At 51.1% G+C, this 70300-nt stretch overlaps 1 protein-coding gene across 3 annotated transcripts; it reads left to right on the top strand.

The window, feature by feature from the left end:
• Window positions 1–19907: 19907 nt before the first annotated feature.
• On the top strand, window positions 19908–57187 carry KCNK5 (potassium two pore domain channel subfamily K member 5). Of its 3 annotated transcripts, none has more exons than XM_081246760.1 (5): window positions 19908–20439; window positions 50513–50624; window positions 51795–51961; window positions 52275–52443; window positions 54619–57187. In XM_081246760.1, the coding sequence occupies exons 1-5, from the start codon at window positions 20254–20256 to the stop codon at window positions 55482–55484; spliced, it is 1500 nt and encodes a 499-aa protein (XP_081102886.1). In that variant the 5' UTR covers window positions 19908–20253; the 3' UTR covers window positions 55485–57187. The 3 variants fall into 3 exon arrangements, with proteins under 3 accessions (XP_081102886.1, XP_081102887.1, XP_081102888.1); XM_081246761.1 differs by lacking the exon at window positions 19908–20439 and adding an exon at window positions 29137–29192; XM_081246762.1 differs by lacking the exon at window positions 19908–20439 and adding an exon at window positions 50191–50259.
• Window positions 57188–70300: the final 13113 nt, after the last annotated feature.

Raw genomic sequence — 70300 nt, 5'->3', positions numbered from 1 at the left:
TGTGGTAGAATGCTAACTAAAAATTGGTAGAAGGAATGCTGGAAATAGAAAAATTCCCGTTTGGTAACCACCAAAGTGGTGTCTAATTCAGACAGGAGTTGTCAACAGATGCTAAAGCTGGTGGAGAGAGTGTCAGTAAAGATCAGGATATTGGCGTAATTCCATAATATCTCCCTACAAAGTATGAATTAATTACAAAGGGGGAGATGTTGACTTTGTGATGTCGGAGCCTGGCGGCCAGCAACTTGACCAAATGTTGAAGACACAGAACTATTTCTGTGGTAGTCCTGTCAAGAATGTTTTCATGGACTGGGCTGGTCGGAAGAAAACATCAGATGATCCCAAGTTGAAGGTCATCCTGCAGAATACAAAGTCTGATTTCTTTTTTTTTTTTTTCGTTTTAATTTTTTAAAATTTTATTTTTTGGCTGCATTGGGTTTTTGTTGCTACGTGCGGGCTTTCTCTGGTTGCAGCAAACAGGGGTCACTACTGTTCATTGCAGTGTGCAGGCTTCTCACTGCGGTGGCTTCTCTTGCTGCGGAGCATGGCCTCTAGGCACCTGGGCTTCAGTAGTTGTGGCTCACGGGCTCTAGAGCACAGGCTCAGTAGTTGTGGTGCCCGGGCTTAGTTGCTCTGCGGCATGTGGGACTTTCCCGGATCAGGAATCGAACCCATGTCCCCTGCATTGGCAGGCGGATTCTTAACCACTGCGCCACCAGGGAAGTCCTGAATTCTTTTTTTTTCTTTTATTGATATAATGTATCTTATTTTATTTTCAAGTTTTATTGAGATATAGTTGAAATATAATATTATATTAATTTAAGGTGTACAGCATAATGACTTGATATATGTATATATTATGAAATGATCACCACAGTAAGTTTAGTTAACATCTATCCCCTCACATAGTTACAATTTTTTTCTTTTTTTTTTTTAATTTTATTTATTTAATTAATTTATTTTTGGCTGCGTTGGGTCCTCGCTGCTGCCAACAGGCTTTCTCTAGTTGCGGTGCGCAGGCTCTAGGCACACAGGCCTCAGCAGCTGTGGCTCTAGAGTGCAGGCTCAGCAGCCATGGCTCACGGGCCCAGTTGCTCCGCGGCATGTGGGATCCTCCCAGACCAGGGCTCGAACCTGTGTCCCCTGCATTGGCAGGTGGATTCCTAACCACTGCACAACCAGGGAAGCCCCAATTTTTTTTTTCTTGTAATGAAAGCTTAAGATCTACTTTCTTAGCAACTTTCAAAAATACAATGTGGGGCTTCCCTGGTGGCGCAGTGGTTGAGAATCCGCCTGCTGATGCAGGGGACACGGGTTCGTGCCCCGGTCTGGGAAGATCCCACATGCCAGGGAGTGGCTGGGCCTGTGAGCCACGGCTGCTGAGCCTGTGCATCCGGAGCCTGTGTTCTGCAACGGGAGAGGCCACAACAGTGAGAGGCCCGCGTACCGCAAAAAAAAAAAAAAAAATAGAATGCGGTATTAGTAGCTATAGTCACCATGCTGTACATTATGGCCCTAGAACTTATTTCTCTTATAACTGGAAGTTTGTACCTGAACTCTTTAGGACTGCTAAGGATGCAAAAGTCAAAGAAAGATGAAGAAACTTAGATTAAAAAAGATGGATGAGGGGAACTCCTTGGCGGTCCAGTGGTTAGGACTCTGTGCTTTCACTGCTGAGGGCCAGGGTTTGATCCCTGGTCGGGGAACTAAGATCCCGCAAGGTGCAGCACGGCCAAAAAAAAAAAAAAAGCTGGATGAGCCATGACAACATATAGCATTGCATGGTCCTGGATTCCATCCTGAACCAGAAGAGGAAAAACACATCATTGGGACAGTGGACATCTGAACAGGGTCTATGGGTTGAATGGTAGGGTCTTACCAATGTCAGCTCCCTACACTGGAGAGCCCTAGAGTGATTCATACAGGAGCTTATTCTTGTATTTTCGGGCAATCATGTCTGCAACTTTCTCTGAAATTCAGAAAAAGATTAATGGGTGTATATTAAAAGAGAGAAGGTGACAAAGGAAATGTAGAGAAATGTTAAAGAATCTGGGTGAAAGAGACAGGGGGGGTCTTAGTACTGTTCTTGCAATGTTTCTGTAAAGTTGAAATGATCTCAAAATGAATTATTTAAAAATTTTAAAAAAGAAGTGTACCAGAGTGCTTTGCAAATGGCACAGAAGGTAAGGGGGAGACTGCTGTTATATGATGTGTTAGAATGTGGGATTATTTCCGGAGGGTATGCAGTGTGTGTGTTTGTGGGGGGAGGGGGTGGCAGTGTTGACCTGGAGTGTGTGCTTATTTATTTTCCATCCCCCCAGATTAACCCCTTCTTCCCCGGGGCAACAGGTGATGCAATCCGTGCTGTGGCCAGGGAAGGGTCACATCTGAGCAAACACCAAGCCCGGGCTCAGCTGGGATGAAGACTGTGCCAAAGTGTTTGTGACTCTTCATGCCTTATCATCCCTTCCTGTCACAACTGAGTGTTTCCCTGCCATCTGTTTATACAGACACTTATAAAACAACACAGCCTCATGCCTTGCTTGCTTAAACCTTGGGAATATCAATATAGTGATGCTGGCTGAAACAACTTGCATCCTGTTTCCCTGACTGAGTTTTCCCACCCCGTGTGGTCCTCCGTCTTGGATGGGAGAGGGGACTCAGAACAGAAAGTAGGGAACCTCCAACTTAAAGTCACCCAGCAAGGTCATGGCAGGGTGGGGTTGACTGCAATTCAATGCTGTAGGTATTTACCATGGGCCTAAAACGGGCAAGGTCTGACACCAGGCAATGAACAGGAATTTCTTTATACTGTTCAATCAGGCATAGGGAGGTAAGAGAAAGGAAGGACACCATCACCATCATCATCACCGTCATCATCATTATCACGGTTATGGGTTGTGTCTCTCCAAAAATGTTGAAGTCCTAACTCCTAGTACTCAGAATGTGACCTTATATGGAAATAGCGTCTTTACAGATGATCAAAGAAGATGAGGTCATTAAGATGGGCCCTAATCCGATATGACTGGGGTCCTTATAAAAAGGGGGAATTTGGACACAGACACACAGACTGGGAGAATGCCATGTGAAAGTAGAGATTGGGATAATGGATCTACAAGCCAAAGGATGCCAAAGCTTGCCATCCAACCTAAGAGAGAGGCAGATTCTCCCTCACACTCTCAGAAGGAACCAACGTTGCCCACACCTTGACCTCAGACTTACAGGTACTATGAGACAATAAAGAACAGTGAGACAGGGAATTCCCTGGTGGTTCAGTGGTTAGGACTCTGCGCTTCCACTGCAGGGGGCACAGGTTCAATCCCTGGTCCGGGAACTAAGATCCCACATGCCATGCAGCATAGCCAAAAAAAAAAAAGAACAGTGAGACAATAAATTTCTGTTGTTTAAGTCACCCAGTTGTGGTTCTTTGTTAAAGCAGCTCTTGGAAACTATTACGATCTCCATCACCATCAGCAGTGGCATCACCACCAACACTACCATCATCTGCACCAACATCTTCACCACCATCACCACCACCATCACCATCACCATCACCATCATTACCTTTGTCACCTAACTGTCCTAGATGGAGCGCAGCATACGCCATCACTGTTCTGAGCACTTTATTTATCTGAGCTCATCTAATCCTTATCATAACACTATGAGATAGGTCCTATTACTATCCCCACTTTCCATAGAATATGAAACTGAAGCTCAGAAAGGTTAAATCATCTTCCCAAGGCCATACAGCCAGAAAGTGTCTGTGCATTCGTCCCCAGGACTGCTCCTTTCCTCTTACCTCAACTGCCATCTTTCTCCCAAGCCATCAGCTGGTGTGTCTATGTCCCAGGCCCATCATCTCCTGTCAGAAGCCTGCTTTAATCAAACAAATGCTTCTGCCTCATTCCCATGCTTCTCTGACCCTTAGGGTCACATAGGAGCACGTGGGGATCATGTATTGGGGTGGTGCCACGCACAGAGTCCTGCCCCGGTCCTGGTCTACTCTTCGCCCTTAGAGTACCTGTGTCCCCACAGACGAGACTGTCCCAGCCCTGATGCCATCAGCCATCAGCAGGGGCATCAACCTCCTTTGGATGCAGTATTCAAGTGGATTGTAATATGTTTTTATTGCTCCAGTTGATAACCAGGGGCATTAGCCAGGTACACAGTAATCATGACTCAGAAGGAAATCAATCTGTGCTGTGTGCAGGTATTCCCAAGGGCTATCAGAAAGGGCCCAGGGGGAGTTTGAATTTCCATGATCAGTGAGAACACGTAGTTCCCCACACTTCTCATTGTCCCTCGCACCATTCTCAGCACATCAAAATGCCCCCATCAATGTCTGTTGAATTATTTTTGACACATTTTCAACCCACCCAGAGCCTCTAACCTTTATTTATCAAATTTACTTGCCCTTCTCCCATCCCTTCCCATCTTTATCTTAATATGCATTCCTTGTGGAAAGGGTAAGTGGTGACCAGTTTCAAAAGCTCTAATAGCGTTCTCAGGCTTGGGTCTGTAGTTGATACTTTTAGCCTATTGTCCAACTGTTTGCAGAACCTATAGCTGTTTGCAGAGCCTGCAGGCACTTGAAGATTGCAGGTGTTCACAGAGCTTGCCTCCTTTTGCAAAGCCTATAGCTGTTCACACATCCCATAGCTGTTTGCAGAGCCTACCCCTATTTGCAGAGCCTCTGGTCTGTAAGTGTATTTAAATTTTTAAATCACAATTTAAATTTTTAATTGTTTTAAAATATACAGCTGTTAGCAGAGCCTAGAGCTGTTTGTAGAGACTGTAGCTGTTTGTGGAGCTCTCTGTTATTTGCAGATGCTGTTGTGTTGCAAAACTTGTTGAAGTTATCACTATGCTTGCTGGATGCTTGGTTTCTGGCTGGGCTTTTCTCCTCAAGCTAAAAATGGGCATGTCTTATAAAGCAGAGACTGTCTGTCCAGTGTGACGCCAAGAGGTTCAAAGTTTACTGAAGTAGGGACTCCCCTGATGGTGCAGTGGTTAAGAATCCTCCCGCCAATGCAGGGGACATGGGTTCGATTCCTGATCCGGGAAGGTCCCACATGCCGTAGAGCAACTAAGCCCGTGCGCCACAACTACTGAGCCTGCACTCTAGAGCCCACGAGCCACAACTACTGAGCCCATGAGCCACAACTACTGAAACCTGTGCACCTACAGCCCGTGCTCCGCAACAAGAGAAGCCACTGCAATGAGAAGCCTGAGCACCGCAACGAAGAATAGCCCCTGCTCGCCACAACTGGAGAAAGCTCGCACGGAGGAATGAAAACCCAACCCAGCCAGAAATAAATAAAATAAAATAATTAAATGTATTAAAAAAAAGGTTACTGAAATATAAGGAAAGGCTCCTGGAAGAAGAGATTTTCTATACAGTTGGGAAAAAATCACGGAACATACATGGACCCCTCAGAACAATTCACAAAGCACATGGAGGATGTGAGCTAACTTGTAGGATCAGCTCAACTGGTCCCCACATACATCTGGAACAGCTACACTTCATGCAGACCCCTCCCATGCTGTACCCCACCCCCACCTCATGCCCACAGCTTTCAAGCTGCACCTCCCAGCCCCCTCCCTCCCCCTGCATCAGACCAAATTACACAACTACCTCTGTCCTTTCCTTCCCTCATTAAAACTCCTTTCCACTCTCAGGGTGCTGATCCTAGCAAACCCTCAAGGAGAAAAGAGAACTGAAAAGCAAATTTGCAACAAGTTCTTAGCTACTGGGATGTGCTACCCTGATGGGACATTTACATTTTGAAATAAGATCTTTGGAGGCTGCCATGCCTTCCCCCCATGGTACACCCCCTGATGGTGAGATCTGGGGCACAGTGACAGGCAGCAGGCATGAACAGGGTGCATGGCAACCTGGCTGCCCAAGGGGAAGGCTTGCCCTGCAGGCACACCCCACTTTTTGGCCACAGCTGTAGTCAAATTGAATCTTTGTTCATCGAATCCTCTTTTCCCAGTGACTCATATGCCCATTTCAGAGCAAGGACACACTAGGAATGAGAAGTGGTTCCAGTCTAGGCATGAGCTGAAGGATGATTCAGTTGGTCCAAGGCAGTGATTGTTACTGAATAGAAATATCTGCCTCTCTATGTTCCTATGTGCTTGTTTTCTTAAACCTCAACTTGGACTCTGACCCAGTACATGTAACTGATGGCTGTTTGGGTTCTAGTCCTCAGTTCAGAGGCTAGAACAGTTCTCCCCAGTTTCTGCCTCACCCCATGGGATCGGTTTGCATCCTTGTCTCAGCAAAGCTTCCTCTTCCTCTCCAAGAGCTCTGAAGCAAGCCACAGCTGGTAACATTTTGGTTTTCCAGCCTGGGAACAGGAGCAGGGCAATTTGATCCACTTGGGAGAAGACAGCTGCCAACAAACGCCATCTGGGTGCTGTGGCCCCCGAATCTGCCTCTTCAGTTTCCTGAACTCCTAGTCCTTCAACATCACTGCCCTCCTGGGTTTTTCATCCAGGTGTGCCAAGAGCATCTTACATGTAAAAAGCCCAAGGTGAGCTCATTATCTCTCCCCCTCCACTGTACTCTCTCTGTCTTAGTCCCTACTCTACAATCCACCCAGTTGTCTATGCAAAATGAATTCTTTCTCTCTGTATCCTGCTAATCGTACCTCTGTAAGGTCCCATACTCTCCACCTTCTGCCGATCATGCAGCATCCCCATCTCATCCTTATCGGGGCAAAACAGCAGCCTCCTTCCTGCTGTCAGCAGCTCCCATCTCTAATCCAGACCCCAAGGATCAGCATTTGGTCAGTCAACAGTAATGACTGAGCACGTATAATGTGCCCATCATGAGGGACACCACACCTTGCCAACACCAACAGAGAACAAGAAAGATACAGCCATGCTTCAAGGAGTTTGTAGGCAGTAGAGTTTTTCCTTTAGTACTTGTCTGGAAAGAATGCTTCTCTGCTGTTTGGTTTTAATATTTTTAAGACACAAGCAACAGGTGGTCATTGAGATAGAGCTTTAAAATGCACTTAAGTATAACCAAGAAGATAAAAATCACTCTTTTTTTTATTGAGACATAACTGTCATATAATGCTGAGCGAGTATAAGGTATACAACCTGTTGATTTGATACATTTATATATTGCAATATGATTACCACCATAGCACTACCTAACACCTCCATCACATCACACAATTATCATCACTTTTTTTGTGGTGAGGACATTTAAGATTTAGTCTCTTAGCACCTTTGTAAAACTCACTCTTAAACCCACCACTCTTTCTAACTCCTACTACCTCCCCCCAACCCTCTCCCCCCTCAAAAAAAACATTGTTAACCTTTTGGTGTATTTCTTTCCGGACATTTTTCTTTTTCCTATTTGAATGTTTTAGAATACCACTGATGTCCCTTCCCACCTCAAATGTATTTATTTCTTCAGCAAATATTTACTATTAAGCACCAGGCACTGGGCTGGGTGCTGGGATCACAGAGATAGACAACCTAGTGGGGGAGACAGCAAAGAATCACACACATTAATACATGATTCTCAACTGTGATGCTTCTCATGAAGCCAGGGTGTAGGGAAGCATGAGTGCACATGAGGGGGCCACGAGCTCATCGTGGGGACTTGGGAAAGTCAGAGAAGTCTTCTCCAAGGAAGAGCAGGGCTCGCCAAGATGGAGGTGGAGGAGAGGGTGTTTGAGGAGGTGGAGACTGAATTCGTGACTAGGCTGATTTCTCCGTTAGCTGTCGCCAGTACAGTGTCAGGGACCCACAACACTAAAAGGAGCCCATGCAAATATTTTAATTTCTTTTAAAACCAGAAGAAAAAAATGGACTTTGGGTTGAAGAAAATGTTTTAAATATAATATTCATGCATTGGTCTTTATATTAATACATTTATAAAATATAATTTATGAAAGAAGGAATCTCACAAAGGCAAAAGTGCCCTTGAAAGTCACCATGTGGTCCTGGCATGAAGACCATGTGGCTGAAGCAGAGAGAGTGGCCTGAGAAGGTGGTGGGAGATGTGACCAGAGGGGCAGGTAGGGGCTGGATCCAGAGGCCACATTAGGAATGTAGGACATTCTCCTCTAACGATAGGAAAACAGAGAGGTGACAAGATTCTTTGAACATTTTATGTAATCTCTAAAAAGGAAATGTCTTTTAGACATAATGCCATATTATACCTTAAAATTATGCCACAATGCCATATTATACCTTAAAAATGTGAATATCTGGGAATGAATACAGTGATGGTGGCATGACATTGTGTATGTAATACCACTGAATTGTATGCTTAAAAATGGTTAAAGTGGTAAACTTTATGTTATGTATATTTTACCATAATAAAAAAAAATAGAGGCAGCAGATAGCCAATGGTCAGGCAAAAAATTAACAAAAACTCCTTAATATCATCAAATGTCCATTTGGTGTTCACATTTTCAATTGTCTCTTTAAAAAAATTTTTTTTAAATTGTAGTTGATGTACAATATTATATAAATTACAGGTGTACAGTATAGTGATCCACAATTTTGAAGGTTATGCTCCATTTACAGTTATTATAAAATTTTGGCTATATTCTCTGTGTTGCACAATATACCCTTGCAGCTTTTTTTTTTTTTTTTTTTTTTTTTGCGGTACGCGGGCCTCTCACCTCTGTGGCCTCTCCTGTTGCGGAGCACAGGCTCCGGACGCGCAGGCTCAGCGGCCATGGCTCACGGGCCCAGCCACTCCACGGCATGTGGGATCTTCCCAGACCGGGGCACGAACCCGTGTCCGCTGCATCGGCAGGAGGACTCTCAACCACTGCGCCACCAGGGAAGCCCCTTGAAGCTTATTTTATACAGAATAGTTTGTACTACAATTGTCTCTTAAATGTTACAAATAGTTAAGCTGTTTTGTTTTTGTTTGTTACTGTTTCAGTCAAGAACCAAATGTAGTCTATACACGTAATTGATTGCTCTCTTCAAAGTCCCTTGCAATCCATAGGTCTCTGCTCAATCTTCCTCCCTCCCATCTTCCTTTCATTCTTTCTTTCCTTTTTTTTCTTTTTTTCTTGTGACTTATTTGTTAAAGAAACCAAGTCATTTGACCTGGATTATGGCAATTATACTCCTGTGGTGTAGCTTAACGTGCTCCTCTGTCCGCTGTATTTCCTAGGAATGGTAGTAGTATCTAGAGACTTGATCAGATTCAAGCTCAGTTTGGCACAAGTCTATTTCAGGGTGGTGTTGGCTACTTCCCACGGGGGCACTGCTTTGTCTCTCTTCCGGGGAGGTTGACAGCTGCTGACAGTCATTGCCTAGGACATGAGTCCATCAGGGGGTCATGGCCCTGTGGCACCAGGTGAAGAGGGGAGAACAGGATGAAGGCTGGGGTGGCTCCAACGTCTCCCTGTCCGTCAGGGAAGGACTTCCTGGTGAAGGAAGGGGCAGCTATGGTCCCTGGGCTTTTTTCTCTCCACTACCTCTGAGCACCAATAGTCCTAACCCTTGGTAGGGAAGCTTTCCTGTATAGGAGTCTGCTCCTGACGAAGGAAGACAATTTCAGATGGGCTTTCCTTGTGCCTAAGGTTTTCAGGTTGTTGTTTTTTTTTTCCCCCAGGGTGCTTGAATTTTTTATTATGGAAATATTCAAAATATTGAAAAATAGAGAAAATAGTATAATGAACCGTCAGGTACCCCTCATCCAACTTCAACAATTATCAACATTTTGTGAATCTTTTTCACTTCTCTGCTCCTCTCCTTTTCTTGCACTAGAGCTGGGATTGGCCAAAACCATGGGCCAAATCCAACTTGCCTCCTCTTTTCGTAAAAAAAAGTTTTATTGGAACACAGCCATGCCCATTCGTTTCTGTGTTGTCTATACCTGCTTTTGCATCACACCGGCAAGGGTGAGTAGTTGTGAGAGAAATCATGTGGGCCACATGCTTAAAATATTTGCTATCTGGCCTTTGACAGAAAAAATTTGCTGACCCTACGGTAAAGTATTTTAAAGCAAATATTAGTCAGCATATCATTTCATCTGTAAATGCTTCAGTATGAACCTCTAACAGATAAGAGCTTTGTTAAAGCCATATCTGTAGGTTTTCAGTTTTAAAATAAGCAGCAGAGCCACCACTGCTGTGGCCCAGCAGGTAAAAGCCTGGCTTTGGAGGAACATGGGACTGGATGCTGGAGGAGCTAAGCTTACTTGGGTCCCACCTTGTTTAAGTACTCAGAGGTCTTTGCCATCAGACCCCCCTGGGTCTCAATCCTGGCTTCCCCACTTACTGGACTGGGCAAGTTGCTTCCCCTCCCTGAGCAGCAGTTTCCTCGCAGGTAAAATGGGAATAATTGCCAGGCTTACCTTAGAGGGTCCTTGTAAGGTTAAATGCAGTGATGTATTTAAGTGCTGAGTTCAGAGCCTGGTACATGAGAAGCACACAGTGCCCGTGACTCATATCATGGCATCACTTAGACTAGTACCCTCCTTGCCCTGACAGTAAGGTGGTAAGAGGAAAGGGGCTAGATTGTTCACCCCAATATGTTCACCTTCAGTAAGGTCCCAATCAGTGGCTTTTCCAGACCAAGCCAGCTTGGGTCGCTGACACAAGAATAGGAAGATTTTGGTGGCTGGTGATAGGACCGGGGTGTTTTATGACCAGGACAGGGATCCGGTCTCTTACGATATTAAATGAATAGTTGCTTACGTGTTACAAGTCCCATGATAAGGTTTGGGCTCCAGTGCCTGGTGAGCCATCACCCGGAAACACATCTCAGGACTCCAGGGCTGAAGTCCAGTGTGCACCCAAGTTCTGTTTATTGCCTGGCTCGCTCTTGACACTGGCTCAGAAAGCAGAAATTCCAGGAATCCTGGTTCCTCCTTCCCCTTGGCATCCTCCTCATCCTCCTCCCTGCCCCGCCCCCTTCTCCACCAATCCTCAGGCCCCTCTCCCATCTGGTGGACAAGTGGCCAGTTGTCTCTGGGATCTTTATGTCTCTCTCGGGGGCAGCCACGTTGGGGCCGGATGGGGCTGTCGTGGGCATGAAACAGTGAGTTTGAGCAAAGCCTTCTGGGGTTCCTTAGAGCGGCCAGGGGGTGAGGGACGTTGGGGAGGCAGGCTAGGAGAGAGGCTCCTATGCAAGCCAAGGACTCAGGCAGTGGGGGATGAGAGGCAGAGTATCCTGGGTGCCAAACTCCGGGATGCTGCAGGGCTCGCCTACAGCAGCGTAAAGTAGGGGAGCTCCGAAAACAGTGATGAGACCCCAGAGCTTCTTAGCATCTCCTGAAGCATCCCTGCCTCCCACTGCCCCTGTTCCTACCTTCCTTCTGGGGCCCACAGTCTCACGCCTGCACTGTTGCCAACGCCTCCTAAAGGACACAGCTGCCTGGGTGAGCTCTTGAAAATGCTGCAGTGATCAGGACACTGGCCTGCTTGAAGCCCTTCCAGGCAGAGTGCTTCAACTGATTTTTGTTTCACACACTCCTCTAGCTGTCTGGTGAGGCCTGTGGACTTCATCCTAGTAAAATGTTTTTAAATGCCTAAAATAAAATGTGCCGTGTTCCAAAGGCAACCAATTTTATCAAAACACAATTGTCAAAATCGTTCTTAAAAATGACATCTGTGTATAGTAATATATGTAGTTTTTAATTAACGTGTTGTATTACAAGTTGTAACAGTGGGTCTAATAACTGACATACTTTGTTTTTGTAACAATATTTTGAGATATCTGCCACCATTTTCTTGTGATAGCCAAAGAACCATGATATCTGTGGGTGACCGAGTCTCAGAGGCTGTTAACGCTACTGCGATTTGTTACTGAAGTGGATGCTAAGTTTCAGATAATGGTGAGTGCAAGTAAAGATGGAAAATATTTCTGCATTCAAGTTCATGGAGTCCAACTCACGTCCTCGCCTTCTGCCTTCATGAGTTATTTCACACTGCCGCCCTCACCCAGTGCATCTGGTGAACGCTTACCTAGCTTCCAAAATGAATGTCAAGGTCAGCCCCTCTTTGAAGTCACTTGACTCTACCAGATACAGTCCACCACCTTTATGCTCCCTGCCCCCAATCCTGGATAGACTTTTACTGCTGCTTTGTCTCCTGGTCTTTCAAAGGACCTTTGGGACAAGGACAGTGCGTTACTATGTTATATCCCCAGTGCTGGGCACAGAGTCTGGTATATAGCAGTTGCTTAAAAAAAAAAAAAAATTGAAGGAATGAATGAGTCAATACACAAATGTATGAATATGAGGCATTGTAAACAGTCACCCAAAGACACCGGCAGGGTCAGTATGGTACCGTCATCCTACACACAGAAAGCAATTCTTCCACTGACCATCCATACTTCTTACCTCTAAAACCCCTATCTGTGTTAAGGGTGACCAGCAAAGGGAGCAGGCTGGAAGAGAACAGCAGGGACAGGCCACCATCTCCAAAAGAGGCACAACAGGCTACAGAGGAAGTTGCTTACTGATGGATAGAAGGACAACAGAGACATTCCCACAGGGCTGCCAGGCACACCCAGTCACCTCAGCAATGTGTAGGGGAAGACCTGAGCCAACAGGGCAAGGATTCTCAGCACAGAAGGAAACCAGGAGGCTGCAGAGGAGTTGGAGGAGACCATGGGAAAAGGGGTGGTGACGACACATGCCCAGGTCCACGAGGAGAGCCACACACTCTGGGCTCAGGTCACCCTGAGCAAGTTACCTTGAGCAAGTTACTTCTCCTCCCTGAACCTCAGCTTCCGCATGTGTAAAATGGGCTAATAACCCCCCATGGTGTCATTGCAACCATGAAATGAGGAAAGAATAATGACTAAATGCTCTATTGACCTGCATTATCTCATTTAGTGTTTATTAAATTTCTAGCACATAGTGAACACTTAAAAGCTACCTAATTGTTATTGCTACAGGCAAATTTGAAAATACAAATTAGCTCCCTGGGCCCCCCACCCTCTCCACTCACCTTTTCCTCTTCTATTCTCCTTCTCAACTAGCTCCACTCAATCACCCCAAACCTCCCTGCCCAAGGTGCTTACAGAGTCACCCAGCCAGGAACAACTTTGGTGGGCGGTGAGGGTGGTGTGTTCCTGTGAACCATCAGAACTTGTAAAAAATTTTTTCGGTTTGTGCATGAGTGCATTTTTCTGAGAAAGTGTCTTATAAATACTCAAAGTTTTGACCAAAACAAACAAACAAAAAGGTTAAGATCCACAGAAGTAAAGTGATAGGGTCTTAAGGCCCTACTCCTTCCCTGAGTTTGAAAAGAGATCTTAGCGGGTAGGACAATGTTTAACACAAAGGAATGACTCTCAAATGGTAGAATTTCAAGGGTCAATGATAGTTGGAGAGAAAGGTTTGTGGGTAGGTCCCATAACTGACGCCCTGCTGTGTTACTCTAAAAATGACCTTGTCTAAGGAATAGCTTCGGGTGACCTCTGAATTGGTCAGAGTGGGAGCCTCTCTTGTTACTGAGTTGTTTTGGGGACAGTAGAAATTTTAGATGTTGCCACAGAGCAATGAAATTCTAATATTATCATGTTCCACTTTTAAAGGAAAAGGCATTGAAATGGCAATAGAGACCTATCTGAAATCTTCAAAAACAAATAATTCAGAATCAGTGCTCAAGCTCTACCCTTAACTCATAAGGACACGTTTCTCCACAGCTTAATTGGTTCTCAGAGCGAAGAACACGTAGCTTCTGTATTAAGAGTAACGGAAATCCTGCCAAGAAAACCCTTATCTGACTTCATTATTGTCACTTAGCCATGTCTCTCTCCTCAATACCTGGCTAATTTTTGTCCCTTCAAATATCTAACATTGGATTTACAAGTTCAACTTTTCACTACTTGTTTTTATTGTGTTTTTCCCTTAAACCTTATACATAACATTTACCATCTTAACCACGTTGAGGTGGACAGCGCAGTAGAGTTAACTATGTGTTATGTGTATCTTGTTGGGCACCAGATTCCTAGGGCTTTTTTTTTTTTTTTTTTTTTTTTTGGCTGCATTGGGTCTTTGTTGCTGCTCACGGGCTTACTCTAGTTGTGGCGAGCTGGGGCTACTCTTCGTTGCAGTGTGCAGTCTTCTCATTGTGGTGGGTTCTCTTGTTGTGGAGCACAGGCTCTAGGCATGTGGGCTTAAGTAGTTATAGCTTGCGGGTTCAGTAGTTGTAGCTCTCGGGCTCTAGAGCGTAGGCTCAGTAGTTGTGGCACACGGGCTTAGTTGCTCCATGGCATGTGGGATCTTCCCAGACCAAGAATTGAACTCGTGTCCCCTGCATTGGCAGGTGGATTCTCAATCACTGCGCCACCAGGGAAGTCCCCTAGAACTTTTTTATCTCACAAAATTGAAGCCCAGTGAATAATTCTTTTTCCCCTTCACCCCAGCCTTGGCAATTACTATTCCACTTTCTTTTTCCAAGAGTTTGACCATTTTAGATACCTTATATAAGTGGAAGCATGCAATATTTGTCTTTTTTGTAACTAGATTATTTTATTTAGTGTTATGTCCTCAATGTTCATCCATGTTGTAGCATATGACAGGCTTTCCTTCTCTTTTAAGGCTGAATAATATTCCATTATATGTGTATACCATTTTCATTACTTTTTTTTTTTTTTACTGCAACTATATGGCTCTGAGATTTCATTTTGCACAGTGATTTTATTTTGTTTTATTTTTCCTGGTATAAAACATGAAGGTAACCTTATCATGTACCTTGAATTTACTACTCAGGAACCTTTCTAATTGAATTAGTAGAGGATTTGTAGACATGAAAATTTAACAGATACTTTCCCCAGGTTTCCAAATGATCCATTAGAAACAAAGCAAGTTTATAAATTAACTGATAATCTTTTGTAATGCAAGCTATTTTATAAGACATTTAAAACTGTCTCTCTTCCAAGCAATGTGAAAAGAACAAAAATGAAAATATAATCTTTTGACCTTTTGAGTTGAGAGCTATAAAGGTTTTGTTTTGTTTTGTTTTGTTTTAAGGAAACAAGGTTTTCAGGTGATGTTGAGCCACTTTATTCTTTTAATGGCTTTTTATATGCCTCCTTAGATCAGCCATGAATTTTAGAGGGGGATTATTCCCTTTGAAATTCCTGAACAGAATACAACAGAAATAATCTAAAGCAGAAATAAAACAGTAAATGTCTTAACATTATGAAAGGATCATCAAGCCATTCATTCACCAAGAGGATAAACCCTTCACCTAATTGAACAGAGGAAGAAATGACGAAAGTGGGTAAGGATCCTTTTGCGGCCAGAGCTTGGGAGCATGGCCTTGGAGAAAATAACTCATCTGCTGTGCCAGTCTCTCACCTGGGACCCAGCTGAGTCTAGTGATGTGTTGCTACCAAGGTGAAACTCATTCTTAAAGCTGATTGCCTTTCAAAAGATGGCATTCCAGAGTGATTACCATCCATAAGCATAATAATAAAGCCATTGGAATGTATTTATTAGCCGTTTAAGAGAATACACCCCCTCCTGCAATACACCTTTATCCTTTTCTGTCCCTGAGGCTCAAATTGTCCAGTCGTTCATTTGTTTCGGTACAGTTTATATTTCCCAAAGCCCCCACTGGCTGCTGTGCAGAGAATGGGCACATCTCCTGATCTCCATCGGAAATTGTTGATCCAAAAGTGTGGATAGGGCCAGGGAGTGAGGGAAAGGGCGGAGGAGGGGAGGAGAACATTCAACGCAGAAGGAGCCAAAGGAAAGCAGGAGAGGCAGGAGCAGGGAGAACGGAGAGCTGGGATAAGGGGGTTGGGAAAATGTGGGAAGGGAAGGAATGGGGCCACAGAAGGAGAGGGTGAGGAGAATGAGCGTGACATTGAGGGGGCAAAAAGAGGAAGGGGTCAGGGAATGGAGAAGTAGGCAATGTGGAAAGATAAAGCTGAAATTATAAAAACTTCAAATAAAAACCAATTCATCCCAAAGTCTCCTGCAGTGTTTCTGTGAGACAGTGAGACTGAAATAGGAAGAGGCCCTTTATTTTCTTAGGAAGAGAACGCAGACTGGAGGTAGGAGAGGAATGGGAGAGAACTTTGCAAACAAAGAGAGCCTGTGGCCTCTCAAACTGCCCCCACCCCATGCTGGATGAACTGTTCACACCACAGTCCCTGACTATCCAGAGAGGGGGGTCTGGGACAGAAGCCTGGTCTCCCTACAGGCTGAGGGCTGGAGAGTCACAGTGCAGAGTTGTAGGAGGTGGGCAGGGCTTAAGGAAGAGGGCTCTGAATTCTTCAGGGATGCAGAACTAGGAAACCTAGGGCTTCCCAGCTTCCTGCCCCAGGCTCCAGGGGACACATGTGGTGCCATAAAGGAGAGACAGAAACATCTACAAACCCAGATCATTCCTTCAAACTTGCATCCCTAGTCCCTGGGCTCCAGCCTGATTTGGAGATACCACACATACCATCCCCTAGCCCCCTAGGAAGACTCCCCATCCCGCAATGGGAAAAAAAAAAAAGACAAGGCCTTGGCCAGGGGTCAGTGCACAGCCCGCTGCTCTACCTGCCCACACAGAGGCACCAGGGTCAGGGCCAGCCTTTGATACGAGTGCTGGAGGGAGTGTGCCCCCTCCCCAACTTCTGGCTGTTGCTGGTTGAGAGACTTTGGACAAACTAACCCACCCAAGCTTCATTTCCTCACTGCAAAGTGGATGCAGTGACAGGCCCAGCTTAAGATGCATGGAAAGGATGTATTGTGGCCTCAGGTTTATGAACCCTTGATAGCAAGGTGAGTGAGAAATATCCCAGGTGAGTGTTTTTTGTTTTGTTTTATTGTTTGTGTTTTTAAAAGATAAATTTGGTTAATTTTTAAATTCAGGTCTAATTGACATATAACATATTCATTTCAGGTGTACAACACAATGATTTGATATTTGTATGTGTTGCAAAATGATCACCACAATAAGTCCAGTTGACATGTGTCATACACAGTTACAAAAATTTTTTTCTTCTTGTGATGAAGACTTTTAAGATTTCCTCTCTTAGCAACTTTCAAATATGCAGTACAGTATTATTTAATTATAGTCACCATGCTGTCTGTACATTACATCCCCAGAACTTATTTATTTTATAGTTGAAAGTTTGTACTTTCTAACCCCCTACACCCAGCCCTCAACCCCCATCCCTGGCAACCCCCAATCTGTTCTCTGTATTTATGAGTTTATTAGGTTTCTTTTTTTTTAATTCTACATATAAGTGAGATCATATGGTATTTGTCTTCTCTGTCTGACTTATTTCACTTAGCATAATGCCCTCAAAGTCCATCCATATTGTCGCAAATGGCAAGATTTCTTTCTTTTTTTTGTATTTCTTCCTCTTTTATGTATTCAATTTTAGTATTCCATTGTATATATATACCACAATTTTTTTATCCATTCATTCATCAGTGGACACTTCGGTTGTTTCCATGTCTTGGCTATTGTAAATAATGCTGCAATGAACATGGGGATGCATGTATGTTTTCGAGTTATTATTTTCATTTTCTTTGGATAAATACTCAGAAATTGAATTGCTAGATCATATGGTAGTTCTATTTTTAACTTTTTGAGGAGCAGCCATACTGTCTTCCACAGTGAGTGGCTGCATCAATTTACATTCCTATCAACAGTGCACTGGGTTCCCTTTTATCCACATACTGGCCAACACTTGTTATTTGTTGACTTTTTGATGATAGCCACTCTGACAGGTGTGAGGTGATATCTCACTGTGGTTTTGATTTGTATTTCTCTAATGATTAGTGATGTTAAGCATCTTTTCATGTACCTGTTGGCCATCTGTATGTCTTCTTTGGAATAATGTCTATTCAGATGCTCTGTCCACTTTTTAATTGAATTGTTTGTTTTTGTTGATATTGAATTGTATGAGTTCTTTATATATTTTGGATATTAACTCCAAATCAGATACATGATTTGCAAACATTTTCTTGATTCAAAAATTTGCCTTTTCATTGTTGATGATCTCCTTTGCTGTGCAGAAACATTTTAGTTTGATGCAGTCCCACTTGTTTATTTTTGCTTTTGCTGCCTTGGCTTTTGGAGTCAGATCCAAAAAATTATGACCTGATGTCAAGGAGTTTACCACCTATGTTTTCTTCTAGGAGTTTTACGGTTTCAGGTCTTATATTCAAATCTTTAATCTATTTTGAGTTCATCTTTGTGTATGGTATAAGATAGTAGTCTAGTTTCATTCTTTTGCATGTGGCTGTCCAGTTTCCCCAACACCATTTATTGAAGAGACTATCCTTTCCCCATTGTATATTCTTGACTCCTTTGTTGTAAATTAATTGACCATGTTAATTTTGTGGGTTTATTTCTGGGCTCTCTTTTCTGTTCCATTGATTCATAAGTTGTTTGTAATGCCAATACTTTACTGTTTTGATTAGTATAGCTTTGTAATATAGTTTGAAATCAGGAAGTGTGTTGCCTCCAGCTTTGTTCTTCTTTCTTAAGATTTCTTTGCCTATTCTAGGTCTTTTGTGGTTACATACAAACTTTAGGATTGTTCTATTTCTGTGGAAAATGCCATTGGAATTTCAGTAAGGATTGCATTGAATCTGGAGATTGCTTTCAGTACTATGGAAATTTTAACAATATTAATTGTTCCAATCCATGAGCACAGGATATCCTTCCATTTAATTGTGTCTTCTTCAGTTTCTTTAATCAGTGTCTTACAGTTTTCAGTGTACATGTCTTTCACCCTATTGGTTAAGTTTATTCCTAGGTATTTTATTCTTTTTGATGCAATAAATAGACCTGTTTTCTTTATTTCCCTTTCTGATAGTTCATTATTAGTGTATGGAAACACAACATATTTTGTATATTGATTTTGTATCCTGCAACCTTACTAAATTTGTTAATTAGTTCTAGCAGTTTTTTGGTGGAATCTTTAGGGTTTTCTATATATAATATCATGTCATCAGCAAATAGTGACAATTTTACTTCTTTTTTTTTCCAGTTTGGATGTCTTTTATTTCTTTTTCTTGCCTAAGTGCTCTGGCTAGAACTTCCATTGGGTGTGTGCTTTTGACAAATATGTTTTTGACAAATTCACAAATTTATTCACTCCATTGCACAAATGTTTTGAGTGTTTGCTATATAACCAGCACTGGGGATGTCATCAAACAATCCAGACTCCACTCCCCAGCTGTCATCATTTTAGTGTTTTATATTAGAGGGAATTTATTGCCAGGAGGAAAATAAGACTAACAATGGGGATAAGGAGTGTGTGTATGTGAGTGTGTGTGTTTATGTGTCTGGGGCAGGGTGTTTGCAATTTTAAATATGCTTGGGAGTATGAAAGACATCAAGTGTTTCCTGTAGAATTGTAGTGCGTTTGTGGGGAGGGATAGAAACAGTGCTGCCTCTGACTGCTCTTTCTCAGATGTTCACCAGGGCAGGTGAGACTGGGGTGAGAGGAAGGAGTCACATCTTTGTGACTGGTTTAGTTCCTGATATCCTCTGACTTTCTCCAGTCCCTTTCTAATGTCCTTTCCCCAGTCTTACAGGAAGGTGTGTGAGACAGAAAGACTGAGAATCAAGCTTTCTTGGCAGAAACATCAATAAATGAAAACTGGCTTATAATGAAAATAACAATAGCAATAACTTCCTGACCCCAGTCATTAGGTACACACTCATTTTAGTTAATACACCAGCACTAGTAAGAAACGTGAGTCCAAGAGACCACAACCCCTCCAGGCATGCGGGGCGCGTAGCCTACCCTGGCGGCGGCCCTGGGGAGCGAACATGGTCCGCAACTGGTTCCAGCGCGCACCTAGCGGTAACTCTGGGCCCAGCCGCGGGGCCTGCACAGGGCGGGGCCTGCACGGGGGCGGGCCCTCAGCGGGCCCCTCCTCCACGGGCAGAGCGCACAGGCCCGGGTTAAAGAGGCGCGCGGAGGCGGGCGCGGCGCACACTGCTGTGGCGCGCGGAGAAGCGGCGCACGTGTCTCCGGGAGTTCGGCCTTGGGTTCACCCAGCTGCTTTAGCCCCCGCGGTCCAGGGTGCCCCCTCGGCCCCCTTGGTGTCCGCCCACCTCTGGCCCGCGTGAGGAGGTCCCGCACAGTTCCCTGCGCTCGTTGGGCCAACTTGCAGGAGCTACTGTGTCGGTGGAGCGGCGCCGGGTTGAACCGGGCACTGCGCATGCGGAGCTCCAAATTCAAACAGCTGTTTCCAGAGGCTGGAGGGCGGGTGGGACCGGGAGCCGCTGGGGTTAGCTGAGGCATTCTCATTCTCCAGGAGGTGGCCTCTTGGGAGCCATGGTGGACCGGGGCCCTCTGCTCACCTCGGCCATCATCTTCTACCTGGCCATCGGGGCGGCGATCTTCGAGGTGCTGGAGGAGCCGCATTGGAAAGAAGCCAAGAAAAACTACTATACGCAGAAACTGCATCTGCTCAAGGAGTTCCCGTGCCTGGGCCAGGAGGGCCTGGACAAGATTCTGCAGGTGAGCTGGAGGTTTAGGAGTGCTGAAGGGGAGCGCCTCGCAGCTCTGGATGACCCTCACTCCCTGTGGGTGGTCCCGGGGTGACCGGAGAGAATGTCTCCCCATGAGCCTGACTGCTGGAATCTGCCGTTCACCCGTGGGCGCAGGAGTCTCCCACGCGCGCGGAGACTTTGGAACCCAGTTTGTTCGGAGGGAAGAACTTGACCCCCGGGTGAACCAGGGCCCGCAGTGGCTCGGTGTGGGTGTGCGGGTACCTCCCTGGTTGGAGGAGGCTGTGGGGCGGATAAAGGCGTTTGTCTTTCCTTGGAGACGCTCCCAGAGTTCGGGAGACCCTCCGGGTGCCGCCTCCTCGCGTCTCTACCTCCCAGCTCCGGGGCGAAGTGCGGCACCCGGCCGGCTTTTTTCGGCGTTTCTTCACCAGCCCGGCAGAGTGGCGCGAGGCTCCCCCGCCCCCGCAGGTCTCGGGAGCGGGGGTGGGGGGGGGTCCGGGGATCTTTCGGGCCTGAGCCCCCGGGATGCGGGGTGGTGGCTGGAATGCTGGGGACGCGCGCAGGCTTCCGGGAAAGCTTATCTCGCGGAGACATCCCCGAAGGGCTTGGAGTTCAGCTTTGTGAAAGTAACAGGTTGAACAAAAGAACAACACCCGGAGAGTCCCTTTTCGGGGGACGGGGCGGGATGGGGGTGGGGCGGCGGGCAGAGAAGTTGTATAGAATGGGAAGTGGTGGGAGAGTTTCTCCTCCATGTTGGCATTGGTTCATATGCCCTATGCATGACATTGATCTCACGTGGATAAACTGTGGGGCTTGTTTGGGGATCGAAGACTTCTACCCCAGTTTCTCGAAGGTTCTTGGCCTCAACCATTCACGCTTCTTGGCCTGCAGTGATGGCCTCCCTCCAGTGGAACGACCAGACCTGGGTAAGAGCCCGTGAAGGCTCTAGGTTGTGAGGTGGAGTAGAGATATTGTCCAAGGTGTTACATTTCTCTTGGGGTAAAAGATGCCAGAAAGGAAGTTTGGTGAGAAACAATATTTAAACTACTGCGGCTCCCCAATCCTTTATGGCTGTGTAGTTGTCTCTCATTTTTCTGGCCTCAACAGCCCGTATGTAAAATGGGAACAAATGTGAAGATATCTTGCCTAGGGTACCCCCTTTTTGTCCCCAAATCGATGGACATTCCCACAGGTGAGCATATAGGTGCCTGCTAGCAGCCGGGCAAATAAAGACTTGTTCTCTTAGGAGCCAGTGGAAGGGGAGGTTTAGGCCAGAAGGTTGGGTGTTGGATTTTAGTGGAGACTCTCCTGTCCGGGAGCAGTTCCCAGGGCGGGGGGCCGTTGGTAGGTGAGGCTGGTGGGAGTATGAGCTTCAGAAGGGAGTGGGGTGTTTTAGCTCCTGATAGCAGGAGTTCTGGGCAGCTCCGCCTTCCTTGAGATGAGTGTCTGCCCTGTGTGTGTATGTTGGGGAGGGAGGGTCACTTTATAATTTCCCTTGAGGAAACAATTCCTCTGGAGAACGCGTTGTTGTTTACTTGGCTCCAGGGCTTTGTTTAGAGGGGGAAGAAGGCAGGCGGGGATGATAAAGAATCGAGCTGCCCTCGAAGTGTTTGCCTCTTTGCTGCTTCTCCGCTACTGCAGGGGAAGGAAGGAAAGAATTCAAGGCTGAATGTGGGAAAATAAACTTCAAAACATGAGGAGAAGGGAAAAGGAGAGGGGGGGTCGGGGTGAGGCAGCCGGGTGCAGCTGGTGGTTATAGCTTTGGAGGTTAGGCAGCTTTCTTAAGGTGTCTTAAGCTTTCTTAAGGAGCAAGCAAGATGCCTGGTATTTGGAGGTCCTTTTAAACCCGCCAGCGATAACCCCCCAAAAGCCGGCAGGTAGCTTTAGGAAAACGATTTGGGGATCAGGCCAGTCTGATTTGGAGGTGATTATGGACAGGCCTGTCCCCATCCCCAGCCAACCTCTCAAGCCATCTGCAACTTGGCGAATCCCCTCCCTTCATAGGAAGAACCCCAGAAATGAGAATGAACCAGTGGAAGCTTTTCGCTAGCATCACTTTCGGTCTGCAGAAACCTGCCTGACTTCGCTTGCTGATCTGGGACTTGGGGCACTGCTGCAGGCCACAGGAAATTGGTTTAAGGAAAAATGAAAACTCAAAAATCTTCTTTCCCATCTGGCTGCTCCTGCATTTTCCACTGAGTTCTGTGTTTTATCAGGTTCTGAATAATCACCTTTGTAATCCTAAAAAAAGTCCCTCAGTTGGGAATTCCTGGGGTAGGGGCCCACCCCCCGGGAAGGGCTGTTGGAAGGGGGTGGGGTGCAGCCTGGGTTGGGGTTTTTCTTAGAGTGGAAATTGTGTGTGTACTTTCAAAGGCGTGAGAAAGAGAGTTAAGGCACCTTTCTTTAGATCTCTGGAAATAGTCCCTGAGTTGTCAGGTGCTTCCTCCCTGTTCACGCTGTGGTTGAACTGAGGCGGAGGCTGACTTTCAAAGGCTCAGCGCCCCATTGGCCTCGGACCACGTGGCCGCCCCTCCTTCCTGCCTTCAGAACCATCCTGAACCCTTTTGCTCTCAAGCCTGCTCCTCCAGGTGCCGGTGACCCGCTCCCCCAGCCTCGTCCTAAATTGCAGAGACTCCCATAAGTGGATTTGGCATTGACCAAGCGCCTAGCGTGTTGGGCGCTGTAGGGGTAATTGGCATTTTATGAGAGGGCACAGGCTGGTTTTGCCTTCCGGCTTGGCTATTTACCCATCAGACCTTTTAACTTTGCCTCTCTTTGCTCATCTGCAGAATGGGGGTCTGGGGAGGGTCAAGTAAAGTGGAAGCATTAGGCGTTGGGTGTGTATAGATGAAACTGAGGAGTGCGAGCCTCCCTCTGCTGCACACATTGAGGACACGTTGACTAGGGCAACTTGCTAGGTGCTTTACCTGCATTAGTCAGGTACTCTTTACAGCACCCTTACATGTTCAGATAAGGAAACTGAAGCTCAGGGGAGTTACCAGGAGGGCACAGGCTGGGGTGGGACCCAGGCAGTCTGCCTCCAGAGCCTGCTTCTCGTACACCCTTGCCCTCCCCCTTAGGCATATGAAGCTGTTGAATGGTTGGTCAGTGAGCTTAGTAAATTGGTTCAGCTGGACTCTGGTCTGCTGGGAAATTCTATTTTCTCTTTCCCCTAGAACAGGAATGGGCACGCAGGCATCTCCTGTGTTGTGCCTGGCTGAGCCACACCTCCTCCCTTACTGAAATAAGCAGCAGTCCACCCCACCCCACTTCTCCTTTGGGGGTGCGGTAGGGATCGCCCCAAGCCCTGCCTTTCGCTGGCACACCCCATCCCTAATTGGGTTTTCTTAAACTGCTCATGCAGCTGACCTGTTCCCAGAAGCCTCTTGGATCCTGCTGGCCTCTAACCTGCATTGTCCTATTCTGAGGTTTTCCATGTGTGCCAGACCTCTCTCCTTTTATTTCCTGGGCCCTTCGTACTCCCCTACACATGTTCCAGTCCATAATAATAAGGCTAATTCCAATTTTGAGGTTCTGACATCCTGTTATTAACACCAATACTCCTCCTAAAATTTTAAAAAATATAACTATGGATCATGTAGTAAAATTACATCTGACCAAAATGCTCATACTGGGCACATGACTTGAGTTTTGGGGGGAACCGAGGGTTAACATGAAAACCTCTTTTGTTTCAAACCTTGCTGGAAATTGGAAAGCGCACTGGTCCACTTAACTGCCTTTGTATGTAAAGGGAACACAATAGATCTTTTGATTATCCAGAATCACGGAGGCCTCTGGGTCATTCATTTGAAATTGAACTCTCACTGTCTAAGACTGCAGAAATGGAAAGTGGAGAAGTTGGGTTTTTGAAAGGAAATAGAAGAAAGAAGTTCCTTCCTAAAGGCTCATTTTCTTATTTATGTTCCGCTCAAAGCTGAGGGCAGCCAAAACAAGAAAATTCTCAAATCAATAAATCTGCTTTAGTTAACTACTCTGGTTAGTTTTAACAGTTAAGGTGAATTTTTATTGAATCGTTTTGAGAGTTTTACTAGAGTCCTTAGGATGATTACAGATGGCACAGTAATAGAGGCTTATTGAGGGTAGAGATTAGCAAGTGTTGAAATGTTCTAGTGGGGGTGGGGGAGTCCTATAGGAGGGGGTGTAAGGGAGGTGATGACTGCTGCTTCTAAGTATTTTCCTCAGGTTTTGCTCTATTTATAGTCTGGCATTTAAAAGGAACACAATCCTCTGGTTTTGGATGCTGTGCTTGGCTGGCTCTGACCTCAGGCCAAGAGCTTTCATCCTGAACTTGGTTGTTTGCTGTTAGATTGGCCTCAGCCTCTGAACTCTTTATGTCTGTGGGGTGGGGGGGAGTGGGGGGCAGGGAGGTACCAGGCTTTGGAGAACAGAGAAGCCGGGCTCCTGAGACAGAACCCCCAAGAGAGTCTTTGTACAAATTGAGATGCTTCATCTGAGTGGTCCCTCAGGAACCACTTGATTGGCCTGAACTGGGGTGATAGAGAGAGGTTGGATGAAGTAGGCATGTGAAATAGGTTCACCTCCTGATGTTCCTTTTGGGGAATGGAGAAGGTAGAGGTGAATCCCCTTGGAGATTTTGCTGAGAGTCCCTCTGGACCCCTGGAATAAGTGGAGGAGCCCTGAGCTGTCGATCCTCCCCACAAGGGTGGGTTGACATGGATAAAAGGACATGCTGCCCTCAGCGGGGATCTTTGTCCACGTGCCACTCGCCTCACTACTGCAGGCCCCTTCCTGTTGCTGAAAGAGTCACCATCCAAGCACTGGGTCATGCCGTCATATCACCCTCATAGGTTTCTTAGAACAGTGCTTGGCACATAGCAAGGCTCATCACGCGTTAGCTGCTGCTGCTACTCACCTCCTAGATGCCCCTACTATGTGATGGGGCCATCCACGCACAAGTGTAGTGAGCATAGAGTCAGGAAGACCTTAGTGTAGGAGAAAGGTCAACTGACTTTTTTTTTTATTATAGTGAAAAATACATAACAAAGTTTACCCTCTTCACCTTTTTTGAGTGCTGTTCAGTAGTGTTACGTATATTCACATTATTGTGAAGCAGATCTCCAAAATTTTTTCAACTTGCAAAACCGAAACTCTAGACCTGTTAAACAACTCCCCTTTCCCCCTCTCCCCAGGCCCTGGTAACTACCATTCTGCTTTCTGTTTCTGTGAAGTTGACTACTTTAAGTATCTTATAAGTGCAATCGTACAGTATTTGTCTTTTTGTGTAAAATGGTGCATCCACTAAGGAAGACCATATAGAGGTTCCTTAAAAAAATTAAAAATAGAACTACCATATGATCCAGCAGTTCCATTTCTAGGTATATATCAACCACCTTTTTCAAAAGCTAGAAAGAGAAGGGAGGATAGGCTGGTGGATCTTTCTTCACCGCAGCCCTCAGGGAGGTGTAAAACTGCATGATGGTCCTGTACTGCAGCCAGAGGGCAGAGGGGTGAGGGCCAGATGACGAAGCTCTCTGGGTTTAGCCAAAGAATTTGAACTCACCAAATTTTTGCAATTTTCAAGTAGGGGAGTGAACAGCATTTCAGAAAGTTTCCTCTTCCTTCACAGCAGTTTGCAACTTAAAAGAAGTGGAGTATTCTACTCTAAATTATCGGCTGTTTCTGTGGGCTGATCCTTTCACCCTATGGGTGTTCTGATAAGGACGCCTCCTCCCTTTCTCCTTCCAATGTGTCGGAGTGTGGGTCTTTCCCCCAAAGCCCACAGAGCTCACAGCACCTCCCCCAAAAGACCCCACCCACACTCCCTCACACCCAGCTTGCCGTTAGGGTACCTCTGTCTTCCTTCCATGAACCCCTTGGGAGGTCCAGGTCTGGGTCCCCTCCATCTGATGACCTTCCCAGATTATACCTTCTTTGCTCCTTTAGGTAACAGTGCGGGTAGCGTGCTCTAGCTCTGTACAGCTCTGCCTGAGGCATCTCGGCTTTCTGTGAGCAGTTAATCTGGCCCCCAAACCTCAGAGACCTGGGCAAAGTTAGGGGATCGCAGAGGGGTCCCTCCCTGCCAGCTGTCACTTCTGTGTGCACTGAAGCCTCAGAAACCAGGTCGGGCTTTAGCCCTCAGGAGCTCAATCTAGCTGGGGAGAGAAACAGGGCCACGGTGGTGAAATGAGGAAAAATGTAGCCCTGGTGCCCAGTGATGGGTTGCATATGGTGAGGCTGGAGAGATGGACGAGGGTCAGCGGGCCTCAGAGGATTCGGTTCCTGTGTCCTGAGGCCTGTAGAACCCTGTGGCCTGTGGGGCATCTGGCTCTGAACAAAACATAGCCCCTGCCCTCAGAGAGCCCCTACTCTAGAGAAAGACAGGTGAGGAGCTTGTTACCTGACATTGGTAGGTACACCTGGAGTTTCCAAGCATGTACTGTTGAGAGATTAATTTCTGCTCTTGAACTTAAAGAAGGGGGACTTTGAGGCAGCCAGGAGGGATGAATGGTGTGAGCTGCAGCCCCTGGGAGCTCTCTGCTGAGTACCTCCCATGTGCCAGGCTGGTTCTTTACCTGTATCTCGTTGAACCTGTCCTGTGGGTGAGGTGTTAACTTCTCTGCCCATTGTCTAGGAAACCGAGGCCAAGGGGTTTGCCCAGGGCTACATGGCTAGCCAGAGGCTAAAATTCACCCTTCCTTGCTGACTGCAGAGCCTTGGGGCCTGACCAGGAGTGGAGGTAGAGCCAGGAGGTAGAAGTGATGGGAGTGGGCAGGGATTGGGGGCCGGAGGTGGGGGTGATTCCAGCTAACGGTTACTGAGCACTTGCTTCACCACAGGCAGTGGGAACTGTTTATGTGCATCGTCTCATAATCCTCACAACAACCCTTTGCTGGAGGTACTCTTACCAGCACCACCTCAGGGCAGAATGGATAGTTCAAGTTCACTCATTTGCCCGAGGCTGTACTGCTAAGAAGTAGAAGATTGTGGATTTGAACCCAGAGCCCACACTCTGAACCATTCTGCTGGATGTGAGCCGGAAAGGTGGCAAAAACAAGGAGCAAAGGCCTAGAGGTGGGAAAGTGGTGTCTTCAGAGCCCTAGGGTGCATTGGGCGGTTCTCTGTGTGACTGGCTGATTACTTAGCCTCGGGGCCTTGAGCAAGTCAGTCTCCTAGTCTGTGAAATGGGACAATAGTTCAGTATTGCCCTCATGCCTGCAGAATCCACATAAATACTATTTGACTGAGTGCCTGACACATGCAACTAGTGATTTGCTGTGTTAGCTGTTCTCTGACACCCCGTCTCTCTAGGGTTGGGGGTGGGGTGGCGCTGTTCCTGATGCCCAGTTCAAGCCCCACAGTATATTGAGCTCCTAATTTGGAGATGGAGACACAGATGATAAAACCCACCAAAACTCCTGGTGGAGTCCCCACCATTTTCCATTTCCTGCACGTTCACCCACCCCCTCCCTCAGTGGAAGGTGTATTTCCTCTTCCCTTCCAGCAGAGCCCTGCTCCCTCCTCTACAGAAAGGGGACAAGGCTTTCTCTGCTCAGTCCCGGCTTATCCCAGGCGTTTGTTAAACCTCTTCCCTTCCGGAGGATTCCTGGGTCCAGATGGCCTCATGGGTGTCATCCCTGGAGGGTGGTCACACAGGATGTGGGGTCAGAGTTGTGCTCTCCCTGGGGCCAGACACCACCCATCTCCCCTCTCAATAGGCCCTTGCTGGCCAGGTCCCTTGGATTGGCTTTGAAGTGTCCGTTCTGTTTTTCCCCTCCTAGCTAAATATTTGGGTTTCCTGCCGAACTATTGAGGCAGTATTGTGTACTTCTGGCTGTTGTCACCTCCCATGGCCACTGTAACCTGGCTGAGGTTGCCTAGCTGACACCTCCCATTAGGGAGAGGCTTGCCCCCAGGCTAGGCTAGAAGCTGTGTGGGGAGGGGCTTACCTGGGGGATCGGGCCAGCTTGGCTGTTCCTGTAGCCTGGTGGCTGGCCCCGTGGGTTGCCAGGGGTCTTGTAGGCCACAGCAGCTGGGGAGGACACAGGGGAGCCCCTCCCTTTGTCTGCGTGACCAGTGCTTGGGGCTGGAGCTGGGGCCGGGAAACCCTTATCTGAACCACTGTGCAGGGAAAAGCTGATTCTAACATGGATTCTGATTCTCCCCACAGTACTGGTTTGTGCTGTGTGACCCTGGTCAGATTTCACTTCTCTGGACTCTGCTTCTTGGGAGTAAGTTCAGCCTTTCATTCAAGAAGGCTTGGAGAGCCTGTTAAATTAGGCCCAGCTAGACTGCAGGAGCCCTGTGTGGGCAGGGCCACGTCTCCCTACCCAGTTCCTAGCTCAGTAAGTGACTTGCTCAGAATGTGTCTGTTGGGCCCCCGGGTGCCCAGTGGTGTGCCTGGCTCAGACGGGGAGGCCAAGAGTCATGTGGACCTTTGGGTTGGAGTCTAGTCATGAGGGGCCCAGCCTCCTGCAAGGTCAAGGTGGTTACCTGGGTGAATTGAGCCAGGCCGGGCTCTGGCCCCAGAGAACAGAAGGGGAGCGGCTTTATCAAAATTTACGCCCATTTCCTCCTTCTAGCCTTCCAGCCGCATGAGGCGGTGCCAAGTTGCCTGGTGGTCAGCCGCAGGCTTTAAAGTCACACCGCCTTTGCAAGCTGCACCCTGAGCCCCTGGCTTCATCAGAAAGTAGGAGTGATGGTATCTGTCTCTCTGGGCGCGAAGACCACTGGAGAACCCAAGAGGAAGGCGCACTACGAGTTCACCTTTAAGACCAGCTCAAGGTTATCTTCTCCCTTTTGAGGGACTTTATAGAACAAACAGGTCTGCCTCTCTGGGTCTGTTCATCTCCAGGAGTCCCCTGACGCCTTTTTCCCCTGGGATGAACAAGGCCTGTCTGCGTGAGCATGCCTAGCAGGCCTGTCCTCCCCGGGGTAGGTGGTTTCTGCTTTCAAGGAACTTGAGAAAGAGCAGAGACCCAGTCCTTTGTGCAGATATTTACCAAGCACATACCATGTGCCCAGGCCTGTTTTGAGACCTGCTGTAAAGAGGATGAGCCGTCCCTGCCTGTCAGGGAATGTCCTCAGACCACGTACTGCAGAAACCTCGAGGGCACGCGGGGGTGGGGGTGGGGGAGCAGGAGGAAGGCCAGGCTGTTTGTAGGGGAGAAGGGTGTGTTCCTAGCCCTTGGGCGTGACTGCAGCCTGCGGGCATTAGGCCCTTTCTACCCCATGGTGCACCCCTTGGGGCAGAGCTGACTAGGGACGTTGGCACCAGGGGATGGAGCAGGAGTGTTGTCTGCAGCACCTGGGTGACCTCTAAGGAGCATGCAGATACCCAGGCTTTGCACCCTCCCCCCATCCCCACCCTTGGCCTTACCATGGGTCTCTGCAGACCCACTCACCTCAAGTGCCTTCCTGTGCCCTCTGTGAGGTCTGGCAGTGAAATGTCATCCCTTTTGCTATATGGGAAAACTGAGGCCTGGTGAGAAGCTGGGCCAGACCGTCTCTAGAACCAAGCTTAGGTTAAACTAGCTCTGCTTGCCCAGGTCCAGAGCCTTTCTTCGCCAAGCTGTTTGTTACCCCACCTCTAATCCCCTTTTGAACAGCCTTTAAATCAAAATCTTGCTGTGTGTTAGGGCGCAGAGCGCTTCTTTCACTTACACTAAACTGGCCTGAGTTCCTAAACTGCCCCAGCACACCCTTTCCTTGAGTGCCAGCTTTCCTACCCACCAGTGAGTTTTTCTGAAATAAGAGGCAAAGGTTGAAGTTGTGGTCAACCATAGGCTCAGAAAAAAGGATTTTTTCTAGGCCCTTCAGAGCCTGTGGCAGAAGTAGTCTGATGTCTCCCCAGGGAGTTTCCCCATCACAGAACCCTGCTCCCCAAGTGTCTGAGCCCAAGGAGCTGTTGTTGGCTGGTTTCTTGGAGGCTGGCAGGGATGGGGGAGGAGGGTCAGGCTCTGGGTGCCACTCCTGGCAGCAAATCATAAAATGTGAGGCTGAAGGGAGCATAGTGGTTATCTAACTAGCCTCCCTTTACAGCCCTGGAGCCAAGGCCTAGACCTCGGGAAGTTATGTAACTTTCCAAGGTTGCTGTGCTCACCAGGGCGGGGAAAGTACATTAAAGGAGTTGGTAGAGCTAAGTGGGGCAGTTAGGGAAGGCTTCCTGGAAGCAGAGGCCACAGGAGGTGAAAGGTAGTCAATTACTGCCACGGCAGTCAGGGATCCTGATAGAGCGAGATTGGGACTCTTGACTCAGAAAACCCTCCACGGCTTCTCCCCCAGACTCAGAGCCAAAGTCCTTGCAGCAGCCCAAGTGATTTGGACTCTGTTCCCTGTGTGGTCTTGCCTCTGTCTGGAGCCCTACCCTTGATCCTGGCTACAGACAGGAGGCCATGCCCTGAGGGTGGGGAGGCATTCTAAAACCCTGCACACTCACAGCAGGTCTCAACTTTTACCAAGAATTCAGGTCTATGTCCACTGATAACATAAGTCACCCTGCAGGTGGAGCAGAGGGAGGTGCTCCAGCAGTCAGACCACAGCAGTGACTGCAGCTGGCACTTGGTGAAGGAAAGGCAGGTGGGGGCCATCCCACACCCCGGGGACTCCCAGGAAACTCATTTTGCAGATAAGGCAACTGAGGCGAATAAGTTATTCAAGGTCACACAGCTAGTTAGTGGCCTGGACCCAGGCCTTCTGGGTCCAGAGCCAGAGCCCTGCCCCACTTAGACCCCATGGTGTCCTAAATCAGCACTTGCTTTCCCCTGTGCTGGGCCACCAGCCCCTCTTAGAGACTGAGTTTTCTCCTCGGGTCCTATTGGCTCCAGCTCTCCGGGAGCGGGCTGTGCATGCTTACTGACCCTTTGCTGAGAAGTGCTCTCTTCAGCTTTTGTGGATTCTGACACTGGTAACTGTTCTGACCACATTGACCATATATAGGTTTGTTTGCTATTCTCAGCGTGAAAAGTTTTAAAGCAGGACAAACGTGCGTTAGGTAAGTAGGTGCCGCAGCTCAGGGTGGAGGCCATCAGCTCCATCCCTGCCCTCCAGCCTGTTCCCCTGGCATCCTTACGGACCTGTCAGGCTCTGACCCTTCACTGCAGTGTTTGTGGGTCAGGGGACCCAGAGACCGAGCTCTCGAGAAAGAATCAAAGACCTGGAGTAGTGAGGTGCAGTTTAGTTTGCCTCTCGGCTCTAGGGTTCCTGTCTGAGTCCACACATTACCTGCTACCGCCCCAGCAGCTAAACCCACACTTGTGACACGTCCCTGACTTGGCTTCCCCAGGGCTAACCCCTAGCAGCGCTGTGGTCTGCACCTTGGGAGGGAACAGCTTTCATCTTGCCTTTCTCCTGGGGTGTAAGCGCTGCTCAGATCTGCCTGCATGACTGGGGACAGACTGGCTATTTTGTAGCATGCTGAGGACCCCGGGGCAGGCCCTTCACGGACTTGAATGTTGATTTTTGGCTTGGGTGCTCCTTGAGTCTAATGCAAGGTTCTTGTTCCTGCCATGCCCCCGGGTACAGGATGGCACCTGTTCAGACCCACTGGAGGAGAAAGAACGGCAGCCCCATCCCCTCCCCATAGCTCCTGTTCAAATAAAACTCTTGCCTCCCGGGGCGAGGAATGCATCCTGACAGTGTTGGCTTTGGAAGGGTGCCCTCCCCTCCTCAGCATCCCGCCCCCTTTGGAGCAGCGGGTGGAAGGGCTGCCTGTGGAAGGGCTGCCTCTGGCTGAGGGATAGTGCTGAGTGCAGAGCATGCTGATGCAGTAATGTCTTGTCAGCACCCCCCGGGGAGCAGGAAAAGGGAGGGTGTCCTGATTATCAGCTTTTCAACACCCCATCCCCCAGACTCCAGCCGCAGCCCTGAGATCTACTGATGAGTGGCCCAGGGACTGGGAATTGGAAGACACAGCCAGGTCCTGGGTCTGGCTCAGCTGACTTGCTGTGTGACTAGACCAGGTCACTGCCCCTCTCTGAGCCAGGGACTTGTTCACTAAGGCCAATTAGACTCTTAGCGCCAGCTGTATGCCCAGTGCTGGTTCAAGGTTGTGGGAATTATGAGACGTATCAGACGTTATCCTTATCTTTGAGGTTGAGGCCGGGCCCTGCGGTGTGTATGAAGGATTATTAAATAGGGGTGCAGCATGTTGTAGGGGACTCGTGTGCTCCAAGGTAGAAACGTTGCCATAGGCTGGGGCCGCCCGGGAAGGCTCCCCTGACCCTGGAGGTGGGCTTCTTTTGAGCCCCATCATTCTCTGGGCTCCTCCTTCTCCCCCACGTCAGAACACATTGCACTGGGGGTTGTGCCTTGTCTGCACTCCTTCCCCCTCCCATGAGGCCCTCGACTGTGCCCCATTGGATCCCAAACCTCACACTGTGTACGAGGGTAATGATTAATGAACATCCGAACCGTGAAGCTGTGTCTCTCTCTCCTTTGGCCTCTGTCCCACCAGCCCCCAAAACCCAAAGGTAGGACTACCAGCGCCCACCTCCAATCTGGAAAACTCCTGCCCCGGGCCCTTCCCACGGGGGCCACGCCTGGCCAGATTCTACCCCAACCCAGCAAGCACTCTGGGAAGGCCCCCCACCCTGCTGCCCGTCACATGCACGGGGCACATGAGTGGGGACGCTCCGTCCTCTGTTGGGACAGGTCGATAGGTTGCCTAGGGAGGTGCGTCAGCGTCCCCCCTACCCTCCCACACCCCTGCCCCGGGCGTGCACCTGTCTGGACCCAGGGCTGGCTCCCCAGGGCTGGGGCAAGGCAACTTCCGAGTCATGAGGGGACACTTTTGGGTCCTGCTCTAGGAAGTTTCTGTCTCCACGATGCCAGGGCTTCAGAGTTCATAGGTCTCAGTCTTGGCACGCCCTCTCTTTTTGGAATGCTCCAGGGCTGAAGGCTGCCTGTGGCCAGACCCACCATCTCTTCCACCAGCTCTGTGTTGGGGTTACTGTATACGTGTCTTACAATTTTCTCTTGCCAAAGCCGGTTTCTATCTGTGTACACACTCTCCACTCCCAGCCACCACTGCACTGCACACAGGTTGATCCCTGCTTATCGAGTGACCTGGTAGGCTCTGGCCTGTGGAGTAGGAGACTCTCAGACAGACCAGCAGGGGCACCTACTGGGGCCCTGGGGGCAGGGGTGGGTTCACAGGGCTTCGATTTGGTGTTTGCAGTGGGGCTATGAGCCAGACTTCAAGTGAGACAAAGACAAGACGGGGGTGAGGGCAGCGGGAGACTCTAGTTTCATGCATGGTGCTGTGTTAGCGTTGAATAATTGAAACTCGACGTGAAAACAGAAGGCGGGCAGCGCTGAGCTGGAGGCAGGGTTATTGATGCCTTTTCTTTCTCTGCTTCCCTAGTTTTCCGAAATGCTGTTGTATTGCTTTTAAAGCAAAGAAATAGAATTTTCTGAAAGGGTAAGATGCATGCATATAGCGTCAGCCACTTCTACACTGGCTTTTTTTTTTTTTTTTAGGAGTTTATTAATTTATTAATTTATTTTTGCTGTGTTGGGTCTTCGCTTCTGTGCGAGGGCTTTCTCTAGTTGGGGCAAGCGGAGGCCACTCTTCATCGCGGTGCGCGGGCCTCTCACTGTCATGGCCTCTCTTGTTGCGGAGCACAGGCTCCAGACGCGCAGGCTCAGTAGTTGGGGCACACGGGCCTAGTTGCTCCGTGGCATGTGGGATCCTCCCAGACCAGGGCTCGAACCCGTGTCCCCTGCATTAGCAGGCAGATTCTCAACCACTGCACCACCAGGGAAGCCCTACACTGGCTATTTTTAATGTGCGAGGTACACAAAGCACAAATAAACATGGTTCTAACGGCGCAGACTCCGGAAACTAGTGTCGCTTCTGAAATTGCTAAACAACGTGTTATTTTTCAGTTTATCTGCCAGAGGGGTGGCTTCCTGGGCAGCAGTGCTGTTGAACACTTTTGAGGGGAAGGGTCTCAAAGACTGGGGAAACCAGGTGGGCTTTCGGTCTGCAGACCAAGAAGTTTGAGATTGGACACGATCTGATGGTCACCAAGAAGACAGTGTGGTTCCCCGGGAGAGGCCTGGCAGAGCTGGAGGAGTCCCAGGGGCTGTCCCCAGTGTTGGAGTCAGTGTCCCCTACAAGGGAGGAGATCCTCCAGAGGCCCACGGACAAGTATTGTCTTAGCCTCTGTGTATATCCAGCTCTTCCCGACTCCTGTGGGGGCCCAAGGAGACTTTGCCGTCCTTGCCTTTTGGACTGACAAAAGACACAAACACAGGAAAGATTTGGGACAGCCCAGGACCATGCATGTAATTCAGAGCCCAGAGCATGCTGCAGACCACGGCCAAGGCTTGGGTGAATCCAGGGGTCCAGGGTAAGGCAGACCCTGCGTAGGTAGGATGTGTTGTGTTTGACTGCATCAGTATGGTAATTACCACCCACAGGTCCCTAATTAATTTTATTTTAACATGATATGACTAACTATTGTGGCTGTTTAATTAAAATTAATAAAGTTTGAATTTAGCTCCTCCATGACACTGGCCACAGTCCAAGGGCTCAGTAGCCACATGGGACTGCTCAGATAGTGTCCCATCAGCACAGAGAGTTCTCTTGGGCGGTGCTAGAATGCTGATGGAATCTGTTGAGGTTCCTAAGGGCACACTGGCTTCTCTTGGTGCCTAGTTAAATTCCATCCTGCTCTGGGGTGGGCGAGGTCAGAGCTGGCCGGCAGCCTTGGAGTGGGGAGCGTGATGTGCCGAGAACCCGAAGTGGGGGTTGCCCCGTCCCACCCCCTGGGAAACCTGCAAGCTCCTCTGAGGTGAGCATCCCCACCGGTCTGGTTCACAGAAAGCGCGGGTTGGCCGGGGTCTGCTGACTGCCCTGCCCGCTCTGTCCCATCAGGCTCAGATGAGTGTGTATTTAGCAAGGACCGTCCTGGCCTTGCCTTGGCTTGTCTGCTGCTTTCTTGTGCTGTCTTCCTCTGTCATTGTAACTCCTCCCATCTGTCTGTCTGTCTCATTAGACCCAAGGCCCTCTTGGGCAGGGCCTGTGTCTTTTTCTTCCCTTATTTTGCCTATATCAGGGCACAGGACCGGTGCCCAGCAAATTCTTAAGGAATCATTCGACATGACTTCGAGCTGCGTAATGCGAGGAAAGCTTACCCAGGACCCTGGTCCCATCTTTCCTTGGGTTAACTTAGGTGGGTAGATCTGTACAGGGGTGTTGGTGGGCTGGTGTCTGGCCAGATGTGGCATGTGTATCAGGCAGGAATGGCTCCAAAGAGGGGAATGCCCAGAGCCTCGAGGTGGGAGGGAAGGTGAAGGGAACCCTGTTGCCATCTTGTCCTCTTGTCCCCCTGCTCTTCCTGGGAGGTGACCCATGGGGCAGAGGGCAGGCCATATCCTGGAAGCCCACTGCTAGATCTTGGGTTTAGCCCACAGTAGCCCAGGCCTGGTGGCCGTCTTCAGCAGATGCGAGGGCAAATGGACCTCCCTGGACAAGCCTGAGAAGTGGCCACTCCAGCTGCCACTCAAAGTGTTTCGTGGGAAACTGGGTTCTGCAGGGGGACAGGATGCAGCCACTTGAGGAACGGGTCTCGCTCCCCTGCTGACCCTTGCATGACTTAGAAATCTGGTGGCATTTGCTTTCCTGTCTCTGAGCCTCCGCTGGCCACGCACAATGCACTGGGAGGCTGGGGGAAAGCCTACCCCCAACGGCAGTGGGTGTTTAGAAACTAGGAGTTCAAAGTCAGGGGCATCTCTAGCTTTGCTGGTGCACCTACTTCACACTCTTCACGTTCACATCTGCTGAGCCTTTGGACCCATGGCCGTGTGAATTGGTGGGGAGACAGCATTACTCCCGTTTGATCAGTAAAGAAACCGAGGTCATGACTTGTAGGGCTGAGGAATAGCTAACGCTGTGCAGGCATGGGTGTCAAATGTTCCTGCACGCTCCTAGGAAGGTTGAGGGCTGCCAGAGCCTGGGTGGGTGTTAGGGGGCTAAGCAGCCTTAGACAATGCTCTTGTGTAAAATCGCAGCCTGGCTGAAGGGGAGCGAGAGAATGTGTGTGTTGAAGGCCTGGTCCTGGTCCTTTCTGCCTCCCGTGTTTCACAATGGGGCTGCCTCAGAGTCAGGACTCTCCTGATGCGCCATCGGGAGAGTTTCCATTTCCTGTGGCCCAGCCTGTCCCTGGTCCTGGGCCCCAGGTTGGAGGATGGGAGGTTTTCCTAACCACCCCCCCACCCCAGCACCCCTCACCTCAGCCCAGCCTCTCTGTGCGAGGAGGGCTCACTCTACTTTTCCGTACCTTCAGCACAAAACAGCTCTGTGTTGCTTCACCCTGGTTATGCCCCAGTCAGCCGGGGATGGGAGACGGGTGGGGGCCTGTCCCCACAGGGTGGAAAAGCTGAGGCGGCTGTGCCTTTTTTTTTTTTTTTTTTGTGGTACACGGGCTTCTCGCTGTTGTGGCCTCTCCCGTTGCAGAGCACAGGCTCCGGACGTGCAGGCTCAGTGGCCATGGCTCACGGGCCCAGCCGCTCCGCGGCATGTGGGAACTTCCCAGACCGGGGCACGAACTCCTGTCCCCTGCATCGGCAGGGGGACTCTCAACCACTGCGCCACCAGGGAAGCCCTGGCTGTGCCTTTGTGCTTTTGTGACAGCGAAGGCAGGGGAGGCGGGTGGGGGGCACCGGTTGCATGTATCAGGCTCTGTTCCTTTCCCACTGTATTTGGGGATCCCCTTTGTATCTCATCCCTGTGACCTCCAGATAGGGGCCTTGGTGGCCAGAGCCCCTGGTGCAACTGGTGTGGTGAGAGGTCTGTGTCCGGCTGTCTGGGGCTCGGGGAGTCTGCACCTTAGGGCACAACCCCCCTTGCATCTGGCCGAGTGACGTTCACAGTTGTCACCATCGTGGTCTGTCTTGGCTCTTGTCTCTAGTTGTGACTCAGTCTTCCAGTGGCGAGATTTGATCTGGGACTTGATCTGCCATTGAGGCAGAAGGCTCCCCACCCTGCACACAGTACCATCCACCCCAAAATGCCTGTGCCAGTTCGCTGGTCGTTTCTTGTACAATTTATTCCAGAGACGATGGAGACCAGCTGTTGTCCGTCTCCAGCTGGAGACTGAACCAAAGGAAATGGGCTTGGACTGCAGCCGCGAGTATTTAGGTTAGAGTCAGACAATAAGGAAGGGTTTTGTGACAGGTGGTTGGCCCTCAGGAGGATCCTGCAGGGGGCTTCGTGGAGAGGCACGGGGCTTGGGTCATGCTTGGCGGCAGCAGGGCCAGGTTTGGGGGGAGCCGTGGTTTGTAATAAACAGGCCAGGAGGGTTACGTCACAGGCACGGCGAGACTCCGCTGCCGCCTCTCATGCAGGATGAACACCACCACCTAGTATCCCCCTGGCCTGTTTTCTTCTCTTTTTTTCTTTCTTTCTTCCCCGCCCCCCATTAGTGAAGAGGTTTACAGTTTAACCATCTGGTCGTCTTAAACAAATTATAATAAATGGGTAGACTTAATAATCCCTTATCATCAGAACCCTAACCTTCAAGGATAGGCAGTTATTACCCGAAGCTGCCAGCCATAGGTGAAGGGAGAGGGGAAGGAGCAGGTGGAGGGGTCCCTTTTTTGGGCCCTTGGGTGGAGACAGTTGGACGGTGGTCTGGGGTGCGGTCCTCTGCTGGGTAAGAGGTGAGGGTATTGGCCACATCCTTCTCCCAAGGGCGTGGGTATACCCGGATGGGATGAATGTGGTGAGGCTGCGGGCAGCTTTCATCCCGTGGAGGGGGAATCTGGGGGTGTCAGTTGCTGGAGAGCCTTGTCCTCAGGAACCCAGCAAGGGGGCCCAGGGGAGGCGTCTGTGTCCAGAGGAACAGGGCTGGCAGCTCCCAGGGCTCAGGAGAGCTTTATGGAACAGAGCGTCGTTTTTCCCCTCTGCTGGAGGAGCCACGAAGCAGCGGCATGCATGGGGCCCGGGGTGTGGGGCGGACCTGTGGCCCTCAACCCTGACACCCATCCTGGGCACCCCCTCTCACCGCCTGCCGGCCTCCTTCCTCAGGAATCCTGATGGTTCCAAAGTCTGCCGTGCAGCTGACTCACCAGGGCTAGGACCTCTGGTGACTCTGGCCTGGCAGACAGGTAGGGTGGGGTGAGGTGAGGAAAAGGCACTGGGCAGAGAAATACAAAGCCATCACCCCGGGTGGCCACACCTGCCAGGACTGCCCACCTCATCCAGCCAGAACCCATGTTAAATATAGCACCAGCACCCACCTTCACCCATCTTCGTGCCCCGGAAGGCGTGGTTGTGGAAGGCATACATCTCAGAGACTGAGTCGTCATTTGGCAAATATCGAGTACCTACTGGTGCCAGGTTCTGTTCTGGGAATGAGGGATGAGTGAAATCTCTGCCTTCAGAGCCCGTAGTCTGTTCGGGGGAGATAAATAGTAGGCCAGATAGCAGATACCTAATAGAATGTCATGGCGCGATAAGTACTGTCCCAAGCCCTGATCTTCCAGGTGGTGGTCGCCAGGAAGGAGGGCATTGCAGGTGACAACTGGCCAGCTCTGTATTCACAGCTCTGGAGGCCCTGTGCCCGGGCATAAACCCTCGGAGTGGAGGTGGCCTCCCCACCGCCCTGTTCTTCCCAGTTTACTTTTCCACCCAGTGCGCATCCTTTATGCCCAGCACCAAGCTGTGCATTGTTTCACGTAATCTGCACCCCAACCCAAGGAAGTCTTGGTACCCCCGCTTTCCAGAGACGGAAGGAGAAGCTCAGAGGGTGAGAGGACATGCTCCAGGTAACCTGCTGGTGGGCGATGGAGCCAGGAGTTGAACCCATGTGTGTCTGCTCCAAAGTCCAGGCCTTTCCCCCCTCTGCCCCCAGGCTGCCTGCAGAGGGTCCCAAACTTGACATGCGTGATTTTGCGGTGGATCAGCAGCTTGTGTCGTCCAGGCTAATGTGTGGGCGGGGGCTCTGGAGAATGGGAAGCAAGGTGGCACAGACAGGGTGGGGCTGCTGAGCTGTTGATGAATCTCCTTCAGGTCATCAGCCCAGGATGGGGAGATGGCAGGTCAGCAGTTCCTACGACCTCCTTTGTGGCCTGTTTGAGGGCTGTTTTTAGAAACCTTGAGGGGCTGGTGACTTCCCGTGTTTGCTCCTTCCACCCCACTATGAGGTTGGGGTAAACCTAAGGCATCTCTGGGTGAGGGGGGAGCACAAGCATACACGTTCATCCGAAATCATCTCAGGATTCGATCCACGGATGTGACTGAACACCCTTTTATATAGCTCTCCATCACCTGTCACGCGTGTCTGCCTCTCGCCCATCACTCACCTCCCCTGATCCACTTTGGTTGGCATTTCTGAGCCCTGTCCCAGGAGGGGGGATGGGTGGCTTGCTTGTTTGGTGCAAAGGGCCCTCAACTGAGAGTCAGGGGGCTTCCGGCTGGTTCTTCTCTGTGCTTTGTCATCAGCTTGCTGTGTGAGCTCTTCTGGGTCACTAGCCCTCTCTGATCAGTTCCCTCAGTTACAAAATGGGAATAACAATATCCATTTTGCTTGCCTTGCCCACAGGGTCTTGAGTCTCAAATGAACTTAGGGCCAGAGGAGTGGTAGGTGTGAAAGGTGCCTGATGAATGGGCTTTGGGCCAGGAGGAGGGAGCTGCTGGCTTTGCCCTCCTCAGCCTTGTTACAGAGGAGCTGAACAGGACCCAGAGAGGTTTGCTGGCTTGCCTGGAAAGGACAAGCCAGGAGCCGAATCCCCTGCATGGACCTCTCACTCCCTAGTGACCCATACCCCTATGGGGAAGGAGGGGGGTAATCTGCACACCTGGCATGTTTGAGGTGCCCTGGCTGAGTAATGTCCTGCCCTCGAGTTGTTGACCCACTGGTAGGAAGTTGTCTGTTGGCATCAAAGTAGAAAGATGTCAGATACTCCCAGGGTCTGGATTCTGGGGGCAGAGGAGGGGCCAGGTCATGAATCCAGGCCAAGCATCCCAGATAGGGAAGAGATACTAACACAAGGCCATGGGTCGGGCCACAGCCACCCAGAGCAGGGCAGTGGTTGTGAATTGGGGGTAGGGAAGCTGCAGGTGAAAGGTGCCCCTCTTGTCATTTAAGCCTCACTGCACGTTCCCCCTGCCCCAAGTACTTAAGAAGATGAAGCAGGGAGTGAATTTTCAGAACGTGGCTCCAGGGGGTTATCTGGTGTGTGTGTTTGGGTGGGAGGGGGCTCTTTCCTACTCCCCAGGGCCGGCTCTCAGGCAGCAGGACTGTGGAACCGGGACTGGGTCCTTGAGGTCCCCTGGGTCTGCACACAGGGATTTCCAGTCTCACTCATCAGCTCAGCCCTCCAGGTGCCTGAGAACACTTGCTGACGTCCCATCCTGAGCTCAGGCCCCAACAGCCCTTGTCTGTTTGTTTTAGCCAAACCCCGCTGCCCACCCGCTGGGGCAGCCAGTCCCTGCACTGCTCTGCCCTGGCCTCAGCTCTCATGGGAGGGGCGCCCAGCTGCCCCGGGGGAGGGGGGAGTGTTACCGTCCCAGCCTGAGAACAATGGGGGCAGGGTCACCTGCCTTGTTTTCATTGTCCCTCCTGAGTGCAGGCAGGGCTCCCGGGCCTGAGAAAGTCGGAAACCCAGAGGTTTCTGCTGAAAACGCTCTCACCTCTGGCACGGGCTTTCCCCATGAGCGTGGGACCTCGCAGCACCTCTGAGCTCTGCAAAGGCTGCTGAGAGATGGCCCAGGAGGGGAAGCCCAAGGGTGGACTGGAGGACAGTCATCCATCCATGGCTGCTGTGCTGACCCCTGGGGTGGGGCTGGACTAGGCCTTCCCCCTAACAAGGAGTGAGGGTAGTTCGGGTCCGGGTCAGTGGTTTTGAAATCGGCTGTACGTAATATTAGAGTCACCTGGGGCAGCTTTTAAGCATCCAAGTTCCCAGTCCACACCCCAGGCCATTTCTGTCTGAATCTGCGGGTAGGACCCAGGCATGAGTATTTCCCCAGGCTCCCCCTGGGTGATCTCCACGTGCAACCAAGTTAAGAAGCAGTACTGTAGGGACCCCTCAAGCGTGCGTTGAGGGTGAGGGTGGGATACCACTTTCCACCTTGCCTGATGAGGGTGTGTGGGTTTCTGGGGTTGGGGGGATTGTATTTTGAACACCAGGCGCGTCCTCTGGCTGGCTGCTTCCTCCCTGGGCTGAGGGAGGGCAGCCTGGCCAGCACCGGGCAGGTTACTTTAGGGACCAAGGCGAAGTGAGGCGCCTTCCTCATCCTGCAGTGGGATCTGGGAGGGGATGAGGAATAGGGCTCGCTTCTGACTCGGGCAGCCCGGCTTGCGGGGGCTCAGGAAGAGCTGGAGCTGGTGGCCAGTGAGCTGAGTCCTGAGAATGAAAATGTATTTTCTCGAATGTGCTGTGGATTTTCCTGGAGCTTGGGAGGTGCTGAACTGGGCCCTGAAGTCATGGTTCTAGGCAGAGGAAAATGTGAATTGTCCCCAGACAGGGGGACCCCTGTAGTCATAGGCCAACTTCCTCATTTTACAGAGAAGTCATGTTGGCAGATGTCAAGGGTACCTGGAGAGTCTCGGTAAGCAACCTGAGCTGAACCCGGGTCTTCCTAGTTGTACATTGACTTCCTAGCGTACCAACCAAGGCTCCAACAATTTGTCTTTCCTTCGTTCAGCTAAAAACATTATAAATATCCGGGTAGGCATTGGAGCAAAACTGAAAACGCAGATAAGCAAAACAGAAGTCTGCAAAGTCCACATTACAAGAGCCCAGGTCTGGTTGTAACTGAGATGAGGTGTGGCCCTGCCCCCAGGTCCCTGCACCTGACCCGCAGACACCTGCTCCCCGCCTGGGAGAGACAGGGCCCGGGTGAGCCAGGCCTGCAGCTGGTGTAGGTGTCAGGGTGGCACCATTGGGCCCTCGCCAGTGCCCTGCTCGTAAACTGGGCCTGCCCTCCGAGCCACACCTGGTCACCTGGGCTGCAGGGAGAGGGCGGGAGGAATACCGAGGATGCCTTCTCCCTGCCCGTGCATCCGCATCCTCCCTCCTGGACGGGGAGCTGGAAGGCTGAGCCCGGCACCCACACCCATCACCCCCACTTAGGCAGCGGTGAGGGGATGAATCACCTGTGGAGCTTGTTAGCCACTCGGCGCCCAGGTCCACTGCACAGAGTAGCTGCAAGTGAGGCCCAGGCATTGTATTTATTTAAACTCCCAGGTGGTTCCATTGGGCAGCTGGGAATGAGAGCGGCTGCCTCAGGGACTGGGTGGTATCCAAGGTCTCTGAGCCTCAGTTTAGCATCTGGAAACAATTCCGATGCCCCTCCCCCGCCCCCACTTTAGGAAGGTTTGAGAAGCTGAGTCAGCGTGAGAGAGGGAGAGTGAGAGGAGTGAAGATAATTGAGGGCTTAGATAATAGTCTTCAGTCCTCGAATTCGTCTTGGGAATAAGAGAGGTAACAGGTGCTCACCTTCTTGCCAAGGCACTTTGGGTCTGCCAACGGTCCCCGAAAGACGGTCAGAGGGAGGGCTGGCCAAACAGCTGGACAAGTGAGCTCTACCCACTAGCCCCCTGCCTGCCCATTCCCCCTCCTTACACTGCGGCAGGGAGCCCCAGTACATGGGACCTGGGACCCTCCCCTGCCCCCTTTATGTGTTCATCAGTTCCGTGGTGTTAAAGAATGTCAAAAACATTGTTCTGAACAAGCCCAAACTCTAAATATATTTGCCTGAAAAGTGCCTGCGTTAGGTTTACTAATCTCCACTTCTGTCTGTTCTGTTCAGAAGCGCCCCCAACTCCCTTGGCCCCCTACCCTGAGGAGGTTCTTTGTTAGGTAACAGATGGACGTACAGACAGATGTGGACACACAGGAAGGAAGAGCCCAGCCCAGAGAGCAGGGGGGTGGATGGGCATTTGGCTGCCCTGTGAAGCTGGGGGCAGCTTGGCGGGGGCTTCAGGACTGGGGTTCAGAGAAGCCACCACGCCTGGCCTTGGCCTCACCTGAGAGCGCAGCGTGAGGACCAGCGTGTGGCCTTGCTCCCTCCACAGCCGGCCTGCCTTGCTTGGCTGTGCGGGAAACCGGCCAGGGTGGCGGGGAGCCTCTGGCGGGCAGAGGTCTGGAGAGATGGGCCTTCTGACGGATGGGGTGGCACATCCTGGGTGTGCCTCTGCCACCTCAGGGGGAGCCTTAACACACACCCCCGACCCTAAGGTCCCCCGACTAGCTGTCTGGGGGCCCAGGAGCACCTACCTGCTGAGCCTCGGTGTCCCTGTTCTCACCCAGGCTTGTCCTGCAGGTGCAGAGAAGTAAACCCCTCGACCTTTGATTTACCTTTGGGGACAAGCGGTCTTCCCCCCCCGGGGTGTCGAGTCACCACTGGGTCTGGTTTCCTCATGACACTGACTGCAGGTGCGTTCATTCAGCGCTTCCAGCGTCCTAGGTGCTTTTCATATGTTTGGGGTAGGTGCTCTTTTTGGCAGACGTAGCAGCTAAGGCTGATAGGCTGTTATTTACCCAGAGACTTGGTGCCAGCAATTGAGAGAGGACCACCCCCCACCCAAGTCACACCCAGGTCAGCCCCACATTTCCGTGAGTTCCTCCCAGGAGAGGGCCAGGTCTGGTTCGACAGAGAGGCCTGTCGCCCCCCCTTTATATTCCTTTCGCTGCTCTCCACACGTCCACAGCCCCTTAGGAGAGTTTCCGGAGGGGGCAGGCCTCCCCTTCCTGCAGGAAGGACAGTCCCTCCAGTCACCCCAGGGACTCTCCCAGCCCCACTGCCACCCGCTCTGCCCTCTTGGACGAGGGGGCTTTTGTTTGCCTGCCTCACCTCACCCCTTCCCAGCCCCTGACCCCCAGGACCTTCAGCCCCCTGCCCTCTGTTCTTGCAGCCTGCTGACCACACCCTTCCCTCCCCCCCGACACGTTGGATGCTGTTGGTTCCAGCAGCCCTGCACTCACCCCCTGACCCCGCCAGCCACACTCTTACTGGGGTCTGACTGTGCTTCCCGCCCTCTTGCTGCTTGTTGCTGCCCCTTGTTGCTGATGAATTTATTAAAGCCCTGCTCCTTGTTGCTGATGAATTTATTAATCAGTTCGTTTACTCACTTCTTTAACAAATGTTTGTTGAGCACCTACTATGTGCCAGGCCGTGTCCTCGGCTCTGGGGATACCGCAGATAAAAGTCCTGCGCTCGTGGAGCTTACCTTCTGGGGGGTGGTCTCTGCATTCCCATGGATGTTTCCCTTGCGTTTGCCTGGTTGTGTTCTAGAGACCCGGCTTCACTTCTGTAGCTGAGAAGCCCACCCTGCACCCCCTGTCCCCTCTCCCCAGCTGTGGACAGCACAGGGGTTAAGAGCCAGACTGCCTGGGTTCACACTCCGGCTCCACCACTGCCTAGCAAGTTACTTAGTTAGCCTCTGTGCCTCATTTTCCTCAGCTGTAAATGGAGGTGAGCGTACCTACATTACAAGGTTGTAAAGACTCAACAAGCTGAGTGATTTTTTTGTTTCTGTTTTTGTTTTTTTTTTGCGGTACGCGGGCCTCTCACTGTTGTGGCCTCTCCCGTTGCGGAGCACAGGCTCTGGACGCTCAGGCTCAGTGGCCATGGCTCATGGGCCCAGCCGCTCCGCGGCACGTGGGATCTTCCCAGACCGGGGCACGAACCCGTGTCCTCTGCATCGGCAGGCAGACTCTCAACCACTGCGCCACCAGGGAAGCCCAAGCAGAGTAATTTAAAGTGCTCTGATTGGTGCCTGTCATAAAATAGGTGCTCAAATATATCAGCTACCATTCAAATAGAAACTATCATCTATGAAATGAGGAGTAATCAACGATGCCCTGCCCACCTCCCAAAGTGGCTGGGAGGGCCAGGTAAGAGGGACATTAAAGCTTCTTCCTACTCCGCCAAGCACCGTGCACACATGACATTGGTCTCATTCCCCTTCCAGGCCGGAGGGACCAAGTGAGCGGAGGCGGAATGAATTAGGGATGGATGTAGCCAAGGATGGTGAGGGACGTCCGCTTGTGTACCTTGACGCAGCGCGGATCCAGTGGAGGCTGGCATCCAGGGCATCCTTGAGGCCGATCCTACATGAAGGGGCCCTTGTGACCTGAGCGTGAGGTCTGCCGCGAGAGCTGGAGGCAGGCAGGGCGGTGGCCCTGTGGGTGCCCCTAGCTGCTGTCCACAGGCAGGCTGCCACCTGGACTTGTTTTCCCCACTGGCCTGATGAAGGCAAAGGCCCGACCTCAGCCCCGCTGCCCGTGTCTGCAGGTGGGCACCAGGTACGGGATGTACCCTCCCTGCAACACTGCAGAATGAATCTCCAGGATGGGGAGGCCTGGCACTGCCTCTGCACAGGAAACCCCGGACCCCTGGGGGATGAGGCACCGTGGGGAACCCCGATTGCATGGACAACGAGATTCTGGGAGGGTGGTGTCTGGGGCAGCATGTTGCCTGAAGCCACAGGCAGGGGCGGGAATGTCTCCTCCCGGAGGGCTCAGGTCCGAGTGGATTGGGCTGGTTTTAGGGCACTGTTTTTCCAGGTGGTGCGAAGGGGTGGAGGTATGCACTGGCCTCCTTCCTGTGGCCTGTGTGGGACAGGGGTGGGGCACCAGCGGCCAGGGCCCAGGTGGGGCAGCCTCTACTCCTGGCTTCCTTGCTTTTAGCATCCCGACCTCAGGCTACTTTCTTAACTTCTCAGCCTTAAATCCTCGTTTGCAGAAGGGAAAAGACTATGGTGTCTTCCCAGCAGGATTCTTTCCTCCTTCAAGATGAGCTGAAGGCACATAAAGTGCTCAGCGCGTTTGGTGCATAGTAACCTCTCAGTAAATCACAGCCGCTTTACTATGAGGGTGACAGGCGGGGAGGAGAGCTCTATTCCATCCTCAAACCAGAGCCGGGCCTGGGCTGTGTGCGGCATCCCCCCTCTCCCATCACTCTCCAGGGATGTGTGGAAAATGAAGATATTGTCTTGTGTGAATTTGGAAGCCAAGTTAAGGAATCCTGTGAGTGAACAGGGGCCGTCTCCTCCTGAGAAAGCTGTTTCCCTAACCCCGGGGGACGGGATGCTGTGTCCAGTGGCTCCCCCTCACCCAGGGATGGCCTCAGTCCTGAGTCAAGCCCCTGTGTTCTGGGGGACCTCTCTACCGGCCAGTGGGACCCTGACCCTGACCGTAACCAGTGAGGCGTTCCGACTGAAGCCACAGCAACCCGGGGTGGGCGCAGGGAGCAGGCAGCCCAAGTCCACATGCAGACCTCTGCTCCCCGAACCTAGCTTTCCTCCTTTGTCAAGTGATGCCTGGCAGAATCGCAGGAAGAGCCCGTTAGGGAATATATAGAAAAGCCCCAACAAGAGGCGTCTGACGCACAGCAGCACTAAAATCCTGCCTGTCTCCCCAGCATTGGGATGGAGCCAAGCTGATTCCCAGGCCAGCTGCTTGGGACCCGTGGGCAGAGAGAAGGCAACAACAGGGGTGCTGGGGCCGTCCACGGACGGGGAGAGCAGCGAAGGGAGAGAGGTGGGGAGCCGGGCTGACTTGCAAGAGACAGTCTAGAACCTGGCCCAGTTCTGCCAGTTAACCTCTCAGCCACAGTCTCCTGACCTGACCAGTGGATATAACTACCGCCACTGGCCTGTTGTAAGGGTGAGTGGTGCTTCTGGCCCTGGAGGGCTTAGGGCCCTTCAGAATGTCCCCTTTGCCTGCCCCCCCTCTGGGTGACCATGGAGAGATAACGGAGGTCAGGGGGACAGCTCATGGGGCTGTGGCTCCCTGATAATCCAGGGCAGAGGCTGGGTCTGAGGGCTGTGCCCCAAAGGACACACCATTGGTGGGGTGGAAGAGCAGGAAGCCAGCTTTTCTACTGCAAAGCTCCCAACCATAATGCCCTCTTCGGTTACCCTGTTTTGCCAGTTCTTAACGTTTGTTGTCTCCTTAGCCCTTACTAAGTGATTCCCAAGTCGCAGATCACCTTTGGCAATCCATCCAGTGTTATCTCAGTGGGGGCAGCGTGGACGTGGCGTGTGGGGCTGTCCTGTGGGTGGCAGGGCATCTCACCTCTCTGGTCCCTGCTCCCCTCATGTCAGGAGCACCCCCAGCATCCACTAGAGTAGATGTGTGGGAGGACAGGGCTTGCGTCCCTTCACTGCTCTCTCTCTGGTGCCCGGAACAGTGCCTGGCACATACAAGGCACATACTCAGGCAGCATTTCCAAACACTTCCAGAGGGTGCTACCACCCCAGTTGAGAACCCCTGTTCCAGTCACACCTTCACCATCGCTGATGTGTGCTGGTCTCCCTGCGTCTAAACACTTTCCATTATCGGAGATGGATGACTGCCAAGGGCAGTCCATTCTGAGGTAGCTCGTTATCCGAAAAAGCCACCCCCGTTCCCTTGGGCACCTTGGCCCACTGGTTAACATATCATGAAGTCCGACACCCAAGAATGGAACAGAGTGCCCCCCATGTGGCCTGACCTGCAGAGGACAATGGGCTCGTTGCCTCCCAGCCCTGAAAAGATAAGGCATTGACACTGCCTGAGATTGTATTTACTTTTCTTTTGGCAGCCATACCAGTGTTTGTTGGCTTGTGGTCAGCTGAAACCCAAGGACTTTCCCCTTCAACCCTGTATGGGTCAGTGCCTTCTCACCCAAAGTGTAAGACATGAAAAATTTAAAAGACAGCCCTATCTTGTTAGTTTGGGCCCATTTTTCCAGTCCAGATGATTTTGAGTCCCAAACTGCCGTTGGCAGTGTGTTAGCTATCTTCCCATCCCAGCCTTGTCCCAGTTTTGCATCCTTTGCAGATTAAACTGGTCAGCCATCTTTGTCCTTACTGTGTTGTAGATTAAAAGACTGAAGAGGCCTGGCCTTTGGCATGATAATGGAGACCTCAGGCCAGGTGGATAATGATCAGTACTTCTTGGGGTTGTTCATCTGCCTTTACGTGGACCCGGATTAACCCCGGTTCCTCCCTACATTTCTCTGTCTTGTCCACGAGAAATATCTTTAAGCCCATCTGTTCAGTTGCCTTGCTGCTATCCAGATTGACTGCATTCCACTGAACTTCAAGGCTTTGCAGCCTCTTTGGAATGGGAGATGCACTTAGCTGAGCATGACTTGCTCTGGTGAACCTGTGCTAAGTAGCTTCCAGTGCCCACCACTTCCTCTTTGAATATGCCAAATGTTCTACTGTTTCCAAAGAAGAGTCAGCAAGAGTTCAGGTTTGAGTTTCTAGAATCCACCCTTTTCGTTCGTATGAGAAGGCGGGGGTAGGGTGGCGGGGGGCAACTTGTCTTCTGACATCTTTCCTGTTCCTCCGGGATTCCATGGGGATGACCAGGGGTGGTGCCCCAGTCCCATGATTTCCTGGTCAGTTGTCATCCGTCTTGGGCTGTGCTTCCTGACAATGCTGCACTAACCCCCCCATCCCCCCCCCCGAAGATGGATATCTGAGATAACAAAGGCTGCGGCCAAAGGGAGCTGAGCAGTTCTGCTTTCCCTGCCATCTGTTTAACATTAACATCCAGGGCCCTGGGACTTTTCATTCTCCTGTTTCGAACGTGGATTTCATGGTTTAGAAAACCTTTTGGGTGGACCTCCAACAGGATAGACCTGTTGGCCTCTTTGTATCTGAACGTCCTGGTGCTTTTGCGTGGAAGTGGCCCGGCCGGCTTGGCGGCCGCTCTCTGAGGGCAGGTGAAGGCAGCCGTCCACACTTCCCACTTTGCAGAGAGATGCTCAGGAAATAGCAGGGGGAGGCAGGGCGGTGAGCCCTGTGGTTTGACGGCCTGTCAGATGAGCACGTCATCATGGAAAATTCCTTACAAAGTCTGCAGATCCGTTTACACAGGCCTGCCGCTGCAAACTGCACATTCCTTCAGGACAACCCACCCTTCCCTCTTTTCTCACCAAACTTCAGTTGTGCCGCAGGGAGAATTCCGCTTTTTCCATCTCCCTCCTGCTTCCATCCTTCACTCCTCTGTCTTTTCTCGGTCCTAGGCTTGATTTTTAGAGGGAATTTGGCTGAGTTTCTGGTTTCTGAGCTGGTCCATCCTGGGGCTCTCCTAGGGGGCAGGGGCAGGACCCCAAATGGAGAGTGGATCCTGGCCCCTCCTCGGGAGCCACCTTCTGAGGTCCGGGTCCTGCCCGTGGTGGGTGTGGGTGAAGGGAGGTTGCACTGGAGGATGGGGTACAGGCAGGGCCTGGGCGGCGAGCAGGTTTGGCCACTGTCTGTGTTCCTGGAACAAATAAGGAAGGCCTCTCTGGGGGCCTCCCAGTGCACTTCCCCAGGTGACCTCTCACCTGCTGCCCCCCACAGTTGCTGGGAGCTCCGTGGGGACTGATAGCATGAATTTGAGTCACCCTGAAAAGTACACACCACCTTCTGATGACCTGTCCTGGCCCGAACCTTGAAGTTGCTCAGCCCAGGGCAGAGAGAAAGGGATCCAGAGAAGGGAGGGAAGGGGGAGCTTGTAGGGGGAAGAGGACAGAGTCCCAGGCATGGGAGAAAGGAGGCCAGCTGTGTCCGCCCTCGGAGGACAGACCCAAGAGCTTACCGGGCTGACCTTAGCAGGTGTCCTGACAGTGGGGGTGAAAGGCATGTCGGGTGTGGGGGGTGGTCCCTCCCAGGCCAACCCTGCAGTAGAATGCTTTTCCAGAGGTCCTCCCGTTTGTCTGCATCACATCTGCCTTCTTTCAGAGGCAGAAGAGTCTGCTGCGGTTCTCAAACTGTGGTCCCGGGACCACAACATCAGCATCACCTGGAACCTTGTTAGAAATGCACACTCTCTGACTACCTCCCAGACCTACTGAATCAACCTCTGGAGGTGGGGCCCAGCAGGCTGTACTTAAGAAGTCCTCCAGGTGATTCTAGTAAGTTTGAGAAGCACTGGCTCAGTGAGAGAAGGCACTTTGGAGCCGGATTGCCGGAGTTCATATTCTTACCAGCTGTGTGACCTTGGGCAAATCACTTAACCTCTCTGATCCTCTATAAAATGTTTCACCACCTATAAATTGGAGACAGTAACTGTCACTTTGTTATTGTGATACTTAAATAAGAACGCTTATAAGGAGGTTCATAAAGTGTCGACCTCTTCTCTGACCTTCATTGTGTCTCTCTTTTCAGATAGTATCTGATGCTGCAGGACAGGGCGTGGCCATCACAGGGAACCAGACCTTCAACAACTGGAACTGGCCCAACGCAATGATTTTTGCAGCCACGGTCATTACCACCATCGGTAAGTCTTCTGGGACCTTCAGGATGCCTACTTCCACGTCCAAGCTTCCCGGAATCTTGTAAGAGTCCAGCTCTGGTCACATGGCCTTGTCAAGGTTAAAATCAGGCCAGCTGCACTCTGTCCTTTTGACACGTCCCTGGAGATTTACTAAGTCCCTGGTGACTGGCCATGCGTAGGAGACTGTTTCCTAGAAGTCCTGACCTGAGCTCTTGGAGTAGAAACGACACAGCTTGACAGCCAGAGGTTGAGCAGGTTGCTCACTGCACAAATGCACCCCGTGCTTATTCACCAGTCTGGGTGTCTGTTCTGGTCATCTATGATTGCATCACCAACCACCTCAGAAGTTAGTGGCTTAAAAGACAAATTATTATTATTGTCGGCCATTCTGTGAGTTGACGGGGTTTGGCTGATTGGTTCTTGCTTGAGGTCTCTGATGCCATGGTAGTTGGAGTGGCTGGGGCCGTGGTCATCCAAAAGCCCAGTTGGCTGGAAGTCCAAGATGGCTTCTTCTATCACATGTTTGGTAGTTGATGCTGGCTGTTGCTGGGGATGATTGGGCATCTCACAGTATGGCAGCTGGGTTTCAAGAGGGACACTCCCCAAAGTGAGCATTTCAGGAGATCAAGGGGAGAAGCAACAAGGCTTCTGATAAGGACTTAACTGACTCAGGGTCCCTTCTGCCACATTCCACGAACAGGTCACTAAAGCCCAGATTCAGAGGGAGGGGAATTAGAGGCCAGCTTGATGTGAGCATAAGAAGAGACGGAATTACGGATCGCCGTCTTTGGAGACCATCTACCACAGTGCTTCTTGGGTGTCTACCCAGAGAAACTACTAACTTGTGCCTTGTAACTTGCGCAAGCGTGCCATACGGACTCGTGGAGGGCTTGCTAATGGTGGAGGCTTAGTCCGCCTTCAGAGAGCTCCCAGTCTGATGGAGGAGACATAGCCCATACCATCATAATTGCTATAAATGATCATGATCATAGCATGGTCAAGGGAAATTTCATTTCTGAAGCCTTGATATTAATCAGTGTCAAGTGATCTTAGGGAATGGGCTTTCCTCAGGCTGGGTGTGGGGCAGGGGCGGTGGAGGCAGGTGCCACTCCGAGTCTGGGTCCATAACCCCCGCTGTGGCTCTGTTGGCCTCACTCTCTTCTTTTTCCTCAGGCTATGGCAACGTGGCCCCCAAGACCCCCGCCGGGCGCCTCTTCTGTGTCTTCTATGGTCTCTTTGGGGTGCCACTCTGTCTGACATGGATCAGTGCCCTGGGCAAGTTCTTCGGGGGACGTGCCAAGAGGCTGGGCCAGTTCCTCACCAAGAGAGGCGTGAGCCTGGTATGTCCCCAACCCTAGGTCCTGGGCAGAGACAGGGGGACCCTGGCAGGTGATGGGGGGGGGGTTGGGAAGGATCCAAGAATTGGACAGAAGTGTCAGGACAGATGGCAAGGGAGCAGTTTCAGAGCCCGCTGCCCTCCCGGGTGAGGCTGGGAGCATCATCACCACGCCCCTCCCCTGGGCAGTGAGCTTCCCATGCCTGGCGCCCAACCGGCCTCACCTCTGGCTGCCTCCTCGGCCCTCTGGGTGCTCTGCTGGGTTCCCCCCGGTCTCCACTGCCGTCTGACTTGGTCTCCCTACCCTTCGCCCTCAGCGCAAGGCGCAGATCACATGCACGGCCATCTTCATCCTGTGGGGCGTGCTGGTCCACCTGGTGATCCCACCCTTCGTGTTCATGGTGACAGAGGAGTGGGACTACATCGAGGGCCTCTACTACTCCTTCATCACCATCTCCACCATCGGTTTCGGCGACTTCGTGGCCGGTGAGTCCTGCCCCTTGCCTCTGCCTCCACACCCTGTCTTTCTCTGCTTCTCCTCCAAGTTCAATTCAGCTGACCTTTACTGGGGGCCCTGGTAGGCGTCCAGTGTCCTGGGCCTCCACCCAGTGGGATCCTGCCAGTTGCAAGAGGAAACCAAGGCACAGAGTAATTGCAGACGTTTTCTATTTCTCTTTCTTGGAACGTGGCTTTTCCCTCCTTCTTCTCTGTTCGTGTTTGGCGTCTGGTCTCTTCTTCTCTTCTCCCGCCGTCTCCTGAGCTTAGGTGCTTAGGTGCTTAGGTGCACTGGGGGTAGAGCCTTCTGCCTGCAGGGTCCACGTCACAGCTGCCTCCTCCCATCACTCCCGGGTGCTGAGGGGGCTGTGCTGGATGCTTGGCTCGGAGGCCAGAAACTTTGCTCTTGCCACTGGCAGCTTAAAGACCAGAGGGGCCTTTCCCCCAAGCTGTTCTGCTCCCTCGGCCCCGGACCCTCCCTCCCTCCCACTCCTCCCCTACTTAATCCCGACAGGCGATAAGATTCTTTGGCCCCTTTGTCTGTCGGCTCCAGCCACTCATGTCCTTGCGCCTGTGGCCTGCACAGCATCTTGGTTCTTAATCTTCCTGACACCCCGTTTGGCTGCACTGGCCCAGTGGCTGCTCCCTCAGTGCCTGCTGCCCTGCCCAGCTGGCCTCCACCTCTGCTCCAGGACCTCCGATCTCTCCCCTCCCCCTTCCTAGGGCCAGGGCCAGGTCACTACCCTCCTGCCCCATTGTAAGGGGAGACTCGGAATGCTGGGAGGGGGAGGCCGAGTGGGTGGGAGAAGCAGGAAAGAGAGGCCTGAACACTCCACTGACCCTGGCAGATCTGAGCCTGCTGTCTTGGGAGATAAATTTAGACGGAGGCACAACCCTGCCATTGTCTAGCTGTTGGGGCCCAGAGCAGGCTAAGGAGGAGCCTTCGTATCATGGAAGCACAGAAGGGTGTTTAATCATACTTTCTCAGCTCCAGCAAGACACCAAACCACTGCCTCAGTTTCCCCATCTGTAAAGTTGGTTAAAAAAAAAAAAGTAACGGTGCGTACCTCACAGGGTTTTGGACAATCAAATGAGTTGCTATTCATGAGTGCAGTGGGTAGGGCCCGGCTATATTAGTGTGCCCTGGTTGTCATCATAACCTGCTTATGACCGGAGTCCTGAGCAAGATTGACAGCACCTCCTGGCTGCAAGGGAGACAGCCCCTGCCTTCAGACTCCCTCCAGTCTGATGAGGGGGTTATAGTCCTTGCTCTGGAGGTGGCCCCCTTCCTCCTGTTCCTTTTCCAAGTTTCTCCCAGTCTCAGGGCAGGAAGGGGGGACACAGGATATGTAATAATATGGATCAACATGCCTGGAAGTGTAAAGTGAAATCTCCGTGATCCTGGAGGGTAGGGGAGTGACCAGAGCTGTGCAGGGTGACCTGGGAGGGCTCCCTGGAGCAGGTGTCTGGAGCCTGGCCACGGAAGTGGGGGTGTGGAGAGGGCAGAGCCCTCCAGGCCATAGGAGGAACCAGTAGGAGGAGGGTAGATACAGGAAGTCAGGAGGCAGGCCAGACGTCACCAGAAGGAGAATCAAGGCTGTCCAGGATACTTCCTGCCAGGACCAGTGCTCTTGGACATCCCAGGCCCAACTCTCAGCCTCACTTATATTAAATTAGTGAGTCCATCCCCAGCAGGAGGGTGCCAGCTGCCCTGTCACTTAATTTCTATCCAGGTTTTAACTGAACTGTAACACGTACACCCAAAAAGTACACAAAGCAGCCAAGTGTCAGTGTCCGTGAATCATTGAAAGGCCAACATTCATGGCTTAGTTCCTGACCTGAGTCCTGGCTCCATCACTAGCCTCCCCAGAGCCCCTCCCCCTTGAAGCTCCCACACCCCAGGGAGCCACTCTCCTGACATTTGATAGTTGAGGAAGCTCAGCCTGGGGTCTGGGACAGGCACATGAGTGACCAGGCCAGGGTTCTCAGGACGATGGGGTGTCTGGCTTCTAGCACAGGCCTCCTTTCTTTCTTGGTGCTTCCGCATCGGTGTTCTGTGTTCTTGCGCTGTGTCCACTTTCAGGTGACACGGCTTTTGGCCTTTGTGTGTTTCCGGGTCCCCGCTGGCCCTTTCCTGACCCTCTGGGCTTCCTGACCCGTCCTCAGGTGTGAACCCCAGCGCCAACTACCACGCCCTATACCGCTACTTCGTGGAGCTCTGGATCTACCTGGGGCTGGCCTGGCTCTCCCTCTTTGTCAACTGGAAGGTGAGCATGTTTGTGGAGGTGCACAAGGCCATTAAGAAGCGGCGGCGGCGCCGGAAGGAGTCCTTCGAGAGCTCCCCACACTCCAGGAAGGCCCTGCAGGTGGCAGGGGGTGCAGCGTCCAAGGACGTCAACATCTTCAGTTTTCTGTCGAAAAAGGAGGAGACTTACAACGATCTCATCAAGCAGATCGGGAAGAAGGCAATGAAGACGGGCGGGGGTGGGGAGCGGGTCCCAGGGCCGGCCCTGGGGCCCCAGGGGGGTGGGCTGACAGCCCTGCCCACCTCCCTGACCCCCTTGGTGGTCTACTCCAAGAACCGGGTGCCCAGCTTGGAAGAGGTGTCCCAGACGCTGAGGAGCAAAGGCCATGTGTCTCGGCCGCCTGGCGAGGAGGCCGGGGCGGGGCCCCCCGAGGAGGGCTCCCCGACCTCTGAGGTGTTCATTAACCAGCTGGACCGCATTAGCGAGGAGGGCGAGCCGTGGGACGCCCAGGACTACCACCCGCTCATCTTCCAGAATGTCAGCATCACCTTTGTGAACGAGGAGGCCGGCCTCTCGGACGAGGACACCTCCAAATCCTCACTGGAGGACAACCTAGCTGGGGAGGAGAGGCCCCAGGAGGGGGCCACGGCCGAGGTGCCCCTGAACCTGGGCGAGTTCCCCTCGTCGGATGAGTCCACCTTCACCAGCACTGAGTCAGAACTCTCTGTGCCTTACGAACAGCTTATGAACGAGTACAACAAGGCAAACTGCCCCAAAGGCACGTGAGGTGGGGCCGGCTCCCCACCCCACCTTCCATGGCTTCTCTTCTCCTCAACCTGGGGTGTCCTACTGTGGCTGGGACCCTGGCCCCTGGTGGGGGGGTGGTGGCCCTGGAACTGGGAGTAGGGGGCCAGGGGCCTTCCTCACCTTCATCCCCTGCAGCTAGATGCTACCGGTCAGACATGGTGCACCCAGGACAGGGCCTCTGTTCATCAGCGGAATGGGCACCCTGGCAGCGGGAGGCATCTGTCCTGAGCATGGTTGGGGGATCTGGCGGTTCATGGACACGTGGGCTGGCAGGACTGATCCTGGGGAGGCCTGCACCTGCGTGGGTCGTTGCCCAGTCATTCGGTTAAGACTGTCTCACGGTTCTTAGGTCGGGGGCCTCGGCCGTTTGAGTTCACCAGTATTAACAGGTTCCTGTGCACCCAGCACTGAGCCAGGCATTTCAGAGAGAGGGTGAGGGTGGTGTAAGACCCTGGTGGGGTTGGGGGCTGGGCACTTCAGCACCTCAGCAGTAGTGAGGCCCCACCTGGGGCACGTGTTTAACCGTCCCCCAGTCCCACCTCGTCCGCCTGGCTGTCGCCCGTACTGCAGACCTCAGTAGGGTGGAGGCCATCTGGGGAAGGGGAGCTAACGGGCAGGTGCTGAAACACTCCCGTTACGGGGGACCCAGAGTAAGTCTCAGGTGTGGCCCAGCATCCCAGCCCTTCTGTGGACTTACTGGGATGGAGCCCAGCCCAGAGTCCGGTTCCCTGTCCCAGACACCCTTTGGCCAAGCAATGGCAGGCGCGGGCTTCTGCCTCCCAGGAAGCGGTGGCAGAACGAGAGGCTGGGGATCCTGGAGCTGGCAGCCGGGGAGCTGCAGGAGTGGGCTCAGGTCCGGCTCATCCTGCCTCCACCCTTCCGTCCCGTGACCTCACCGCTCCCCAGATCACTCTTGGCTCACAAGTGGGGAATGTCCAAATATGTGAATCAACCTCCTCCCTCCAGCTGCTGTTTGGTGTGTGTGTGTGTCTATGTCCGTCTGTCTGTCTGTGTAAGAAAGAAAGGATTTGCAATGGGAGGAGCAAAAGATAATGTGAAACTGCAGACGGACTGTTTCTGGTGAGGGGCTGGCAGAGTTCTTGGGTGCTTCGTCAGGTGCACCCTTGGGCCAGCCCACTCTGCCCTGCATGTTTTGTTTTGTTATTTTTTAAATGAATTGCTGTTGTTGTTTTTTTATCTCATTGGCTTCAGAGCCAGAGGGGAGAAAAGGTGCAAGAGTGGGGTCCCAAGGATCGGGATGTCCAGTGTTCACTCTCCTATCCCCCAATCCAGTTGGGCCTTTCTCGGTGACTTCAGCCAAGGTCATGGTATCAGAGTTGGGGAGGAGCATTGGTCTCAGGTGACTGGATGCTGGGCAGGAGGTGCCACCCAGACACGCTCTCTGCCTCTCAACCCCCTCCCCAATACGCAGGACCAAAGAGGGCCAGAACCCCACCCATCCCCACTTAGCCTATAACCCAGGGGTGTGATGGCCCAGCATCAGGGTGGGAAGGAGCGGCCTTCTGTTTTTCTGTGAAATGTTTTAACGAGCTCGTCTTAGTTTTCCTGACCCCACTTGGCTGGGGTGTTGCTGACTGTCCTGGAATCACACACACTGTATGTACATACTGGCGATGATGTCAAATGTAATTTATTTTAACATTTTTACAATAAAACATGAGATGGACAAGCCAGTCTGATGCGTGCTATTGCGGGGTGGGGGGAGAGGGGCTGGGGGCAAGATGGGGGGGCAGTCTGGGAGGACTGAGGACAGCCTGAGAGTCAAGGGGAGAACTGGGGTGATCTGGAAGGGACAAAAAAAATGAAAGAGGTGGGGAGGTGGAGAAGGGGCCGGCTACATAAGATGTGGTCAGGGCGGGCTTCTAGGAGGAGGTGAGAGTTAACAGGTTGGAATGAGGACAGGGGAGAGGAGTGGGGGGACCGTGGCTAGCAGCTCATGTCGCCAGTCTGCCAGACCCCGTTCTACACGCTTTATGCTCTATAATATGTGAATGGACTCATTTGATCTTGCAATAGCCCTGTGAGGTGGGTATTACATCCCCGTTTTATAGACGAGGAAACGGGCACAGAGAGGTGACTTGGCAAGACCTCCATAGATGGTGAGCCTGGGTTCAAACCCACGCAGCCCCCATGACCAGCTAACAATCACTTGCTCTGTTGTGGCACGTCTGGCGTCCCCTGAAAGGGCCTCTGTGTTCAGGAAGGTGGGCCAGGGAAGGACCCCGGAGATCAGGCCTTCTGAGCTCGAGGGGTGGGCACTGTGGGCTGGAAAGGACGTGAAAGAAGAGTGGACAGGCTCAGCTGGGCCCATATGCATCCATTTAACAGGAGGATTTGTCAGACTTTGTGGTCTCAACGGTTTAGAGATTGGCCTCTTCCACAGCAGTGTCAGGGTCCCCTTCCCACACCACACAGGACATTGGTTAAAATCTTCAGGCTGCTGGGAAAAATTTACAGTTCTGTGATTTCAGGAATGAAGCACATTTTTCACGAGGGTGTGGCTGCGTTTATAAAGGATCATATGTGTTTAAAATATCAACGGGTTCTGTAATGACTTGATACCATCCATCCCTTTGCCAAAACATCTCTCCACTTTCTCTCTCTCTCTCTCTCTCTCTCTCTCTCTCTCTCTCTCTCACACACACACACACACACACAGAGGTTCAAACTTATCTGGTTTTGCTTTAGCCCCTTCCAACCTCAAGGTAACAATTCTATTTACTACCGTGGCACTTGGCCTTCTCACAAAGCCCTCTGACAGGCGGCTCGGAGCACCCCCCGTGGCACAGGGCTTTTGGCCCCCTTTACTGTGAAGGAGATGAAAGCTCAGAGAGTACAACTTGACCAGGCACAGCTTCGCAGAGTTGCTCATAGATGATAGAAGCAGGGAAGGCTGGGGTTAAGGTGTGGTTTTGGTCCACTCACTGCGGCTAAGGTAAGTGGTGAGCTTTCTGAGTGAAAGGTCTGGAAACAGGGTGGGACAGCAGCTGGAGCAGAGGGTGGAGCCCAGGAGGGATTCCTGAGGGATCAAGAGCAGAGGAGGGGTACCATGTGTGGAGGGACGTGAACCCTCCTGTCACTGTCACTGTGCCCATGAGCTGCTGGGGGATGGCAGGTGGAGGAAGTGCTTTAGAAGTCGAGGGAGAGGACCCTGGCAGGGAAATCCTGCTGTTGACACCAGATTCATAACCCGGTCAGAACTATGGGGGTGTATTGTTGAACCCCCAGCGCTTCATGAGTTCTGAGGCAGACACGCCTACTCCCAGCAGCCCTCCAGGCCTGGGCCCTCCACTGCCCCCTCCTGGAAGCCTTCCCGCCCTGGTGGTGAGTTGGCACCCTGCTCTCCACCATCGCCACCTGTACTCCATTCATTCCTTCATCTAATGTTCACCGAGCACCTACCATGGACCAGGCTCTGTCCCAGGCACCTGGAAAACTACAGCGTGTAACATGAACAGAAATCCTGTTCATGGAGCCTACAGTTTGGTTCCCTTTGCTCTCATTTCCCGCTGTTTTTCATGGTCTGTGCTTGGTATTTCTGTCCTGTCCCTACCCCCCAAGGCTCTTTTTTTTTTTTTTTTTTTTGCGGTACACGGGCCTCTCACTGTTGTGGCCTCTCCTGTTGCGGAGCACAGGCTCCAGACACGCAGGCTCAGCGGTCATGGCTCACGGGCCCAGCTGCTCCGCGGCATGTGGGATCTTCCCGGACCGGGGCACGAACCCGTGTCCCCTGCATCGGCAGGTGGACTCTCAACCACTGCGCCACCAGGGAAGCCCCCACCAAGGCTCTTTTAATGTCTCTTCTATCTTGTGTCTTTTAATCCTCACAACAGGTCATGTTATCATTAACCCCATTTTCCAAATGAGGAGACTGAGGCAAATACAGGATTTTTCACAAATTCAAACAGCTATTAAATGGCAGCAAAACAGCTTCCCTGACTTGCATTTCCGTTCTTCCTTCTACCCTCCGGAAAGCTCCTGATCTGTTGGGGGAGACACCCTCAGAAAACCCACAGTCAGATGGAGGAGACAGTTCCTATGCCCAAAGAGCCTGCAATCTGAGAGGGAGAGGAGCACAGAAATAGGAAATAAGCACAAACTCTGGGTCCCAGCTGGGCCTCTGGCTCCTGTGTGATCCTGCAGCAGTCACTTAGGAAAAGAAACCGGGTTGTTTCACCCCCTTGCTGGAAAGGTTATCCTCAGCCACCATTGTGGGGAAGCTTTCTGGAGCCTGGGGCAAAGGCAAGGGGAGAAAGGAGGCAGGCTGGGCTGTGCTGCTCTGGGTGGGTCTCCAGGAATGGCTGCCTCTCTGGGGGCCCCTGAGGCTTGGGCTCAGCCCTGCCAATCAGCTGTCCACCCCTGAAATAACAGGTCCCCAGTTTCCAAATTCATACACAGCTGGTCCAGGAACCAGATGCCAGTTTGGGAATTGCCAGGATGTGTTTGTGTAACACAGTGAGAGAGCCTCCCCAGAATCTCTGCCCCTTCTCTCCATCCTGGCCACCATCCAGGCCACTACAGCCCCTCACCTGGACCCCCGCAGCAGCACAGGGCCTGATGCCTGGTTGAGCCCTTGTTGAATGAATGAATGAGCCCCTGAGCTGGTCTCCCCCTGGCCATCACTGCAACCAGCAGGCTGGAGCCCAGACTCAAATCTGACCCCCTTTATCTCCTGCTTTAAACTCCTCTGGGGCTCCCACTGCTCTCCTGGCGCTGTCTCCCTCTTCAACCTCATCTGCCCCCTACCCCTACTCCCCCTCCTCTCTGGGCTCCAGACACATGAAGTTTCCCAAGTGAGCCAGGCCGCCCGTGCTGTTTCCTTCATCTGGGATGCCCTTCCTCTCTCCTAGCTGAGTTCTAAGACCTGTTGGGGTTAAAGGTGGACAGCAGCTTCTCCGGGAAGAGTTCCACAGTTACTGCCCCTCCCCTCCCGGATTCTGGGTCAGATGTCCCTCACCAGGCCCAGAGCCCGTCCCTCAGCAAGCTGGCTGCTTCGATGCTATTCAAGTCTGCTGTCTCTGGGTCTGGAGCCTCTGAGAGAGCAGGGAGTGGCTTGTTCACCTTGGATCCAGACCACAAGCTGGCCAGCGTGGAAAAGGGCTCAGCTTTTCAATGTTTACTGAATGGAGGGCAAGTGAACCAGAATCCTGGACCCTCCCATTGTAATTCAGTCCCTCTCCTCCCGGGAAGAGGCCAAATCAGGAGGTGAAGTTTATTCCACGAGGGCTAGTCCCTGCAAAACTGGGTGGATCATCTTGAGGGACCTTGTCACAGGCTGCGTTGGCCCGGTGAGTCACCTGATTGCGCCGAGTCACCTGAATCTGGTAGGCAGGGCAGGGACGCAGCACTCCTTTCTTCTGCACACTCCAGGAAGCCCCTCTGTCTGCATCCCCTTTCCCGTTTCCCCACACCTCTCTGTCCTCACCTCTCATCGCCTCCAAGGCGGCAGCGTTCCTTCTGGTCACCACACCCTGATGACAGGGGCCTGGGTGTCCCACCCCTGCAGCCCCCAAGTCCCTGTGCTTCCCTCTGGAATACCTCTGCTCACAGTGACCACTCACCTCGGTTTCGGGGCCGCCCAGTTTACAAAGCCCTTTCACCTCTATGCCTGTGGGATTACTCATCAGCCCGGGAGCCAGGTGCAATATTTTATAGCCTGATTTAAGGGTTTTTTTCCAAATGAGGAAACTGAGTGTTTTGGTTTGGTTGCCCAGGAGAGCGAGGCCTAAGACCAGATCTGGGAGATGGCTGGAGGAAGTAGCAGAGAGGTAGAGGGAGATAAAGATGGGGAAAGAGCACAAGGCAATTAAGGGGGCATTGCTGAGCTGGTTCCACTGTGGGCAGTTGGGGCTCAATCCTGCTGGGACCCCTCTGAAGAGCCTGCTGAATACACCTCAGAATTGTCCCTTTGAAGGACAGGAGACCTGCGTTTATCCACCAGTTCCCACCCTCGTTGGTGAAGGATGGCCCCACGGACATTAATCCCCACCTCCCCCCTATACAGGCTGGATGTGGCAGACTGTACTGTCCAAAGACGCCACCATCCCACACTCTCTTTGGCAAAGTGACCTTGCCACTCCCCGTACAAGAGGTGGAGTCCATTCCCTTGCACATGGGCTGGCCCTGGGCCCGTTTTGATCAATAGAATACCCTGGAAGTGACCTTCTGTGTTAAGAGGCCTGGCAGCTTCCTCTTTTGTGTTCTCGGGGAAGCCAGCTGCAAGGTAAGAAATCCAAGTACCTGGAGACTCATGCCCTGGAGGGGATCTGCCCAGCCAAGGAGCCATCTGGGACATTCCAGCCCCAGCTGAGGCCACATGAAGAGCCCAGCCATCCCCCGAATCTCAGAATCATGAGCAAATACATGATTGGTGTTATTCTAAGCCTCTAAGTTTTGGGGTGGTTTGTTATGCAATGATAGCTGACGGGAACACTGGCTGGGCTTGCCCTGGGGCTAAGAGACCTTTTGCCGGGTTTTGGAGAAAGTTCTGGGGTGCAAACGCAGAGAGGCACCCCTGGGGAGGTGCTTGGGCAGCATGTACAGGACTGTCCACTATAGCCGCACTGGCACCTGAAGCGGGCCGAGGGATTGGGACATGGACGCAAACAGCACCTACTGCCCTGAGACTCAACCTCTTTGAAGGTGCAGAAACTCCTTACCAGGAGCTCCCTACCTTAAGCAAGATCAGAGTTTTTTACCCTAAGATATCAAAGTCTCTTCTACTTTGGGGTCTCTGGTCCTCTCTGCTATGTCTGAACAGTACTGGTAGGCCTGGGGTCTGCTACCATCTAGCCCTGTGCCTTAAATAAGCCACCTCGGCCATTTACAGGATGCTTACTGCCCATGACCTCAGATCTCATTTAATCCCCACCACACTGTGAAGTCAGTATTATTATCGCCCTTTGGAAGCTGAGGCACAGAGTGGGTATGTTAACTTGCCCAAAGTCACACAGCTAGAAGCAGAGCCTAGGTTCAAACCTGAGACCCCAGAGCCTGTGCTAGTAACTACCACACAAGCCTGCCAGAGCAGGGCTTTCCTGCTCCAGGGCCAGGGGGCCCAAAGAGGGTGCCCTGGCTGCAGCTCCCAGCTACCTGTCCTCTGCAGGACCAGTGAGGTGAACCAATCAGCGGATCCCAGCCCTGTGGTGACTACCCAGCAGTCACCAGGGGATTCCTGAGCTCTGTTCTCAAGAGATTCTGACTTAGCAGACCTGGGGTAAAATCCAGAAATACCCAGGTTCTGGAAATGCCTGGCTGGAGATCTCAGAGGGCAGTTCTGTTCTGTGTTTCTGGCATCTTCTGCCAATCCCTCCCTGCCTGTGTTTATATTCTGCGTTGAAATCTGTTTACCTCCAGTTATGGAAAACTTTCTTCTCATTCTTAGATTCCTTCACCTGTGGCTCTGGCCAGCTGAGCTGCTCTGTCTGGGGTGGTGACATCATACTGTATTCAATTCAAACAGCATGTACTTTTTTTTTTTTTTTAATGCTGCACCATGGGGCTTGCAGGATCTTAGTTCCCCAACCAGGTATTGAAACCACACCCCCTGCAATGGAAGCACGGAGTCTTAACCACTGGACTGCCAGGGAAGTCCCCAACATGTACTTGTTGAGTCTCTCGTAGGCCGCCTAGAACACCTGATGCTGGTGACTGAGGAGGAAGGGAAATGAGGAGTAGACAATTACCCACCAGGCAGTCAGGCAGTCAGGCCCTCTCTCTATCTCTCTACCTGCTCACATTCCCCCCCTCAACAGTTCACTCCAGGGGAAAGGTTCTGACCCAGGGGTCTGGAGCCCGTTCATCCCGCTCGTGAGAGCCAGTGGTTAAAGTTTCAGAAATTTTACAAGCTGACTATATTAAAAATTAAATTATATAACCATACGCTTAAATTGTATGAAGAGCGAAGGTAAAAAATCCTCAAAACTCATCATATCCTAATTACTTTACATGTTACTACTCTTAAGCTTTTGAGGTTACTGACATCCATTGGACGTGCCCGGTGGAAATATTACATAATGGTATGCTACTGCGTTTCTCTTCCCAACTTCATTTTTGTGACATCACGTTGTAGTTTAAAATAGCCATAGTGGAAGTATTTACACCACAGAAATGAGCAAACACTATAAATCAGGGCTCTCCTCTCTGCAGAGAGCCAGATGTTAAACATTTGCCAACACATCATTGCACTGATCTTCTGGACGCGCTGTGTGAACTGGGCGGGGGCGGGGTGGGAGGCAGTGAGTTTTTGTCCATCTTGGAAAGGAGCCAGCAATGTCTGGGTTTCAGGGGGAACATAATTCCTAAAGTGTCCCTTGCAATCCCATGGGCCCCTCAGACCATTGCTGAGTAGGGGTGAAGATCCAAGGCCGTGGGAACTGACTGTAAGGGTAGTGGGTGGGCAGGTGACACAGGTACCTGCCCCATGTATGTACACAGAAGGGTACACCCAAGGGTCACACTCCAAACTGGAGGCAGAAAGGGGAACACAGGCCTTGTGTAGAAGGCATATCTGCCTTCAGCTGGAGTTCTCCGACTGCCCAAAGCCTAGTCCAGGAGGAGGTGCCTTACACTCTCCCAACCGCACTGTGGTTTCAGCAAAGTCCTCATCCCCTGGGTGTCCTTATAATTAAAGGAGAGACCCTCTTGGCATACACTAGGTCTGGTAACTGGACCAGGGCTATTGGGGTCCAGACTAAGGCTGCAGGGATCGTATCGCCGAGCAAAAACACCGTTGATACACAGGATGTGTGCCTGAGTCAAACAACACAGGAAGGAGTCTAAGGCCTTCCCAAAATTCCCCACCCCTAGTGCAGGGGAGGAGGTGACTCCACGCAGGATGTCCAGGGTCCCAGTCAAAAGGGGATGCTGCAGAGGTCCAGTGCCCCAGACCCACCCCAGAATCCTCCCAAGAGCAGTCCTCAGTAAGCCAGCCGTGGTCTGGCCCCCTTGTGCGCCGCGTGTAGGGCTGTCCCTCTAATGACCACCACTTTTTAGTGACCACTTGCTTTGGGACAGGCTCTGTGCTGGGTCTTGACAAGGGGACCCAGGGAAAAGACTTCTCTTCCTTTGGTTGATTCCACACCCATCCTCGGTGTGTGTGTTGGTGACAGGAGGTGGAAGGAGAGTCAGTAGGGTTGGAGTGGGGGCTCCGTCATGATCCACCTGGAACTGCTGTGTGTTAATCCAGGTTCTCCAAAAAGCAGATGCCATGGCTGGATTAAGCTGGAAAGGACTATGTTAGGGGAAACACCTGTGAGAGGCTGGAAGCACCATCTGACCAAGATGCAAGTCCCATCCTGAGTGGCTGAGAGGGAGGGGAGGTTGGGTGAAGCAAGATAGACTACCCTGCAGGCTGTGGGAGGTTAGGCTAGGCTCGGGTGAGTCCCAGGTCTCTGGGAAATGGACCCACCTTGGTACCCTGCTCTGCTCAGTCACTGGCTGGAGCAGCCCATGATCTGGGAACAAACTTGGTGATGGACTTCAGAGGCAGCAGCTGGGGTCATTGGTCAATTTCCTCCTTGTAGTTGGAGGTCCTCGGGGTGCACTTTCATGGCCGCCACCACAATTATGGGGAAGCAGAAAGTATGCTCACATAGAAGTCAGACAGTAGAGAGAGGAGAATGGAACAGATGCAGAGAGAAAGGCAGAGGAGCGTGTATGTGGGGTGTGTGTGCTGTGTACATGCATAACGTGAAGTCAGACAGAGACAGAGAAAGAGGGACTGAGAGACACAGAAAGACACAGACAGAAAGAGAGAAGGAACACTACAGAGAAGACAGCTTTCTAAGCCCCCAGCTCCAGACTCTCTATAAGGAAATACTGGTCCTACCTCTGGATCCCCTTGACATCACCTGCTGAATCCTGACCACAAACTTTTCTTTCCATGAGCTAGCTAAAGTGGGCTCCGGTTCTTGCCATGTAACCCCAGAAACCCTGACCTTCCATCCCAGGAGAAGCAGCCCAAGATGGTAGTTAATGAGAAGTCATTTCTTTATGCCCCTCCACCACTGGCTGGCCTGGTTCTACACTAACCTTCTAGAAAGATGCTCTTAGCAGTCCCTGACTCTCCCAGGTTTTCTGCTCTTCTCCACCTGGCAGGTAACTTCACATTTGGGGCTGCTGGCTTGTTTTCTAGATGTTTCACAGGTGCCTGTCCCATCTTCCCAATGAGAGGGCAGGATAGGGACTGCTCTTGGGCCGCCTCAAATTCCAGGCCCAGCCCTCTCCTAGCTGCCTGACCTCGGGCAAGTCACTTAACCTGTCTGGGCTTCTGTTATTTCTCAGGAAAACTGGGAACTATAACCTGCCTCAAAGGCTAGCATGTGGGGCTTCCCTGGTGGTGCAGTGGTTGAGAATCTGCCTGCCAATGCGGGGTACACGGGTTCGAGCCCTGGTCTGGGAAGATCCCACATGCCGCGGAGCAGCTGGGCCTGTGAGCCACAACTACTAGCCTGCGCGTCTGGAGCCTGTGCTCCGCAACAAGAGAGGCCATGACAGTGAGAGGCCCGCGCACCACGATGAAGAGTGGTCCCCGCTCGCCGCAACTAGAGAAAGCCCTCGCACAGAAACGAAGACCCAACACAGCCAAAAATAAATAAATAAATAAATAAATTTATTAAAAAGGTTAGCATGTGAGGCCCGGGGCCTTCCTCCATGTTACTGTCCATAGGGGTGGCAGGTACATTATTGTCCTTCCGTTCACCCTAGGAAATGGCTTGACAGTAACGCGCTGAAGTTCCAGGGAGAACTTTGACTGGACAGCTGTCATTTTCCAGGTCAGAACATGACATTCTAGTGCCCCCTCTCTACAGCTCCCTCTGGGTGATGTTAGGCAGTGATAACCTGAGATTTACCTGAGATTAAGCCTCATGTGAATAATTGTTTACACTTCAATCCTTTGTCTCCCTTAATCGTCTCATCAGCCTAGTGAAGGAGAACTCTTAAGTTCCTGTTTTGCATGGAAAATCTTGTGGTTCATTGACTTGCCCAAGGTCCTAGAGCTGGGCTGGCCTTCAGATTCCCCAAGATCTCATCCTCACCGCAGGCAGCCCTCCAGCCTCTGGATCCCAACAGCAGCGGTAGATACCAAGTGAGTCAGAGGATCCAGCTTGGTCTGTCTCCAAAGGACCACTCCTGAGATTCCTCCTTAACTGGCAGTGACCCTCTCTCCAGTGTCTTTCTGTCCCTTGTTCTGACCAAACTCTTTGAGTCCCACTGGAGCCCCCCCAGTACCCCCAAACCTACCTCTCAACTCAGAACAGGATGTTACAACTGAAGGGAATTCATTCCTTCAGGGAGAATCTATTGAGCACTTATTGTAAGCCAAGTACCATTTTAGCCATTGACTATTAATGATGATCTAATGATTAGATTCTAATCCAATGGCTCTCAACCCTGGTTGTGTATTAGAATCACTGGGGCCCTTTCAAAAGGGTGTTACCCAGATCTTACTCCAACCAATGAAATCAGAATATTTGTGGAGGGAGGGAGGTGAGGCCAGCTATCAGAATTTTATTTAAAAACTCTCTAGATGATTATGTTTTCCCAGGGTTGAGAACCTCTGATCTAGTTGAACCATAGCCCCCCTCATGTTAGGGGCTCAGGAGGGAACTGAGACCCATAGATAGGCAGTGCTTTGCCCAAAGTCACAAATCTGAGCCTGGTTCCTCCGTCTTCAACCCCCCAGTGCTCTTTCTGAAGGTAATTGGTAAGAATTTGCTGAAGGCATCCTTGGATGAATGCAGGGTAGGGGGGAGAGAAAGGTGGTGAGGGTGGTGGATACATTTGAGATGCCTTCCCTACCCACTGTTCTTCCTGAAGATGGACAGACCAGGTAGTCATCTTTGAACCATGTGACTCACCTTGGTAAGGCTGATTGGGCTAGGAGAGAAAACCTGAACCAAGATGAACCAATGAGGACTTCCCCGGTGGCACAGTGGTTAAGAATCCGCCTGCCAATGCAGGGGACATGGGTTCGATCCCTGGTCCGGGAAGATCCCACATGCTGCAGAGCTACTAAGCCCGTGCGCCACAACTACTGAGCCCGTGCTCTAGAGCCCACAAACCACAACTACTGAGCCTGTGTGCCACAACTACTGAAGCCTGCATGCCTAGAGCCCGTGCTCTGCAACAAGAGAAGCCACTGCAATGAGAAGCCCACGCACCTCAATGAAGAGTAGCCCCTGCTGGCCACCACTAGAGAAAGCCCGCACGTAGCAATGAAGAGCCAACGCAGCCAAAAAAATAAAAAATAAATAAAATCCTTAAAAAAAAAAAAAAGAAAAAAGATGAATCAATGAGACGACCTGGCTAGGTATTTGAAATTAGTATATCAGAGGACTAAGACAGTGAGCTGTGGGGAGCTGAATCTGGAAGTCATGGAGGCTTGGGAGTGGTGGCAGGCATTGGGGTCATGTGTGAACCAGACAGTAGGCAGAGGAAGGAAGTATGCAGAGAGAAGTAGGAGGATAGAGCAGACATCTGGAGAAAGAGGCAGAGGTGGGGACTGGGCAGGTTCTGTTTCCGCTGAGAGCTGTATCCTTTCATTGAACCTCACCTTTTAGAACTAGTGGGTTCTTTGACACTCAAAGGGCCTTGACCAATATAAGCAAGAAGAATGGCTCATGCAAAAGCCTGTAGGCACCAAAGACCCTTATGTGCCCCTTACTTTGCCCCCAACCCTTAACAGTGTCCCTCTGAAGCATCGAGCTCCCCGTCATTCAAAGTGCTCAAGCCAAGGGTCGGTGTCCACCTCTTGGAGATGTTGGCAAGTTGATCTCATATGTCCTACTCAACCACATGATTCTGAATTTCTGAAATGGGTGGGCAGAGAGGTATTTTAAGATTGTTTTTTTCTCTTTCTTGGCACCTAGTGCCCCTTGCCTGACACCTGGTCCCTGGCAAGGAAGCCTGTACCCCTGGGGGTGGGAGTGGGGCCCACAGTAAACAAAGAGCACAAGAAAGTTCCTTTGGTACCCACCCCCCACATCAGCGCACACATCCCCATGGCAGGAGAGTGGCAGGGGTGTGGAAACAATGGGAGCCTATGAGTCATGGGGGTAGGCAGGATAATGTTTCTCCAAAAAGGCTCCCTCTAGCCATGTCCGGAGTTGCTGACGTAGGCAGCACTGCCAGGCAGTGACACCTGAAATGACCTTCAGTTCTGGGCAGTCACTAGGCCTGCCCTGGATGACCTGGATTTTCTTTTTATCTTTTAATTCAATTTTTATTTTTAGCAAAGTGATATATGTATATAAATACTTTTAATAAAAGTCAAATAATACTACACAGACTAACGGAAAACAGCAATTGCCTGCCTCACCCTTCCCCATTCCCAATCCCCAGAGGCAACTTCTTTTAGACTTTCCACCTACTTCTTCCTATTTTTCTTCTACTTCTTTAAATAACATATAGCTGTTTTTAAAATCCCATCATTATTTTTGTTATCCTACTTTAGTTAGTATAAATTATCTTCCTACTACAAAAGATGACGATTAGCTCCATTCCATCCCCAACACATATACTTCTTTTCCTATAACCCAAAACAGTTAGATCTCAACTCGATGTTAACACTATCATAACTATGTAAATATTCATAATGTACTTGGGTACACTTTTCTTCTTGCATGACATTTTGTTTTTCATGTTTTTTGTTTGCTTAACTTTGTATGTCTGTGTCACTAATTAACTCCCAAACTCCCTGCTATAATTGTAAAACTTCTCTCAGAAGAATAATCTCTCAGTCCCTTTTTTTTTTTTTTTTCTTGGTGAACTGCTTTCAGAGCCAAACATTTTCTGCTCCTGGCTGGATGGTTGCTCTCTAGGACAGCTCACATCCTGAAGTGTCCCTTCACCATTGATTAGGAATTCCCTTTGCCTTCTTCCTACATCAAATCCCCTGTTTTCTGAATCCAATGCCTTCTGTCTTTGTTTACTTTCTTGGTTGATAGAGCACATCCTTCAATAGCTTTCTGAGAAGTGATGCAAGGGAGGTAAAAAATTTGAGACCCTGTACATCTAAAAATATCTTTATTCTACCTTCATATTGATTGATAGTTTGGCTGGGTATCTAATTCTAAGTTGAAAATTTTTTCCTTTGGAATTTTGAGAGTTTTTCTCCTTTGTCTTCTAGTCTCCTGGGTGGTTGTGGAGAAGTTTAGTGATATTCTAATTCCTGGGTCTTTAAATGTGACCGATATTTTTTTTTCTCTCTGGAAACTTTTTAGAATCTCTTTATTCCCCAGGGCATCAGTTGGTATATCTTTTCATTCACAGTGCTGAGTCCTCAGGCTCCCCTTTAATCTAGAAGTTTATGCCCTTTGGTTCCTTTCTGTGCTTATTATGTTCTATCTTTTTGAATGAGGCCTCTTGGATTGGTTCTCTGATTTTCTAATCTTTACTTTTATCATCTTATCCTACTTTCAAAAGGATTTTTAAACTTTAACTCCAACCCTACTATTGATTAAAAAGAAAGTCTCTATTTTTATTTCATTTCTTTTTCTTTCTAAGTTTTTATTAAGAGAATTGCAAATATATAGTACAGTTGAAAAAATAGTATACTTAACATTCTTTTCCCTACCTAGGTCAGTGCTGTACAATAGAAATATAATGTGAGCCACATATGTAATTGTAAACGTTATAGTAGCCACATTAAAACAGTTTAAAAAAATAGGTAAAATTAACTTTAATATTTTACTTATTTCAAAATATCAATTCTACATGCCATCAATATAAAAATTATTAATGAGATTTTTTCATTTTTTCTGTTGTATTAA

The sequence above is a fragment of the Mesoplodon bidens genome, assembly GCF_964165515.1.
Source record: "Mesoplodon bidens genome assembly, chromosome: 10".
NCBI lineage: Eukaryota > Metazoa > Chordata > Mammalia > Artiodactyla > Ziphiidae > Mesoplodon > Mesoplodon bidens.
The sequence above is the reverse complement of the archived record's forward strand: the minus strand, read 5'-3'. Positions and strand labels throughout refer to the sequence as shown.

What these genes read in the sequence shown, in the direction of transcription:
- KCNK5 (XM_081246760.1), top strand. Translation starts at nt 20,254, where the DNA reads ATGGTGGACCGGGGCCCTCTGCTCACCTCGGCCATCATCTTCTACCTG. An exon ending in CACGGTCATTACCACCATCG is followed by an intron (nt 50,625 to 51,794) that starts GTAAGTCTTCTG and finishes CTTTTTCCTCAG; the next exon opens with GCTATGGCAACGTGGCCCCC. An exon ending in CCAAGAGAGGCGTGAGCCTG is followed by an intron (nt 51,962 to 52,274) that starts GTATGTCCCCAA and finishes CTTCGCCCTCAG; the next exon opens with CGCAAGGCGCAGATCACATG.